The sequence below is a fragment of the Capricornis sumatraensis genome, chromosome 16 (assembly GCF_032405125.1).
Source record: "Capricornis sumatraensis isolate serow.1 chromosome 16, serow.2, whole genome shotgun sequence".
NCBI lineage: Eukaryota > Metazoa > Chordata > Mammalia > Artiodactyla > Bovidae > Capricornis > Capricornis sumatraensis.
Window position 1 is genome coordinate 7,737,303 of NC_091084.1, and position 72,089 is coordinate 7,809,391.

The window sequence follows — 72,089 nt, forward strand, 5'->3', positions numbered from 1 at the left end:
AAGAACTGACTTCTTGGAAAAGACCCTGATGCTGGGAAAGATTGAAGGCAGGAGGAGAAGGGGATGACAGAGGATGAGATGGTTGGATGGCATCACCGACTCGATGGACATGAGTTTGAGTAAACTCCAGGAGTTGGTGATGGACAGGGAGGCCTGGCGTGCTGCAGTCCATGGGGTCTCAAAGAGTTGGACATGACTGAGGACTGAACTGAGATGATCCTGTTGTAAAATATTTATTTAAGCTATATTTGAAGGATAAATTTTAAGGGAAAAAGTGGAGTTAATGGGAACCAATCCACAGGTTATAACAAAAGATTAAATATTGGACAGCTAGCCATCAGTGTGAGCCTTACTAATCGGTATTTTTTTTTCCCCAATTACACTGATAGCTTTGAAATAAACATACGATGTAGATTTTCCCATATTTTAAGTTTTTCCCTTCAGAGAGGATTCCTGCATTAGAATGACTGAATAAGAAATGCAAAGTTTTTTTTCTTAAATATGGTCTGTACCAGAACTGCTCCCAACAGCCAAAAGATGGACACAACAGAACTATCCATCATCGGATGAACGTGTAAACAAATCGTGTTGTAAACCATATATACAGTGGGGTAGTATTTAGCCATACAAAGGAATGAAATACTGATACATGCAACAAGGTGATGAACCTTCAAAACATCATGCTAATTAAAGAAGCAAGACAGAGAAAGATAACATATTTGATGATTTTATTTACATGAAATGTCCAGAATAGGTAAATCCTCAGGCTGGTAAATCCAAAGGATGGTGGAGGGGAGGCATATGGAGTGTTGGCTTAAAGAGTCTAGGGTTTTCTTTTTGGAAGATGAAAGTGTTTTGGAACTCAGTATATGTGATAGTTGCCCAACATCGTGAATGCACAAAATACCACACAATTATACACTTAAAGATGCTAAATTTTGTTTTATGAGACCTTCATCTCAATAAAACTTTAAAAAATTCATTGGAACATTTCATAACTTTGAGATACGTGATTTGCAGTGTTTTCAATAGTGCTTTCTGAAAGGGTGGTAGAGAGTTTCTCTTGGTGCCAGCAAGATGCAAGAGCCCCAGTTTCAGCCTGTGTGCCTGTCTGCATGTGTGCAAAAGGCATTTCAGTTAAAAATTCCCATTTCCTTGATTGTTTCTGAGTTACATTTTCTCATTAAAAATTGTCTCTTTTTGTCCTGTACTTATTTACTGAGGTCCTATGTTTCTGTTGTTTTGTATGTATCTTGTGAAATAAACATATTATTCCCTTTTCTGTTTTGTTTTTTATGGTAATTTTTCATAGTTTGCTTTTTTTAAGTATATTTTTTTAAAAAACCTTTTATACCATTAAGCTTATTTTTTTCCATTGTGATTTCTTCTTTTACCTGTAGACTGAAAGACTCACCTCTTTCAAAAGGTCTGACTAAATATTCATTGTATTTTTATCTAGATTTTTCTATGGTTTGATCTGTCAGAAGTTCATTTTTAATAGTTAAATGTTTTTATGATATTTTCTATGGGAAAATGAAAAGTTGTAAATTCTTACCAGAATGATGTAACTTTCAGCATGGCTTCTTAAAATTGAGCATTCTGCAGACCACTTCTAAAGGAAGAAAATGATCTTGACTCAACAAATGACTTTTATTATGTTATTTCTTATAATGGATTGAATTGTGTTCCTTCCAAATTTATATGTTGAAGTCCTAACCTTAGTACTTCTGAAAAATGTGACCTTATTTGAAATTGGGTTGTGGTAGATGTAATTTGTTAAGATGAGGTCACACTAGAGTAAGGTAGGTCCCTAATCCAGCCTGGTATCCTTATAGATGGAGAAGGGCATAGCAACCCACTCCAGTGTTCCTTCCTGGAGAACCCCATGGACAGAGAAGCCCGGTGAGCTACAGTCCGTGAGGTTGCACAGAGTTGGACACGACTGAAGCGACATCACATAGAGCACAGCACATCCTTATAGAAATGGGAAATTTGGATGCAAACATGTATGTGGGCTAGCAGTTCCATGGCGGTTCAGAGGTAAAGAATCTGCCTGCAGTACAGGAGATGCAGGAGCCTTGGGTTCAGTCCTTGGGTTGGGAAGACACCCTGGAGGAGGGCATGGCAACCCACTTTCCTGCCTGGAGAATCACATGGACAGAAGAGCCTGGCGGGCTACAGTCCACAGATCACAAAGAGCTGGACACGACTGAAGTGACTGAGCATGCGCATATCTGCAGGAGCCAAGGAATTACTAGAGGTTAAGAGAAGGACCTGCAACAGGTTTCTCCCTGTTGCCTTTGGGGAGAACATGGCCCTGCCAGCACCTTGTTTTTGGACTCCTAATCTCCACAATTGTGAGATATTAGATATCTGCTATTGAAGCCACCCAGTATGTGATGTTTTATTACAGCTACTCTAGCAAACTAATATACTTACGTATGTATCAATACCCTCCATAAACTTACAGTTCTTTTGCAGCTATCAAAGCAAAGCAAATTTTTAAAATATACATATTTATATTTATAAACCCCCCAAATTTTTCATGAGTGACTCTAAGTTAACAATTAGTGTGACGATTAGTGTGACGATTAGTATAATTTTGCTACAACTGCATCATGGCTCCCACTATGAATATATTCTTGACTACATGTTCCTGGATGCAATTCTCCCAGTTTTTCTCTACTCCAGAACTTTCCTTTATACAATGCTCGTGACATCATTTAGTTTTCACTGAGCATGTTCAGCTCTCCCCTGTTCTCAATAATTTATAAACACAACTGCAAATATGGGCCTGGAAACCACAGTACAGTTTCTGGTTCCAAGGTGGTCATCCAAACAACCCAGGATATGGTTATGCTGATCACGTTTTAGAAGACCATTAAAATCAAAATGAAAAATAAATAATTCTCACGGGAACCTTGTGGAGGCCTAAGAACACAAGGCACAAACTACCAAGCATGCAGAGATTTCAGTTTGAGAAAAGTTTAATCCTAAGGGATCCTCCCATCTGGCGAGGTTTACACTGGAAATGATTTGTCCTGCTCTTTGTTTATTCACTTAATGAATTAGATCATTGGGACAGAGACGCTTTCCTGGTGACCTCATTCTGGTTTGATTTTCTATGCTTTGTTGACTTCTTCAGGTCCTATTCCCTTTTCAGAGAATCCTGAAGATGCTGTGCTTGCTTGTTTCAAAGTCAGCTTCCTTGCTGCCACTGGTCATTATAAAATGTGAGTTGTGAATATGGTTTGATACAATGTTATCATGATCTAGTGCAAAAGTTTCTTTCTTATTTTTTTTAACAACTTTGGTTCAGCAGAAAATGTGAGATGAAAACAAATCAGTCAAAGACCAACAGGAAAGGATGAATTTGCATAAGCATTTACTGAAAAAAAAAAAAAAAATCCCAGCAATGTAAATCTAGACTGCTGTGGTCTAACTTCCCAAAATGCCCAGGGTAGGAACCGGAAAGCCAGCAAACCATTTCTCACGCTCTATAATTTGGAAGAGGAGAGAACTAGATTTCACAGTGTTTGGACACCTTTGCTCAACTATATTCTAAGCACATTTCTCTTCAAATTTCTGGGAAAACTAGTGTTCCTCTAAAATGCAAGATTTTGCCCATATCTGGGCCAACAAAATGGCTTGAAGAATTTATTCAAGGTTTTTTTGTAGAAATAAGCATGACACTCATTGAAACATTCTAAATTAATTTTACCAGTGTTTGCTAATGGGATAAACCGACACAGAGTACGCTGATCACCTCCCTAGTGCAGTGCCACAGCCTCAGACCGGATGAGAGAAAGGATGTCTGCAAGCTGGGAGCCCTCAGCTGTGTCTCTTCCCAAGGTAGCAGTGAAACCAAGGTGATTCAGCCAACCAAACAGTCTTCATAATGGGGAGCCTGGAGAGAGTATGTACCACAGGGAAAGAAAGCTAAATCTGAATGCTTGAAGACCTTAGATAAATTGCTATGCTTTCTTACCTTTTGTTTTCACATGTGTACCTTGAAGAAACAGACATCTCACAGAATATTGTAATAATTACTGAAGCAAATTATGTAAAGTGCTTATACCTCAAACACAGACACACACATACAGACACAAACATTACATAATACATACACATACACACAAATATTAGGTTGAACTGTTTGACATTGCCAGTATTGGCCATTTTTTATGTTCACAAATGGCAATTTTATATGGCTTGACCTAATATGTATATTACAGGGTAAGTGACTCAGATGGTAAAGAATCTGCCTGCAGTGCATGAAACCCAGGTTTGATCTCTGGGTGGGGAAGATCTCCTGGAGAAGGAAATGGCAACCCACTCCAGTATTCTTGCCTGGAGAATTCCATGGACAGAGGAGCCTGGTGCGCTGCAGTCCATGGGGTCGCCAAGAGCCTGACACAACTGAGCGACTAACTCACACACACAGTATCTATATAAAGAGTTGTAAACAGTGGCGAAAAAGCAAGAAACACTGTCTCTGTAGGCTAAAAAAACATACATCTATACTTAAAGACATGATGGAAGATTCCTGACCCAACACAACATCCAATACACAGTACGATGGGAGAAGAGAAATACAAAAGATAGTGTGGTAGATGTATGAAAATGAAAGAAAGAAGTCGCTCAGTCATGTCCCACTCTTTGCGACCCCGTGAACTGTAGCCTACCAGGCTCCTCCGTTCATGGGATTCTCCAGTCAAGAATACTGGAGTGGGTTGCCATTTCCTTCTCCAAGGGAACTTCCCCAGCCAGGGATCGAACCCAGGTCTCCCGCATTGCGGGCAGATGCTTTAACCTCTGAGCCACCCCAAAATATGTTTAAGAAAGAGCACCAAAAGAGAACCAAACTGGTAGTAAGGCATATAGAGGCTACGCTAACATTAACTCTTCAAAGGATGCAGTTTGTGAGCTTATTAAAGAATATGCCCAGCTTTCCAAAGCAAACTAAAAATTAACCTTGATATTGCCCTGATATTTATTTTTCATTTCCTTCATTAACCCCGAGGTGTTGTCTAAGGCCAGGATGTGAGTCATAATGTTTTGCTCATTCACCTCTCTCTACTAGCACCGTGGACTGGGCTGGCCCTGAGATAGCCTGCAACAGTTACAATGGTTTGTCAGCTTTTCAGACTTGCCATGAGCAATGTCCTATCAATTTGCCACCCCCACATTCAGTCTCCTGGGATGACTTGCCACCCCCAGGTTTTGTCTCCTGATTAATGGTTCGGATCCTAACTTTCCAGCTATACAAACTTCCCACCCAGTGGCTGGATGGATTCCTGTGGCTTTGTCCATTGAGGGGACAGAGTGACCGCTAATAGGAACTGGGTTGGAAAGGTGAAGATCCAGGTGAGGAGTGCTTTATTAATTGCAGCCAGCAGGACTAAAATTAGGTCAGGAGGTCAATTCAGTGTCTGTATTGAATTCTTACCCTTTAGACTTCAAAAGTGAAAAGCCCAAGCTATAGGTGTTGTGATGAGGGGAGAGCACTGTCAGCAAGGAGAACTTCAGAGAAATGTCTACCCCAATTTCCATTAATTTCCTGAGTTTTCTGGAATTAGGAGTTCAGGGAAACCCTCCAGTAGTTTAGCAAATACAGAAATTTCATCACATTTCTTACCAGACAAACACAGACCCAATGCATTGCTCAATGTTTCTATGGCAAAAATTATATGCTGTGGTGTATGTAAAAGAGGAAAAACCATAAGTGGAGGGCACCTCACCCCACAGTAAAACAGTGCCAGTTTCGGTGGGTAGCACCACAGTGGCTTCCAGTAACCTAAAGAAAAATATGTTAAACTGTTTCCCTAATGTGATACTTTCTTCAAAACTGAAACAGTAAAACATTTGACTCAATAACAATATTCTAGATCTTAAAACAGAATCTTGATCAGCGTTTACTTTTTGCTTGTTTTTAATCTTTTTTTACCTGGTTAGTTTATTGTTGGTGATTTTTATAGAGATAGAATCTGAGCAACGAACCCTCTTTAGTTTGACTTACAATTTTTTTTCTGCCCCAAATCATTAAAACTCTGTCCCAGTAATTATATAGGACAGATTAATCCAAAGGCTAATTAAGAGTGTTATGTGGAAATTTCATATGTCAAATATAAGTCAATATTCATTTGGGGATGTTATTTTTGATCTGAAGAAAATTGGGTTTATATAGGACAAAGTTTATAGTAGTAAAGATGTGATCAAATTGAGAATTAGGCAGTACAATTAAGTGTACAGTTTGTTTTCAAGATGTTTATTCAGTGATTACTGTAAAATGCTTTAGTATGCATCAACAGGTGAAAAATATTAGAGTAACACCTTAAGAAATCACCAGTCTAGGATAACTCTCATGTTTCTCCCATCTTGGTGCTTAGGAACTCTCACAGCAAACAGGTCATTGAGTCAGCAGTATATGCTGTTAACACCAGCAGAAAGTGACTTGTCTGGTCTCTGTGCCCTAACAAATTGATGGTGGTGATCAAGGGCTGTAGAGAGATCTTTTGTATGTTTCAGTCTTGAGTGGTTAGCTCTTGATATTCCCAATCTCCATTTTGACTCTAGCCTCAGGTTTCTTCTGTGAGATATGCTTCTTTTTTTTCTCCTCAAATTCTTTTTCTTAGTTGACTAACAATTCAGGATAGTGATTAAGAGCATGGGCTTTAGTGCCAGAAAGAACTAGGTTTAAATTCTTCACCTACCGTATATTGGCTTTAAGAAGTGTGACTTTTCTGAATTTGTTTACTTGTCTGTAAGAAAGGAATAATATAATTCTAACATGAGGCATGTATTATTACATAAATGAAATAAGGTTATTTAGCCTAGTTACTAAACAAACATTAGGCGTTATTATCATTTTTCTCATTTAACTTCCATATCATTGTGCACAATGCCTCAGAGTCGTCAGGGAACAAACTAGTCAACATAAATTTCTTTAACATGACAGTTATTAATTTAAGGATATTCTTTGGGGAATTGTTACCCCCCACCCAAGGCCAGGGGGGCGGCCAGGAGGAGCAACCCCATGTCCAAGGAGCGGTGGCTATGTGGGTGCAGGAGGGCCTAGAGGAGCTATTCCACATTCCAGGTCAGGAGGGGCAGCAGTGAGGAGATACCTCTCATCCAAGGTAGGGAGCAGTGGCTGCGCTTTGCTGGAGCAGCCGTGAAGACATACCTCACGTTCAAGTAAGAGAAACCCAGGTAAGATGGTAGGTGTTGCAAAGGGCATCACAGGGCAGACACACTGAAACCATACTCAGAGAAAACTACTCAACCTAATCACACTAGGACCACAGCCTTCTCTAACTCAATGAAACTAATCCATGCCCGTGGGGCCACCTAAGAAGGGTGGGTTATGGTGGAGAGGTCTGACAGAATGTGGTTCACTGGAGGAGAGAATGGCAAACCACTTCAGTATTCTTGCCTTGAGAACCCCATGAACAGTATGAAAAGGCAAAATGATAGGATACTGAAAGGGGAAATCCCCAGGTCGCTAGGTGTCCAATATGCTACTGGAGATCAGTGGAGAAATAACTCCAGAAAGAATGAAGGGATGGAGCCAAAGCAGAAACAATACCCAGTTGTGGATGTGACTGGTGATAGAAGCAAGGTCGATGCTGTAAAGAGCAATATTGCATAGGAACCTATGTCAGGTCCATGAATCAAGGCAGATTGGAAGTGGTCAAACAGGAGATGGCAAGAGTGAACGTCTACTTTCTAGGAATTGGTGAACTACAGTGGACTGGAATGGGTGAATTTAACTCAGATGACCATTATATCTACTACTGCAGGCAGGAATCCCTTAGAAGAAATGGAGTAGCCATCACGGTCAACAAAAGAGTCTGAAATGTAGTCCTTGGATGCAATCTCAAAAATGAAAGAATGATCTCTGTTCGTTTCCAAGGAAAACCATTCAATATCACAGAAATCCAAGTCTATGCCCCAACCAGTAACACTGAAGAAGCTGAAGCTGAACGGTTCTATTAAGACCAACAAGACCTTTAAAACTAACACTGCAAAGAGATGTCCTTTTCATTATAGAGGACTAGAACGCAAAAGTAGGAAGTCAAAAACACCTCGAGTAGCAGGCAAATTTGGCCTTGGAATACAGAATGAAGCAGGGCAAAGACTAATATAGTTTTGCCAAGAAAATGCACTGGTCATAGCAAAAACCCTCTTCCAACAACACAAGAGAAGACTCTACACATGGACATCACCAGATGGTCAACACCAAAATCAGTTTGATAATATTCTTTGCAGCCAAAGATGGAGAAGCTCTATACAGTCATCAAAAACAAGACCAGGAACTGACTGTGGCTCAGATCATGAACTCCTTATTGCTAAATTCAGACTTAAATTGAAGAAAGTAGGGAAAACCACTAGACCATTCAGGTATGACCTAAATCAAATCCCTTATGATTATACAGTGGAAGTGAGAAATAGATTTAAGGGTCTAGATCTGATAGAGTGCCTGATGAACTATGGTCAGAGGTTCATGATATTGTACAGGAGACAGGGATCAAGACCACCCCATGGAAAAGAAATGCAGAAAAGCAAAATGGCTGTCTGGGGAGGCCTTACAAATAGCTGTGAAAAGAAGAGAGGTGAAAAGCAAAGGAGAAAAGGAAAGATATATGCATCTGAATGCAGAGTTCCAAAGAAGAGCAAGGAGAGATAAGAAAGCCTTTTTCAGTGATCAATGCAAAGAAATAGAGGAAAACAACAGAATGGGAAAGACTAGAGATCTCTTCAAGAAAATTAGAGATACCAAGGGAACGTTTCATGCAAAGATGGGCTCGATAAAGGACAGAAATGGTATGGACCTAAGAGAAGCAGAAGATATTAAGAAGAGGTGGCAGAAATACACAGAAGAACTGTACAAAAAAGATCTTCACGACCAAGATAATCACAATGGTGTGATTACTCACCTAGAGCCAGACATGCTGGAATGTGAAGTCAACTGGCCTTATTGTTGTTGTTGTTGTTGTTGTTTTTTACTTTATTTTACTCTACAATACTGTATTGGCTTTGCCATACATCAACATGAATCTTAGAAAGCATCACTACGAACAAGGCTAGTGGAGGTGATGGAATTCCAGTTGAGCTAGTTCATATCCTGAAAGATGATGCTGTGAAAGTGCTGCAGTCAATATGCCAGTAAATTTGGAAAACTCAGTAGTGGCCGCAGGACTGGAAAAGACCAGTTTTCATTCTAACCCCAAAGAAAGACAATGCCAAAGAATGCTCAAACTACTGCACAATTTCACTCATCTCACACACTAGTAAAGTAATGCTCAAAATTCTCCAAGCCAAGCTTCAGCAGTACGTGAACTGTGAACTTCCAGATGTTCAAGCTAGTTTTAGAAAAGGCAGAGGAACCAGAGATCAAATGGCCAACATCTGCTGGATCATGGAAAAAGGAAGAGAGTTCCAGAAAAACATCTATTTCTTCTTTATTGACTATGCCAAAGCCTTTGACTGTGTGGATCACAAGAAACTGTGGAAAATTCTGAAAGAGATGGGAATACCAGATCATCTGACCTGCCTCTTGAGAAACCTATATGCAGGTCAGGAAGCAACAGTTAGAACTGGACATGGAACAACAGACTGGTTCCAAGTAGGAAAAGAAGTACGTCAAGGCTGTATATTGTCACCCTGCTTATTTAACTTCTATGTAGAGTACATCATGAGAAATGCTGGGCTGGAAGAAGCACAAGCTGGATTCAATATTGCTGGGAGAAATATCAATAACCTCAGATATGCAGATGACACCAGCCTTATGGCAGAAAGTGAAGAGGAACTAAAGAGCCTATTGATGAAAGTGAAAGTGGAGAGTGAAAAAGTTGGCTTAAACCTCAACATTCAGAAAACGAAGGTCATGGCATCTGGTCCCATCACTTCATGGAATATAGATGGGGAAACAGTGGAAACAGTGTCAGACTTTATTTTTCTGGGCTCCAAAATCACTGCAGATGGTGATTGCAACCATGAAATTAAAAGAAGCTTCCTCCTTGGAATAAAAATTGTGACCAACCTAGATAGCATATTGAAAAGCAGAGACATTACTTTGCCAACAAAGGTCCGTCTAGTCAAGGCTATGATTTTCCAGTGGTCATGTATGGATGTGAGAGTTGGACTGTGAAGAAGGCTGAGCACTGAAGAATTGATGCTTTTGAACTGTGGTGTTGGAGAAGACTCTTGAGAGTCCCTTGGGCTGCAAGGAGATCCAACCAGTCCATTCTGAAGGAGATCAGCCCTGGGATTTCTTTGGAAGGACTGATGCTAAAGCTGAAACTCCAGTACTTTGGCCACCTCATGCAAAGAGTTGACTCATTGGAAAAGACTCTGATGCTGGGAGGGGTTAGGGGCAGGAGGAGAAGCGGATGACAGAGGATGAGATGGTTGAATGGCATCACTGACTCGATGGACGTGAGTTGAGTGAACTCCGGGAGTTGGTGTTGGATAGGGAGGCTTGGCATGCTGTGATTCATGGGGTCGCATAGAGTCGGACACGACTGAGCGATTGTACTGACTGACTATCCGACTACTTGGACTGCTAACTCATCCTTTTTGCTCATTCTGCACTATCTTTTCCATTCTAATAGGATTAGCCAACCCTAGGGAAGCCTGGAAAGCAGCCTCAGAATTTCATGGGAGTTAATGCTTTTCTCAGTACACACCCATGCTCACATCTCCCTGTCCAGGAGTGACTCCTCACACATCTGTCACCATAGTTTATGTGGACCACAACACCATCATGCCCACCTTATTTAACCAGGACCCTTGCAACCAAAGGTAGCCTTTCATATGCTTGCCAGAAAACTCTGTGCATGACGAACAATTCTATATTGGAGAGGATCTAAGAAATCAGTCTGATTTCCTTTTAAGGGAGTGTCAAGGAGGGGGGGGGGCGGGGAGAGACTGCAAAGCCTGCAACCAGGAAGGTAAGAAGCAGACTCTGTCAGAACACAGTCTCAGAAGCTCTGAAAACAGGAGGACAGAGAGAGGCAGGGTTAATGCTGTCAGCAGAAAGGAAAGCAGGAGCAGAGTCAGAGAGGAGAGGAGAGATTCGAGGCCAGCAGGCCCTGAGTGAGGGCCAACGTTGGCGGGGGCATCAGCAGAGCTGCTGCTGGACAGCTGGAACTGCTGCTGAACTGGGAGAGCAGTCGGGTTCTCCTCAAGGCCTGCTAGATGATCAGAAATATGTTAGAGGTAACAGCCATCCATGAGTCCTTCAACTATTCTGAGAAAGTGACCACTAGGTGATCAAGTTCTGATTTCTTTCCATTTCTTCCTTTCTATTTTGCTAGCAGACACCCTGTCAACACTGAACGCTTCTGTATTCAGGCATCCCAGGAGCAGGTGTTTCACACCTTCGGTCACCTTGCAGGTTGGCCTTGATTTCGAAATGCCATGCACCATGTACTTGAAAGTAAAGGCTGGTGATGAGAAAGCCCAGGGAGAAGACTTCTGTGAATGCATCAAAACAATAAAGAGCATGATTTATCTACAGAAACCAGATTATTTATCTCTATATGTCTGCCTCCTTTGTCCTCTCCCAAAACACCCGTTGCCCTTTTCTCCACCCACAAGTGCAAGCCCCTCACCAGAGCCCTGCAAGATCTAATGAGAATTCACAGCCTCCAAGAAGTGTTTTCCAGTCGACAGACTTCTACCAGATCTGCCCTAGCTCTTGATCATTTCTGTTTTCCCTTGTTAGAATGTGATAAGAGCAATAAAGTCTTCTCCAATGGCTCAGCTGTAAAGAATCCACTTGCAATTCAGGAGCTACAGGAGACATGGATTCAATCCTTGGGTCAGAAAGATCCCCTGGAGAAGGGAATGGCAACCCACTCCAGTATTCTTGCCTGAAGAATCCTAGGGACACAGGAGACTCGTGGGCTACAATCCACGGTGTCGCAAAGAGTTGGACATGGCTGAGTATGTACGTGTGCATATTAGTATTGTTTATTACCTGAAATATGAGTTTTTAAGTTGTTTATTTTGAAAATAATTTGCTCTTCTGAAAGACTTTTCTTCCTTAAATGATTTATGAGAAAATGAAAATCATTTATCTGTTGTCTATAATTCTCTCTCTGTCTCTTCCTCCCTCTCAGTTATGGAAAATCCAGTGGTGATTCATACATAACAAAATCAACTGCAGTTTTTGCTAAAGGTATGCAGCACCCTCTTTCCTGCCCCAAGGGCACGGCTCACAAACTCTTCATATCATTTATACTTTGATCTGATGTAAGCCACAACTGTTGTCTGGAGTTGAAGCCAGACATATGACTCACAGTATTTAGTGACTCTTGGTACCTTACAGTCTTACTAACTTACAAGAGGTTGTAAATAGCTTATTTAAACTGTATGTATGAATGTCAATAGTATAATAATAATAATATTTAGGTCACTAATATTCCAAGTGACTAAGTCTACTTACAATTTTTTAATATGCTGTCTAGGTTGGTCATAACTTTCCTTCCAAAGACTAAGTGTCTTTTAATTTCATGGTTGCAATCACAATCTGCAGTGATTTTGGAGGCCAAAAGAATAAAGTCTACCACTGTTTCCACTGTTTCCCCATCTATTTGCCATGAAGTGATGGGACTGGATGCCATGATCTTAGTTTTCTGAATGTTGAGCTTTAAGTCAACTTTTATAAAGCTGAGTGATGAAAAATTGATACTTTTGAACTGTGGTGTTGGAGAAGACTCTTGAGAGTTCCCTGGACTGCAAGGAGATCCAACCAGTCCATCCTAAAGGAAATAAGTCCTGAATATTCATTGGAAGGACTGATGTTGAAGCTGAAATTCCAATACTTTGGCCACCTGATGCGAAGAGCTGACTCATTTGAAAAGACCCTGATGCTGGGAAAGACTAAAGGCAGGAGGAGAAGGGGATGACAGAGGTTGGGGTGGTTGGATGGCATCACTGACTCAATGGACATGAGTTTGAGCGAGCTTCAGGAGTTGATGATGGACAGGGAGGCCTGACGTGCTGCAGTCTATGGGGTCACAAAGAGTCAGACATGACTGAACAACTGAACTGAATTGAACTGACTTACAGTTTAAACTGAATTTGGGCATAGATGACTTTTCTGTTAATTTATCCATCAACCAAGAGATTTTTGAGCACTAAATTCATAAATAACAATAATTAATAAATATTTATAGATAGCATGCAGACCACAGAAAAACTGTCAAGAATTACGAGGAAGATAGGTTTACAGAGAGTTATCTTCAGACAACTTCAAAAATCTCTAAAGCACCTCCTGATTAATTATATCCTGATCAAGGTGTTGCTTCTATCAGGTTTTGCTGTATTTGTTTTTCTGAAACTCAAACATGTGTTTATCAAAAAGGCAGCTGCATTTCTATTGCAGAGCAAAAAGCAGATAAATACACTTTATAACAGGTAATCTGGGTTAGGCTGGTCTGGGATGGAAAAGTAGTTACAAAGCTCAGCTAGGTTAGCATCATCCATCTTCCTGTATCTCTACTGCTCTAACACCCTTTGCCTAAAAATCATCTCTAGATCATGCCAGTTTAATACAGACTAGAGCTCTTCACAAGAAACCAGTGCGTCCATGTTAATTTGGACTGAGGAATAGTTGTTAGATAAAAATATGATGACTAAAGAATTGTATCCAGTAATCTATGCATTCTTTCCCACTGACAGATACCTATATGAGGATATAATCAAGAGCAGGGTTTTCCTGGTTTGTTTGGAGACAGAGCAAAAGGCCCTGGGTGATCTTAAAGGGTTGTTCCTTCAGATTTTGCTGGTTCCTCTTTTCTCCTGCACAGATAGTTACTGCTGCAGACAAAAGGCCTATATGTCAATCCTCACTCTGTTACAATTATATGAAAGAAATAAAAGTTACAAAGCTCTGCTGCTGCAGCTGCTAAGTCGCTTCAGTCGTGTCCGACTCTGTGCGACCCCATAGACGGCAGCCCACAAGGCTCCCCCGTCCCTGGGATTCTCCAGGTAAGAACACTGGAGTGGGTTGCCATTTCCTTCTCCAATGCATGAAAGTGAAAAGTGAAAGTGAAGTCGCTCAGTCGTGTCCGACTCTTTGCGACCCCATGGACTCCAGCCTACCAGGCTTCTCTGTCCATGGGATCTTCCAGGCAAGAGTACTGGAGTGGGATGCCATTGCCTTCTCCTACAAAGCTCTAAAAGAACCCAAAGAATGGGAGAGTTCATTAGCAGTTGAGATATTTCAACAAATTAACAAAATTAACAAATGAAATTACCAGTGTTTCATCACTTGTTTTACAAAATTCTGTGGTGTTTTTTTTTTTTTTCTTAATTCTATTTGGAAGCACCTTTTAAAATTAATTAATCTGGCCCATGACACGGTATGCAGGATCTTAGTTCCTCAATCATTGCTTGTGTCCTGGCAATGAAGTGTGGTGTCTTAGCCACTTGAATGCCAGGGAAGTCCCTAAAATTCTAGGGTTGATACTCATATTTTATTTTTGAAAACACATTAGTAATTTTAAAAATTTGAAAAATCACTGAAATTAAGTAGTTAATACACTTTAAAAATTTATAAGCATATTCTCAGACATAACATTTATTGTTGTTGTTTAGTCTCTCAGTCGTGTCCGACTCTTTGCCACCCCATGGACTGCAGCATGCCAGGCCTCCCTGTCCATCACCATCACTCATGTCCATTGGGGTGGTGATGCCATCCAACCATCTTGTCCTCTGTCGTTCCCTTCTCCTCCTGCCTTCAATCTTTCCTAGCATCAAGGTCTTTTCTAATGAGTTGGCTCTTCTCATCAGGTGGCCAAAATATTGGAGCTTCAGCTTCAGCATCAGTTCTTCCAATGAGTATTCAAGATTGATTTCCTTTAGGATTTCCTTTAGGATAAAATTTATTAGCACTTGACATTCTAAAATAAGTTATAAAAATAAATTGCTGAAATAAAAAACATTATTTTCACAGTCTTTAGTTTCAGCATTTGTAAATGAAATCTTCCTCTATATGAATTAATTTCAATATTTTCAACTTCATATCTGAAATTTTGGGGAAAACCTCCACTTTGCTTTCATAACTCAATAATTTGTCTCCATTGATAGTGCGATGTCAGACATGAGCAACAATAAAGTGCCAGGTTTTTCAAACAGTTTATACTTTTACATTTGTTATTTCATTTTCTGGGCTCTCTGTTTTGATACTGTCACACTTACCATTTTCTAGTGTGTTTCCTTGAGTTGGGGAGAAAAAGGTAGAAACTCACTGGTGCCCTGTGCAGTTCAAGAAAGTGTGTGCTGCATAGGAATGGCAGCTATTGCTGAGGACCACAGAACATGGCAAAGAATGGATGCATTTACCTGGATCTCACCTGCAAGCCATTTTCCACCTCCACTGGTTTCTGGGAACCATCTCTGATTTAGGGCCTAAATTTAGGGGGTAAGTCATCTTATTTGTTGAGATTGTGACCTATCTCCATTCCCATTAACTGACTAAGTTCTTTAAGATAATGAAAAATGGCAGAACAAATTGGTTCATTTAATCTGGATATGGCAGAATACCCTGGGAGCAAATGAAATATTAGGATGAATGCCTTTTATGCAATGTGCTTTCCTCTTCAAGCTGAAAGCACTCTGAAGTAACCCAAAAACTGGTGGGTGTAGGACTTTCCAAGATGTGTAAATTGTTTATCACTGGAGGAAGAGCAGAGCAAATTCTGTTTTTAACCTCTTGCTTGATGAGTTTCATCAGCTTGAATAGTTGTACAAGAAGAATCAAGATCCACTTAATCATTTGTGTTTGTCAGTGTTTTGGAAATTTTGAAAAAAATTTTTGGTATTGGAAAAAACTGACACATATCCTCAATGATGCTTTACAAGAAAATGGCTCATTTCCTAACATCTGGATTCTATCAATCCTAACGTTGGACTTGGTTAAAATGGTCCTGGCAGCAGGTGGTTAGATGAGTTCCCCAAATGAGGCAAATTAGCCTTGAGGGTCCTTGGGTTATAATCTGTAGGGAAAATTCTTCCCATCCCTATAGTCCTGTCTAGTGTTAGTATCTTTGGATCTAGATGTCTGGAACAGACTCACTCAGATTCCTGGCCATTCTCTAGTGAATAAGAGTCAAAGAAAAAGGACAGTGCTTGGCTCTGACTTGTTTCAGAATAAGTGTCATTTTCTTTCTAACCCACTTCCCATCCTCCCCCACCTTTTCTCCGTCCTTCTGTTTCTACTTTCTTGCATCTTCCCCCCTTCTGCCCTCCCTCCCTCCCTCCCTTCCTTTCAACCTTCCCTTTATCACTCCTTCCTTCTCTTCCTTCCTTCTTCTCTCCCTCCCTCCTTACCTTCCTTCCTATGTCAGAGAGCAAATTACAAGATCCTTCTTGCTCAGCCAGTTTTAGAGATAAAATCCTCAAAAAAAAAAAAAAAAAAAAAAAAGGAAAATGTACATTCTACGTTTAAGATCATTAAGCAAAGAATGAAGCCTTTACTTCTATCCATAAACTTTTACTTTGGACCAAAGAATGTGCTATACTTGCTCTGTCACTGAACAGACAGCAGTGCAAAAAACAGTGATAAATGAATTGTACGCCAAGATTTTTATCCTATAAAAGATCAATGGTAGTGCGGAAGAACAAATCATTATTATTATTTTTTTTGGGGGGGGGGGAGGCTAATTACTTTACAATATTGTGGTGGTTTTTGCCATACATTGACATGAATCAGCCACGGGTGTACATGTGTTCTCCATCCTGAACCCCCCCTCCCACCTCTCTCCCCATCCCATCCCTCTGGGTCATCCCAGTGCATCAGCCCTGAGCATCCTGCCTCATGCATCAAATCATTTATCTGAAAATTTAGAGAGATCAAAAGTAACAAATTTTGAAACTATATTATTGGGCAGAACTGATTTTTTCTCAAGTGAGATTGCAAATTACAACTCAAGTAAAGAAAAGGATTAAGACATAATTCTGGCATGATATCTGTAGACACTCACCTTGAACTTGTCTTTATTTGCATCCCTTCATTTTTTTTATCTATACAACACATTTTAATTGAGTAACAAGTGTGGGTTGAATATCTAGTGTTATAAAAATGAGTTAGAAGCACTTTTTCACTCAATCTCTAGGACGTCAGAAAGATATTTCTCCACTACTGAATGCCTTTTAAAGTAAAATTTCTTTGATTTAAAGGCTGCTGATATAGTTAAATATTTTATTTAGTATATATAAATCTCATTTAGCAATATGTTGGAGGGAAAAAAAAACACATTAACATTTTCTGGGCTAATGTTTAGTTTTACTTGGAACGCTAATTAAGTTAGAATGCAGCAGCTATTTTTTCCCCAAGAATCTATGAATTTAATGGTTCTTTAATACTTTAAAAAATGTTTTTAATTTTAATTAGGTCCCATTTGTTTATTTTTGCTTTTATTTCCAATATTCTGGGTGGTGGGTCATAGAAGATCTTGCTGTGATTTATGTCACAGAGTGTTTTGCCTATGTTATCCTCTAGGAATTTTATAGTTTCTGGTCTTATGTTTAGATTTTTAATCCATTTTGAGTTTATTTTTGTGTATGGTGTTAGAAAGTGTTCTAATTTCATTCTGTTACAAATGGTTGACCAGTTTTTCCAGCACCACTTGTTAAAGAGATTGTCTTTTCTCTGTTGTATATTCTTGCCTCCTTTGTCAAAGATAAGGTGTCCATAGGTGAGTGGATTCATCTCTGGGCTTTCTATTTTGTTCCATTGATCTATATTTCTGTCTTTGTGCCGTACCATACTGTCTTGATGACTGTGGCTTTGTAGTAGAGCCCAAAATCAGGCAGGTTGATTCCTCCAGTTCCATTCTTCTTTCTCAAGATTGCTTTGGCTCTTTCAGGTCTTTTGTATTTCCATACAAATTGTGAAATTATTTGTTCTAGCTCTGTGAAAAATACCGTTGGTAGCTTGATAGGGATTGCATTGAATCTATAGATTGCTTTAGGTAGTATACTCATTTTCATGATATTGATTCTTCCAATCCACGAACATGGTATATTTCTCCATCTACTAGTGTGCTCTTTGATTTCTTTCACCAGTGTTTTATAGTTTTCTATATATAGGTCTTCTGTTTCTTTAGGTAGATATATTCCTAAGTATTTTATTCTTTTCATTGCAATGATGAATGGAATTGTTTCCTTAATTTCTCTTTCTATTTTCTCATTATTAGTGTATAGGAATGCAGGGGATTTCTGTGTGCTGATTTTATATCCTGAAACTTTACTATATTCATTGATTAGCCCTAGTAATTTTCTGGTGGAGTCTTTAGTGTTTTCTATGTAGAGGATCATGTCATCTGCAAACAGTGAGAGTTTTACTTCTTTTCCAATTTGGATTCTTTTATTTCTTTTTCTGCTCTGATTGCTGTGGCCAAAACTTCCAAAACTATGCTGAATAGTAGTGGTGAAAGTGTGCACCCTTGTCTTGTTCCTGACTTTAGGAGAAATGCTTTCAATTTTTCACCATTGAGGATAATGTGTGCTGTGGGTTTGTCATATATAGCTTTTATTGTGTTGAGGTATGTTCCTTCTATTCCTGCTTCCTGGAGAGTTTTTATCATAAGGGGATATTGAATTTTGTCAAAGGCTTTCTCTGCATCTATTGAAATAATAATATGGTGTATTCAATTTGTTAATATGGTGTATTACATTGATTGATTTGCAGATATAAGCAAGGTAAAGAGACAGCCTTCTGAATGGGAGAAAATAATAGCAAATGAAGCAACTGACAAAGAATTTATCTCAGAAATACACAAGCAACTCCTGCAGCTGAATTCCAGAAAAATTAACGACCCAATCAAAAAATGGGCCAAAGAACTAAACAGACATTTCTCCAAAGAAAACATACAGATGGCTAACAAACACATGAAAAGAGGCTCAACATTACTCATTATCAAAGAAATGCAAATCAAACCCAAAATGAGGTACCATTTCACGCCAGTCAGAATGGCTGCAATCCAAAAGTCTACAAGCAATAAATGCTGGAGAGGGTGTGGAGAAAAGGGAACCCTCTTACACTGTTGGTGGAAATGCAAACTAGTACAGCCACTATGGAGAACAGTGTGGAGATTCCTTCAAAAACTAGAAATAGAACTGCCATATGACCCAGCAATCCCACTGCTAGGCACACACACCAAAGAAACCAGAACTGAAAGAGACATGTGTACCTCAATGTTCATCACAGCACTGTTTATAATAGCCAGGACATGGAGGCAACCTAGATGTCCATCAGCAGATGAATGGATAAGAAAGCTGTGGTACATATACACAATGGAGTATTACTCAGCCATTGAAAAGAATACATTTGAATCAGTTCTAATGAGGTGGATGAAACTGGAGCTGATTATACAGAGTGAAGTAAGCCAGAAAGAAAAACACCAATACAGTATACTAATGCATATATATGGAATTTAGAAAGATGGTAATTATAACACTGTATGCGAGAGAGCAAAAGAGACACAGATGTATAGAACAGTGTTTTGGACTCTGTGGGAGAGGGAGAGGGTGGGATGATTTGGGAGAATGGCATTGAAACATGTATAATATCATATGTGAAATGAATCGCCAGTCCAGGTTCTGTGCATGATATAGGATGCTCGGATCTGGTGCACTGGGATGACAAGAGGGATGGTATGCGGAGGGAGATGGGAGGGATGTTCAGGATGGGGAACACATGTGCACCTGTGGCGGATTCATGTTGATCTAGGGCAAAACCAATACAATATTGTAAGGTAATTAGCCTCCACTTAAAATACATAAATTTACATTAAAAAAAATAAAGTGCTTTTCTCATAGACGAAAAAAAAAAAGTTTTGTCTCCAAACTTTGGGACCACCAATTCACTCATTTAGTATATACTTTACTGATACATAGCATGCTGCTGCTGCTGCTGCTGCTGCTAAGTCGCTACAGTTGTGTCCGACTCTGTGCGACCCCATAGATGGGAGCCCACCAGGCTCTTCCGCCTATGGGATTTTTCCAGGCAAGAGTACTGGAGTGGGTTGCCATTGCCTTCTCTAGATACGTATCATAGGCTGAATGTTAATTTATTAGTTGCACTGAATTACCCCTTGCTTTGTACTTCAATTAAATTTTTAAAAATCAGATATTTTATATTATGTAGAATTTTGCACCCTTATCCAAAATGACTAATACCTTATAGGAATTTTAAAACAATAGATGATTATAGTGCAGTTGAGTTATTTTTAAAACTAAGGATACTTGTAAACACGTCCAAGTTGAAGCTATTTCTAAACAAGTATTAATATACCATGAGTTTAGTGCAGCCACGCAGTTGTTTCCGACTCTTTGCGACCCCATGAATTGCAGCACGCCAGGACTCCCTGTCCATCACCAACTCCCGGAGTTCACTCAAACCCAAGTCCATCGAGTCAGTGATGCCATCCAACCATCTCACCTCTGTCGTCCCCTTCTCCTCCTGCACCCAATCCCTCCCAGCATCAGAGTCTTTTCCAATGAGACAACCCTTCGCATGAGGTGGCCAGAGTACTGGAGTTTCAGCTTTAGCATCATTCCTTCCAAAGTAATCCCAGGGCTGATCTCCGTCAGAATAAATTGGTTGGATCTTCTTGGAGCCCAAGGGACTCTCAAGAGTCTTCTCCAACACCACAGTTCAAAAGCATCAGTTCTTCAGCGCTCAGCTTTCTTCACAGTCCAACTCTCACATCCATACATGACCACTGGAAAATCATAGCCTTGACTAGACGGACCTTTGTTGGCAAAGTAATGTCTCTGCTTTTCAATATGCTATCTAGGTTGGTCATAACTTTTCTTCCAAGGAGGAAGTGTCTTTTAATTTCATGGTTGCAATCACCATCTGCAGTGATTTTGGAGCCCAGAAAAATAAAGTCTGACACTGTTTCCACTGTTTCCCCATCTATTTCCCATGAAGTGATGGGACCAGATGCCATGACCTTCGTTTTCTGAATGTTGAGCTTTAAGCCAACTTTTTCATTCTCCACTTTCACTTTCATCAATAGGGTTTTTAGTTCCTTTTCACATTCTACCATAAGGCTGGTGTCATCTGCATTATCTGAGGTTATTGATATTTCTCCCAGCAATCTTGAATCCAGCTTGTGCTTCTTCCAGCCCAGCGTTTCTCATGATGTACTCTGCATAGAAGTTAAATAAGCAGGGTGACAATATACAGCCTTGACGTACTTCTTTTCCTATTTGGAACCAGTCTGTTGTTCCATGTCCAGTTCTCACTGTTGCTTCCTGACTTGCATAAAGGTTTCTCAAGAGGCAGGTCAGGTGGTCTGGTATTCCCATCTCTTTCAGAATTTTCCACAGTTTCTTGTGATCCACACAGTCAAAGGCTTTGGCATAGTCAATAAAGAAGAAATAGATGTTTTTCTGGAACTCTCTTCCTTTTTCCATGATCCAGCAGATGTTGGCCATTTGATCTCTGGTTCCTCTGCCTTTTCTAAAACCAGCTTGAACATCTGGAAGTTCACAGTTGATGTACTGCTGAAGCCTGGCTTGGAGAATTTTGAGCATTACTTTACTGGTGTGTGAGATGAGTGAAATTGTGCAGTAGTTTGAGCATTCTTTGGCATTGTCTTTCTTTGGGGTTAGAATGAAAACTGGTCTTTTCCAGTCCTGTGGCCACTGCTGAGTTTTCCAAATTTGCTGGCATATTGAATGCAGCACTTTCACAGCATCATCTTCCAGGATTTGAAAAAGCTCAACTGGAATTCCATCACCTCCACTTGCTTTGTTTGTAGTGATGCTTTCTAAGGCCCACTTGATTTCACATTCCAGGATGTCTGGCTCTAGGTTAGTGATCACACCATCGTGATTATCTTGGTTGTGAAGATCTTTTTTTGTACAGTTCTTCTGTGTATTCCTGCCACCTCTTCTTAATCTTCTGCTTCTCTTAGGTCCATACCATTTCTGTCCTTTATCGAGCCCATCTTTTCATGATATGTCCCTTTGCTATCTCTAATTTTCTTGAAGAGATCTCTAGTCTTTCCCATTCTGTTCTTTTCCTCTATTTCTTTGCATTGATCACTGAAAAAGGATTTCTTATCTCTTCTTGCTATTCTTTGGAACTCTGCATTCAGATGCTTATATCTTTCCTTTTCTCCTTTGCTTTTCACCTCTCTTCTTTTCACAGCTATTTGTAAGGCCTCCCCAGACAGCCATTTTGCTTTTCTGCATTTCTTTTCCATGGGGATGGTCTTGATCCCTGTCTCCTGTACAATGTCATGAACCTCTGACCATAGTTCATCAGGCACTCTATCAGGTCTAGTCCCTTAAATCTATTTCTCACTTCCACTGTATAATCATAAGGGATTTGATTTAGGTCATACCTGAATGGTCTAGTGGTTTTCCCTACTTTATTCAATTTAAGTCTGAATTTGGCAATAAGTAGTTCATGATCTGAGCCACAGTCAGCTCCTGGTCTTGTTTTTGGTGACTGTATAGAGCTTCTCCATCTTTGGCTGCAAAGAATATAATCAATCTGATTTTGGTGTTGACCATCTGGTGATGTCCATGTGTAGAGTTTTCTCTTGTGTTGTTGGAAGACGGTGTTTGCTATGACCACTGTGTTCTCTTAGCAAAATTCTATTAGTCTTTGCCCTGCTTCATTCTCTATTCCAAGGCCAAATTTGCCTGTTACTCCAGGTGTTTCTTGACTTCCTACTTTTGCATTCTAGTCCCCTATAATGAAAAGGACATCTTTTTTGGGTGTTAGTTCTAAAAGGTCTTGTATGTCTTAATAGAACCGTTCAACTTCAGCTTCTTCAGCATTACTGGTTGGGGCATAGACTTGGATTTCTGTGATATTGAATGGTTTTCCGTGGAAACGTACAGAGATCATTCTGTCATTTTTGAGATTGCATCCAAGTACTGCATTTCAGACTCTTTTGTTGACCATGATGGCTACTCCATTTCTTCTAAGGGATTCCTGCCTGTAGTAGTAGATATAATGGTCATCTGAGTTAAATTCACCCATTTCAGTCCATCTTAGTTTGCCGATTCCTAGAATGTAGACGTTCACTCTTGCCATCTCCTGTTTGACCACTTCCAATTTGCCTTGATTCATGGACGTGACATTCCAGGTTCCTATGCAACATTGCTCTTTACAGCATCAGACCTTGCTTCTATCACCAGTCACATCCACAGCTGGGTATTGTTTTTGCTTTGGCTCCATCCCTTCTTTCTTTCTGGAGTTATTTCTCCACGGATCTCCAGTAGCATATTGGGCACCTACCAACCTGGGGAGTTCCTCTTTCAGTGTCCTATCATTTTGCCTTTTCATACTGTTCATGGGGTTCTCAAGGTAAGAATACTGAAGTGGTTTGCCATTCTCTCCTCCAGTGAACCACATTCTGTCAGACCTCTCCACAATGACCTGTCCATCTTGGTTGGCCCCACACGGCATGGCTAATAGTTTCATTGAGTTAGACAAGGCCATGTTGCATGTGATCAGATTGGCTAGTTTTCTGTTATTGTGGTTTTAGTCTCTACCCTCTCTCAGCACCTACTGTCTTACTTGAGTTTCTCTTACCTTGGACGTGGGGCATCTCTTTACGGCTGTTCCTGCAAAGTGCAGCCGCTGCTCCTTACCTTGGACGTGGGTTGCTAACCCACAAATTAGCAACACTGAAAACCTCTACCCCCCCACCCCCCGGAATTAGAGGGACACAGGAAACAGATGAAATAAGCAGTCAGGAAGCCTGAGTGATGGGGAATTAGAATCCATGGTGAGCTGCCTGGGGGGAGTTAGACCACAGTGGGAGGGACTGTCTGCAGATAACTGGAGACAGCCACCACACCTCCTGAGGAAGAGAGAAGAGGGTAAGAAATCCTGTCTTCTCTCCTGCTCTCCAGTGCCTCCCTTTGGCTAAACCAACCTGGAAGTCATTTGGCAAGAAGGCCCAGGAAAAGTTATTGAAAGCTATCAACAGCAGAAGAAGTGTTGAGGACAGGAAGTTAAGAACATTAATTTCACCTTAAAGCTAACAAGTGACCCGCTTACACAGGGAAACATAGGTCAGTATTTGAGAGTAAGAATTAGGAATAAGCCACAATATACAATCTGAATATGTCTTCCTATATCGTTTTAATCCAGACTCAAAACTAGAATGTTAATGGCTATTTTGCTTTTGAAAAGAATCTGGAGACAGTGTGAAGCAAATCAACAGTTCATGTTGGGTCATTATTTTCTAGCTTTTAGGTCCAAGAAATAGATCATTCAATGGGCAAACCCCAGGGAAATGTGATCTAGACTTCACATTTGATGCCATGACACAGTTCAAGGAAAAAAAGTTACCTCTAAGGACAAAATTTGGGAGAAAATTTATGACCAACCTAGATAGCATATTCAAAGGCAGAGACATTACTCTGCCGACTAAGGTCCGTCTAGTCAAGGCTATGGTTTTTCCTGTGGTCATATATGGATGTGAGAGTTGGACTGTGAAGAAAGCTGAGTGCTGAAGAATTGATGCTTTTGAACTGTGGTGTTGGAGAAGACTCTTGAGAGTCCCTTGGACTGCAAGGAGATCCAACCAGTCCATTCTGAAGCAGATCAGCCCTGGGATTTCTTTGGAAGGACTGATGCTAAAGCTGAAACTCCAGTACTTTGGCCACCTCATGCAAAGAGTTGACTCACTGGAAAAGACTCTGATGCTGGGAGGGATTGGGGGCAGGAGGAGAAGGGGACGACAGAGGATGAGATGGCTGGATGGCATCACTGACTCGATGGACGTGAGTCTGGGTGAACTCCGGGAGTTGGTGATGAACAGGGAGGCCTGGCGTGCTGCGATTCATGGGGTCGCAAATAGTCGGACATGACTGAGCAACTGAACTGAACTGAAGGACAAAATATTCAAATTTGTGCCTGGTACCCATGGAATTGCCTGGGAAACCCTCCAAACGGACAGTCTGCAAATCCCCTAGTTCAGATTTTCCCACCACTCCACTCTCTTGTGGTATTCCGGCACAGAACTCTTCCTGTTCCCTGGACAGAAGCCTGCTTGCACCCCTAGTGCCTATGTGCTGTGGTTCTTTCCGACTAGACTAACCCTCTGCTCCTAGATGTTTACATGGCTAAACCTCTCTTGTCATCTGGTCTCAGGGTTTTTTTTTAATTATTATTATTAACTTACTTTTATTGAAGGATAATTGCTTTACAGAATTCTGTTGTTTTCTGTCAAACCTCAACACGAATCAGCCATAGCTATACATATATCCCCTCCCTTTTGAAACTCTCTCCCATCTCCCTTCCATCCCACCCCTCTATGTTGATACAGAGCCCCTGTTTGAGTTTCCTGAGCCATACAGCAAATTCCCGTTGGCTATCTATTCTACATGTGAGAATGTAAGTTTCCATGTTACTCTTTCCACGCATCTCACCCTCTCCTCCCCTCTCCCCATGTCTATAAGTCTATTCTCTATGTCTGTTTCTCCATTGTTGCCCTGTAAATAAATTCTTCAGTATCATTTTTATAGATTCTGTATGTATGTGTTAGAATACGGTATTTATCTTTCTCTTTCTGACTCACTTCACTCACATGTATCCCACTGGTCTCAGTTTTAAATGTATCTCTTTTGATTGAACTTCCTTGACATTCAAGAGAAAGTATCTACCCCCTGAGCCCTGTCTCTGGTCATTCTATATCATCACTTCATTTTATATTCATAATAATGTTTCTAACTAGCCTGAATTGCCTCTTTTTTTCTTGCAATGCCTACTTACTCCTCCTTCTAATATCTGAGGGTTCTTGTCCGTATTGTTTATGCACTATCCCGTGTGCCTACAAGAGTGCCTGGCACAATAGTTTTGTTGAGTGCTGCGTAGGTTAGTTGTGCTGTGCTCAGTTGCACAGTGGCATCTGACTTTTTGCGACCCCATGGACTGTAGCCCACCTGGCTCCCCTGTCCATGGAATTTTCCAGGCAAGAATACTGGTGTGGATTGTCATTTCCTATTCCAGGGGATCTTCCTGAACTGTAGATTGGTTACTGTGAATCAATGATATGTGTCAGGCACATATAGTCCCCATATAACCGATAACACAGGTTACTGTGATGATCCCATTCGCATAGTTAAAATTAAGTAACTTTTCTCCTCACTCTGCTCCCTGCAGAACGCTGGCCTCCTTGCAGCTTTCCTCAAATCCACCAGCACACTGGTACCTCTGGCTGCCTCCTTTGCTGTTCTCTCAGCCAACAGTGTCCTTCCTCCAGACAGTTTCAGAGCTCACGCCTTCCCCTCCCTCCAGTCCTCACTCAAATGTCACTTTCTCACGAAGCCCTTCCCTGCTGTGTGTATAAATTACAGCAGTCCTCCCCCAGTCCTCTACTCCCTATCTTGCTCTATTTTTCTCCTTTTCTCTCAAGGACCAGGATTTTGATGTGTTTTGTTCACTGTTGTATCACTAAGATTAGGGAGCTAATAAATGACAGAATTGGGATTTCGGCCAGTGTAGCTGATTCCAAGAGGCTTCCCAAGTGTCTCAGTGGTAAAAGAACCCACCTGAAGTACAAGAGATGTAGGTTTGATCCCTGGGTTGGGAAGATTCCCCAGAGAAGGAAATGGCAAACCACTCCAGTATTCTTGCCTGGGAAATCCCATGTGCAGAGGACTCTGGTGGACCACAGTCCATGGGGTTGCAAATGAGCTGGATGGGACTAAACAACAGCAGTGAGGGGACTCCAGACTCTGTGCTATCTATTTTTGCATGAGCCCCGCAGACTTAGTACAGGACCGGATCACTGGAGAGGTAAAAGAAACACATATCTTGTAGTCCATAACTTTGGAGGATTTCTTTGTAGTTTAGCTTGTATTTAGCCAGTTTATTATGTTCTTTGCCTTAGATGTGTCCCTAGCTTGGTCATAACTTTCCAACCAAAAATAAGGTCTTTCTTTGACTCATGATTAACAGGAAAAAGCCTTAGCACCTTCACGTCATGCTACATGAATATTCCAAGGAAATTAGTGACCTTGGATTCCCAGGAAAAACCCAAGAGGCTGATGCCGCTACCCATGAGCCTAACACTGAGATGACCACCTCTTTCACTGCAGATGGGTACTGAAGGGATGAAATCATCTAGCAGGCAGGCTGAGGTGGAAGCCTTTGTTGGTCATTCATGGTTGCAGTGAATTCCTGTCTTTAATCTTCTGAAATTAACTAACTAGAACATACAGAAAAATTTAAATGTTAACCTCTTTCATGTATAGTGTTATTAAGATATATTTTGTGCAATTTTGAGTTCATTCTCAATTTTATGATACGTTCAAAGAAGAAAAGCAAACTATGGAAGATGGCTACTCCAAATTTATTAAAGGTAACTTTCCTAGAATTGAAAATAAAATAGATGCAATATATGACTAACCTGGCAGGGTTTCTATTATAGAAAGTACTGTTTTTAAAAACCTACAAGATTGACTGTCATCTAAATAAATCAATTTAAAGGATATTCTTAAAATTTATATGTATATGGGGCTATCTAAAAAATCTTGCAGTAATACCTCAAGTAATTACCCAGTAATTTTTTTCTTTTTGTTTTCTCCCTATTTTCCAGTCGTTATGCAATGTGTTTTATATATATATATATATATATATATATATATATTAATTTTTGAATCAAAAAATTTGTCTTTTACAATATGTAACAACTTCCTGGGACTTCCCTGGCTGTCCTGGGGTTAAGAGTTCATGTTCCAATGCAGGGGGCACAGTTTTGATCCTTGGTCAGGGAACTGAGATCTCCACATGTCCTGTGGTGCAGCCAGAAGGAAAAAAAAAAAAAAAAAAGGCAAAGTTATGCAACAACTTCTCCATTAGGAAATCGAGGTAACAAGGTGTTTTAAAAATAGAGTTTCTGCCTCATTGTTTAAATATTAGGGATTTTAAAATACACTAAAAGTGCTTGTTGTTAAACCCACTCAGGCCCCATTTCTCTAGCTTGTTTCCATCTCTATTATTTATTGTCAAACAAACTTTTCAGAGACATTTCAGCAAGAGGAGGCTAGAATGTGTGTTCTGTTCCTGGTTGTTTTCTCCTACAGTATTTGGTTAAAGCTGTCAGAGGTGGACATTCAGGAACCATTCTTTTTAACAAAAACAATAAAAATTAAAATTTATTAGGAACAAGCCCAGGAAATTGTGTTTTGAATTTCAGATGTCATACTCAAGTAAGAATTGAAAAGAATTTCACTTTTTCTTACAGATACTAATTATTTCTTTCATGGGCCAATCCAGTATGAATGCAAGATCTCTGAAGATCATGCAGTTCAGATGTTAAAAGAAAATGGCCTCCTGAATTGCTGACCTTCTGTTTTGCAGCTTCAGTATCTACAATAGTGGATTATGTCATGATTGTGGATAAGCAAGTGGGATGGGACACTCTTACACCTTAATCTAGAGTATAAACATGATTAAGCATTTAAATTCTAGCTTCAGTTCAGTTCAGTTCAGTCTCTCAGTCGTGTCCAACTCTTTGCAACCCCATGGACTGCAGCACGCCAAGCCTTCCTGACAATCACCAACTCCCAGAGTTTATTCAAACTCATGTCCACTGAGTTAGTGATGCCATCCAGCCATCTCATCCTCTGCCATCCCCTTCTCCTCCCACCTTCAAGCTTCCCCAGCATCAGGGTCTTTTCAAATGAGTCAACTCTTCACATCAGTTGGCCAACATATTGGAGTTTCAGCTTCAACATCTGTCCTTCCAATGAATATTCAGGACTGATCTCCTTTAGGATGGACTGGTTGGATCTCCTTGCAGTCCAAGGGACTCTCAAGAGTCTTCTCCAACACCACAGTTCAAAAGCATCAATTCTTTGGTGCTCAGCTTTCTTCACAGTCCAACTCTCACATCCTTATGTGACCATTGGAAAAACCATAGCCTTGACTAGATGGACCTTTGTTGGCAAAGTAATGTCTCTGCTTTTTTAATATGCTGTCTAGGTTGGTCATAACTTTCCTTTCAAGGAGTAAGTGTCTTTTAATTTCATGGCTGCAGTCACCATCTGCAGTGATTTCGGAGCCCCCAAAAATAAAGTCTGCCACTGTTTCCACTGTTTCCCCATCTATTTGCTGTAAAGTGATGGGACCAGACGCCATGATCTCCCTTTTCTGAATGTTGAGCTTTAAGCCAACTTTTTCACTCTCCTTTTTCACTTTTATCAGGAAGCTCTTTAATTCTTCTTCACTTTCTGCCATAAGTGTGGTGTCATCTGCACATCTGAGGTTATTGATATTTCTCCTGGCAATCTTGATTCCAGCTTGTGCTTCATCCAGCCCAGCATGTAAATTCTAGTTTAGTTCTCTCCTTTTTTTTTATAGAGCACTTGTGAGCACATTTCATGGGGTTGGGGGCCAACCAACCAAACAAACAAAAAGACAGAAGGAAAGAAATTCAGAGACTAGAGCAAAGCAACCATCAGTTAGTGTTTATAAAAATCATTATTTTTGTGTTGGTGTCATTGTTCAGTCACTCAGGTGTGTCCAGCTTCTTGTGACCCCCATAGACTGCAGCATGCCAGGCTTCCCTGTCCTTCACCATCTCCTGGAGCCTGCTCCACTGAGTTGGTGAAGCCATCCAACCATCTCATCCTGTGTCGTCTCCTTCTCCTGCCTTCAATCTTTACCAGCATCGGTTTCTTTTCTAATGAGTCAGCTCATTACTTCATGTAGTTAGAATCAAATCATTTACCTTTTAGAAAAATAACGATACTACTAAGTGTCATGTCAACACTAATAATTTACATCATGCTAAACTGAAGCAAAATATTTTAACTTGAAGGTTATTTGCTTAATGAATTTTTATAATTTTAACCCAACTCAAATGGCTCATTGTTTCTATTATTTCTAAGCTGGAACACCCCTCTGCTTTACTAAAGGGTTATTCATAGATGTTTTTGGCTCTTTCCTGGGTGATGTTTTGAACTTAGAAACTGATGATGACATATGTTTTAAAAAGTCCCATATTGCTTATGTCTGAATCAGCAGTAGACACATATACCTACACATATCTAATTTCCTCTGCAGTTTTGTTTGCTCATTCTACAGGTCTTCAGATTTCCCAGTGATTCGTCAGCTTGTTAGAACCATTTGTACATACTAGTTCAGCCTCATTGTGTTAAAGTTGTCATTTGAAACCACAAAACACTTCACCAGAAGGCCAGTTAAAATGAATTTTAACAATTAATCTGAGATAAGGACTTGTGTTGACAAGAAGCTTGCCAACACATTTCCATGTGGTGACACATTCTGATTACTGTGTGAAATCATTCCTTTCTGAATGATAGCCTATAGGCAAGAAATTTGATGATTTTCCTAAGGAACTGATTTCTACTTTAATCTGAGGAATTTTTATTTATTCCCCTGAGAAAATTATGAAATGTGCAGCAGCATGTTCTCATGTTCTTTCTGTGTCTTATCTTTTGCACTGAAAAATGCAAATAAATGAAATAAGAAATTAATAAACTATTAAAGCTGTTTGATAGTAAGCATTAGTTTTAAAGTTGAAAAATGGTGACATTTATTTTTACTGTCCATTAAAAATGTTTCTTTGTGGAGGAGAGACTGTTGTAATCACCCCAAGAAAAAGGCCCTTATCTTATCCTTCCCTTCATCTTCATAGTGATTAGTGATGTATCCTGCATTGTTGATGCCCAGTCAGTGTTCACTGATTTAATAACTAAAAAATTCTAGTTTAAGATGATGCCATTTTTAGATAAATATGAAGATCTATAAGTACAGTTAGCCTACTTTATTCTTTTCATCCACTTTCAAACAGTAAATAAAATATCACTTGTTTTTAAACTTCTTGTTCAAGGACTTCTTTTTTATTATTTAATGTGACTTTATAAAAATGTATTGGTAAAATCAAATGCTTACTACTGAACTGATTTCCTGTAAGCTTAATAGCTGAATCAAAATTTTGGATGATTTTCACTTACTGTCAAAATAAAATGTTGTACATGGAAGAGGCTTAGAACAAATTATTATTTTGCATTGCTGATTGAGCCTAAATCAAATCTTGAACTCAGGAAATAATCTATTGTGAGGATCTATTTGGCTCTGTTTTGGATAAAAGCATAATAAACTTCCCTAGAGTGATTGGCTACATTTGATAGGTTTTCTCTGAGGTACTGGCTAATATAGATTACAGCATTTTATTTTAAGGATATCCCTTCCCTTCTCACCCTAATCTGTATTCACTCTCCTTCTGTTTCTCTTAGTGTGTTTCTGACTTAAGCCTCTCTCTGACTCTTAGTCACTTAAATTAACTTGCGTTTTCAACAATTTGATCAATCTGAAAATCATGGGCCATATTGCTCTATCCATTTACATCTACAAAGAATCAAAGACAGCATTCTGATTTCATAGTATTAAATGTGTGAAGTTCTCAAGGGAATAAGAGACTAGAGGCCCCTACAGGACTGCTTTCTGGATCATTGGACCAAAGGTACTTCTAGTATTTAAACTTGAAAATGAAAATCAAGACACTTTAGAGTCTTAGTTTTCCTCAGCCCTCCTAGAGCTTTGGGAACCAAGCAGCTTTGAGAAAATATCTGAGAATGGAGAGAGTAGAAGTCATTTTCCATGGCAGTTAAAAACATGACGTCTTCAACCTACTGGCTGCAATTCAAATGCCAAGTAGTAGCATTTTATTAACCATATCACCTTAAATGAGTATTTGACTTCTCAGTGTCTCAGATTATTCTTTTGTAAAGTGAAAAACAAGTCTTCCAGCAGTACCTACTTACCTACTTCATAAGGCTGCCATAAAGATTAAATGAAGTAACACCTTTTAAGTCTAGCCTGCAGTAATCCCTCAATATGTTAGCCATTATATTGTATTCCAATATATTGTATTCTAACACATCCTTCTATTTTTGCCTGGACCTGTAGGGAATTTGTGCAAGGCTCCATGTTAGTTGAGAGGTCACACCAGCGGCTTTAAATTCCAACCACAGCACTCAATCCCGTGATGAGTCTCTAAGCTTGGTTCTGGTCCAATTCTGTGGCCTTTGGGTGTACATAATATTTACCTCTTAGGTGCACTGGAAAAAATGAAGTTTAAAACTCACCAGGTTATAAACATTCTGGAAACAAGGCTAGGTTTCTCTTTATGGAAGTAAGTGTACTGTCTTGACAGTCTTATCAGAAAAAGAAAAAGTAGTTAATCTCCTGCAAAGGGGAAAGTTTTTTTGCCAAGTGAAGTGAAAATTTTACTCTCTGCTTCTTCCCACAATAGCCATAAATATGCTGAGGCTGTTATTTTGTAAGATGGTTTTTGAGACCCTGCTGAAAGGAGCGAAGCCCTCATATTATATTTCCCTCAAATTCTACCACAAACCACACTTCTTGGGAGGAAAAAAAAAAGGTGCCATGTAAGCATGTTTACCTTTAACTGACTAGGAAGTTGAAACTTGTCCATAATTGATGACTCACCACCATAGGCCTATAAAAGTAAAGGTAGTTGTCTGGGAAAAGGCAGCTGCCTCCAGGCGTGATCATCCAAGATGCACCCAAGGGCCCTGGCTGGCTTCCTCTTCTTCAGCTGGACGGCTTGTTGGTCCCTGCCCCTTCCCAGCGATGGAGATTCTGAAGACTTGTCTGAGGAAGACTTCCAGTTTGCAGAGGTAGAGTATTTTAACAATTCCAGTGATGTGATATGTCCCATAAATGCCCTTCTCTTTAAAAGAGGGTCATTTTGCTTTCCTTTTTTTAGAGCTACCTGAAATCATACTACTATCCTCAGAATCCTGCTGGAATCCTGAAGAGAACTGCAGCAAGCTCTGTGATTGACAGGCTTAAAGAAATGCAGTCATTTTTTGGCTTAGAGGTGACTGGCAGACTTGATGATAACACCTTAGACATCATGAAAAAACCAAGATGTGGGGTCCCTGATGTGGGTGAATACAACGTTTTTCCTCGAACTCTCAAGTGGTCCAAAATGAACTTAACCTACAGGTAAATCATAGACTATTCTTTCTTTAATATTTGTTGCTTTTTGTAGTATCAACTGTCTAATTTTTGGCACAAGCTACAGATTACAGAACACGTGTGGTCCCATTGTTTTAAGTAGGCCTTAGATTTTAAACTGGAAATTAAGTAGGTCTAGGAGTGACTTTGCGGAGAAGGCAATGGCACCCACTCCAGTACTCTTGCCTGAAAAGTCCCATGGATGGAGGAGCCTCATGGGCAGCAGTCCATGGGGTCACGAAGAGTCAGACACGACTGAGTGACTTCACTTTTACTTTTCACTTTCATGCATTGGAAAAGGAAATGGCAACCCACTCCAGTGTTCTTGCCTGGAGAATCCCAGAGACGGGGGAGCCTGGTGGTCTGTCATCTATGGATGGGATCATGCAGAGTCGGACACGACTGAAGTGACTTAGCAGCAGGAGTGACTTTGAGCTTCCTTGGTGGCTCAGATGATAAAGGATCCACCTGCAATGCAGAAGACCTGGATTAGATCCCTGGGTTGGGAAGATCGTCTGGAGGAGGGCATGGCAACCCACTCTAGTATTCCTGCTTGGAGAATCCCCATGGACAGAAGTGCCTGGCAGGCTACGGTCTTGGGGTTGCAAAGAGTCAGACCCAACTTAGCGATTAAGCACAGAGCACACACAGAGAGATAGGAGTAACTTTAATACTGTTGATGAGAATATCTTATAATATCTATTATATATTATTGTTGCATTAAGCCAGCATTATTTTTATGGCAAAACTAAATATGTTTCTTTCAGATATAAAATCAAAATAAAAGAGTAGTTTCAAGAAAATTTGAAAATGTAACAGTCATATTTATTATAAGAGTGCTAAAAATGGAGAGTTTCTCTCTCTCATGAAATTTACAGAACTATTTCATTTGTTTAGACCATAGTGATACAAAACTTTTAGCATGGCAGCCATATAAGTTTTAGTAAACATCTAAATACTTTAAACTTAGGATGTCAAATATTTGGAGATACTCAAGTGTCTAATCAAATTCTTCATGGCATTATATGTCTTTGTATGACATCATAATTAAGAAGTTATTTGAAACAGTGGACCTCTAGTAGAACTTTTAGAGAAGCAATTGCATTTTGAGTTGAAAAGCAGTACTCCAAGAAAAGATATTCTAAAAGAGTTTTCACTTTCCAAAAATTTGATTCAAGCTTTTTCTGCTAAATAGAATTGTGAATTATACACCTGATCTGACTCATTCTGAAGTGGAAAAGGCCTTCAGAAAAGCCTTCAAGGTGTGGTCTGATGTGACACCTCTGAATTTTACCAGAATTCACAATGGCACTGCTGATATCATGATCTCTTTTGGAACTAAAGGTAATGACGCAAAATAATTTTTGAACATTTTTATATTCTACTATTGGCTCCATTCTTTTATTCCTTCTTTCAGGTACTCATTAGTTTTTACAGAATTCAACAAAAATTCACCAAGCACCTGGGCTAGGCACTACTGGGTATAATTAAAGTCTTAACTCTGTTTTTTGTGTGTAGAGCATGGCGACTTCTACCCATTTGATGGACCCTCTGGTCTGTTGGCTCACGCTTTCCCTCCTGGACCAAATTATGGAGGAGATGCTCATTTTGATGATGATGAAACCTGGACAAGTAGTTCCAAAGGTAATATTTCTTATAATGATATAATTCATGATTATCAGACCCCATTAAAAAGAGGTTAAGAAGCATACTGTAAATTATATTTGGTATTTGATTATATTTTTCAAAAAAGTTTAATAAGTATAATAATCTTAGTTTCTACAAATGGCATTTCTACAAGCCAATATGCAAGATTAAAAATGAGCAAAATCTACTTAGTCTAGTGGCTTGAGGGATTCTAGCTAACTCTGAAATAGGATCAAAATGCTTTCTGTTCTAAAAACTATTAGTGCTAAATATGTGGATTATAAATAAGTTGGATGCGAGCTGAAATAGTTTTTTTCTTTGTAGAAATATTAACGGCACAAATCCAGTCATATTTCTATTCTCAGTTATATGAGTACTTCTTTAGACTTGTCTGTTCCAGATTTTTACAAATACCACTCTAGCAAATCAATATAGTTTCTTACTTCAGAAAATCTGAGACAAACCAGATTAAAATGTATTTATTTACCAAAGCAAAATGAAGCTGTTGAGAGAATTCAGTCAGTAGTTGAATCTTAAAGACTCAAAAGAATTGAGAATGCTAATTTAGGCAGAAAAGCCAAATTATTCCAACTAGGATTTAATTTTGGAGCTATATGGACTCTTAATTGTGATAGTTAGAGGGTAGTCTTCAAAAACATCTAGTCTTTACTATTCATTTAAAAAAAGGAATTATTTTTTCCAAAAAGTAAAACTGGGCCTTGAATAATCAATGTCTCAATGCCTATGCTGCCATCTGTCCTAGGAGGGAAAGGTGGGAGTTTGCATATTTAAAGTCTGAATATTCCACAGATAAAAATGGTTTTAGGAAGAAAGAGCAACACCTAGTATTGTTAAGGCATAGTCACAGTAAGCCTCAGTTTTTGGTTCCTGCATAAACTCTGGGTTTAATGAATGATCATGCTGCAGTCTGCACAGTTCACCAAGTTGATTACATATTTTCTTCATGTATAGGCTATGATAGCAAAGGGTATTTAAGGTCAAACTGAAACCACCGGCTCCAGCTTTCATGTATTTTTTTCTTTCAATATTTTATTTTTTTCCAATTTAAAATACCAGAAGCATCAGAAATTTGTGGGAAGAATGACTAAAGGAAATAATGTAAACACAGAGACACAGTGGTCGTCAACAGTAGAGGAAGGTTGGCCAATCGTGTCTATAGTTTCTGCTTCTTTAAATTCTAGAGTATAGAGATATACTGGAAAGGAGCATTTGGTAGGAATTTGTTCTCAAGTAGATTCCTGGAGACCATATATAATGTATTCTCTATGCTTGGTCATCATACCTTTGATTGGTGGCTCCTATTTAGATGATTTCCTAGGCAGCACCCTAGATATGTATCACCCTAGGTTTTCCCCCCGTGAGTTTCCATTTAACGTCATCATTCTCTACTTTCCTCACTGACATGAGAAAGCAAAGAGCAAATCAGGATTACTAGTGTCTTCACAATAAAACCTTATTGATTGCTAATCAATCTGTTGAGAATCTGTGTAGGCAGCTATAATCAAAGGATTACCAAATTACTTACAATGATTAAATCAACGTTTTAAATCTTCATTTAAGCAACTGAATATTAACTTTAAAAACTGCGTCAAACAGACAAGGAGAAATGACAACATAAGAAATAGACAAAGAAAAGAGTATTTATTCTGGGAATTGGTCACTGGAGGACTTTGTTTTCTCAGTTCCTTTCTTTTCTTACAGGCTACAACTTGTTTCTTGTTGCTGCCCATGAGTTTGGCCATTCCTTAGGTCTGGACCACTCCAAGGACCCAGGAGCACTCATGTTTCCCATCTACACCTACACTGGCAAAAGCCACTTTATGCTTCCTGATGATGATGTCCAAGGGATTCAGTCTCTCTACGGTAACTACTGATATATCAGCTTGACCGCAGAAGACATATACACATTTATTTTCTAAATTATTAATGAATTTACCATTACCAATATTACTGTCCTGGTTTTGCTAGTAACATCTGGAGAAGCATGCTTATTTTTTCTTTAAATATCAATCTACCTACTCAGGTAGAAAAAATTCCATTCCCCAAAGTTTTTGCAGAATGTAACTCCTTGTATTTGTATTTTATACATTGCAAGGTACATTTGATATCCCAACGATACCTCTGACATAAGAAATGGCAATATTTTATTCTTCATTTGATGAATGAAGAAACTAAGGCTGTAGAGTTTAAATAGTATATTTATAGTAACACAGCTGGGGGAAACACAGCTAGATAGGAACACAGCTTTTGGGGTAGCTTTCACAGGGAGAAAGTGAGATCTCAACCAGCTGTTATAAATTGTGGGTATTCTTTCAACTTCTCCTGTTTACCACAGTGGAAACCATTCAAGTAGCCCGTGGTAGTTTTTAACCAATATCTACAGTGAACATTTGTAAGAATTTCTTCATTTTCCTTCCAAATTTTCAATAATATTTACAAAATAATTAAACCTCAACCCAAACAAGCAATAATACCTACCATAAATAGAAGTACAGCCATAGTACACAGTCATCAGTGTAAACACTTCTAGAACACAGAGCTCAGACAATGGTCAGGCCAGCCCCAAGCTATTTTCTCTTCTGGATTTAAATCTATTGCAATAGCTCGTGAAGGCAGAGGCAAGAATTTTGCAGTTTTTACTATTTCTACTGTATCTTGGCTGAGGGACTTCATGACAGAACTAATAGGACATAGGTAGTGAAGAAGAAGTGTAGAGTTATTTTACGTTCTGCAACCCTTTTGCACTCATGTGAGCTGGTTGGAAAGTTACCAACACGTTACAAGTCATACTAGAGTGGCTGAAGGCCTGGCTTTTCACTGAGATGCAGATGCACAGTGATAAACTCTAAAGCAAGGTGAGCTGATGCTGGCAGCTGGTCAAGTAGGCTTGAGAAAGAGCCCAAAGGAGGGCTCCCACGGAGATGACATGCCTCCAGAAGTGGCTGTGAGAGCAATGTGTTTCTCGGGAGAAGTCTGTGAATAGGTTGTGCAAAGCATGGGGAAAGTTTCCCCAAAGTCTCTTGCTCCCCCAGCCCGTTTCTATCACCAGCCTCAAGAAAGCTGGATTTGGAGCTGAGATGATTCTCAAGGGTTTTTAAAGCTGGAAACAGAAGGGGAAGTCCCATAGGCAAGAGCGTGGTAGCCCTGGAGGAAAGAGGTGGGATTACAAGTTCTTTGGTGCATTATGTAGGAGGTGACAGGGCCCACTGCCCTCCCTGGATGAAGCCCTTCCTGCTCTCCATTGGTAGGAGCAGGTCATCCTCAGTCACTTCCTCAACTCATTTCATGACTGCAGGTCCAGGAGATGAAGACCCCAACTCTAAACATCCGAAAACGCCGGACAAATGTGACCCTTCCTTATCCCTTGATGCCATTACCAGTCTCCGTGGAGAAACACTGATCTTTAAAGACAGGTACTCTTGGTATTACTTTATGAAACTTGATGCCATTACCAGTCTCCGTGGAGAAACACTGATCTTTAAAGACAGGTACTCTTGGTATTACTTTATGAAACTTGCATGTGACGAACATTTCTGAAGTCACGTCTGAGATTACCAAAACTTCTCATCAGGATTCCAAAGGAGGTGAAGTTAGTAAAAATAACAGACCTTTGGACAGTTTATTTATGTATATCAGATGAAATAAAATAACTGATGGATAAACATTTTACTTTTCAATGGATAATCTTGGCATTGTACAACTTTCTTTACATCTTCTTCTTATAAAAATAACCAAATACATATAGGAATATAATTTATTTATTTAACAAAACACAATAATTGAAATCAATTACTGTATTAGTGAGTTGTTACTCATAATTTCACACAAATTCCTTTTGATATGGGAAAGCTTTGGTTCTGGTAACATATGAGCATGTTACAGCCTAAATCTATAGGTGATGAAAAACAAAATACCAATTTTTAATTCTGATACTGTTTTAATATCCTTATTTGTTCACCTACTCATTAATCCATTGTTTTATTACCTGTTAATTATCTGTATTATTCTCTCATCTGTGATCCAGTAGCATTCCTTCGTCTTCTACTATAGCTCCAATTTCATTTTGCTCCAGTATTTTCCCTTGTCTCAGATTCCCAGGCCATGAGATGTTGGGAGCACAGTCTGTGTCAGTCATGTTTTCTTTCCAGAGCCCGACACAGTGCCTGGCATATTTGCTTGCCACTTTCAAGATGTACAAAACTGACAAAGAATGATCCCAGCACACAAAGGACCTGGAGCCTTCACAAAGGCTCTGTGAGACTTTTAGACTTCAGTATTTAGGCAGAGTTAAGACCGACAGAGCTTGTTTAACTGGCAGTTTAAGGGAAGTGGAAATCTTGCCCCTTCACAGGTGGTAGGGAATGGTTGTGTCTGGCTTATCTGTACTGATGTGGAGACAAGTGGCTAGCAGGACAGAAACACTGCACTCAAAGAAATGATGCAAACTCTATGTTTCACTTTTGTGTCAGATTCTTCTGGCGGCTGCATCCTCAGCAGGTTGAAGCAGAGCTGTTTTTAACAAAATCGTTTTGGCCAGAACTTCCCAACCGTATTGATGCTGCCTATGAGCACCCTTCCCATGACCTTATCTTCATCTTTAGAGGTAAGATTTCCACCAGCGAAACTTCGCATATGCCTGGAGCAGGCAGCGATGAACCTTAGCTACCAGAGATTTAATAAAATGATCATTGTCAAAAATATGTGTAAATTAAGAATCAAGTGTAACAAAATGGAAGCCAGAAAGCACCCGAAACCTTTCTGAAACCAAGTGTCCAACTGAAACCAAGTGTCCTCAATTTGACAAGTAAAAAGTCAGTATTGGATATTACTCATATCCATTCTTTGTTTCTCTTATTTCCTCTTAAAAATTATTTGCTGAGAAAATGTTATAACAATGTACATTTTTAACAATTCAAAAGAAATTATCCATAATTCCTCCTTCTGAAAGGTCAATTTATTTTCTCACTTTATTATCTAGTCCCTAATCATATGTAAAACATATATTAAACATTTCCATTCATAGTATGTATGCATTTTAATATTTTACTTGTTCCCTTGACACAGGTTCCCAAATTGCTATTCCAGCTGCATGATCATAATTTGTATTAGCTACATAGATCCTACTAATGCTGTTTCTATTGTGTGACTATTATAATTAGTGCTATAATGAAGTTACTTTTTAGAGAAGCAGACAACTTTTGTACCAGTATAAAACCTGAGTTTTCAATCTAATTTCCTCTTCCTACTGTGCTGCTTATTTCTGTAGAAATCTTAATGTATTTTTAACCCAGCTCCAATCTTAATATTCAGAGTTAATAGTCAAATTAATTATAATATTCCACTGGCTATGCTTACATTTAGGAAATTTGGATCTTAATTTTTTTTATTTTTTTTAAATTAATTTTTTTATTTAATTTTAAAACCTTTAATTCTTACATGTGTTCCCAAACATGAACCCCCCTCCCACCTCCCTCCCCATCACATCTCTGTGGGTCATCCCCATGCACCAGCCCCAAGCATGCTGTATCCTGCATCAGACATAGACTGGCAATTCAATTCTTACATGATAGTATACATGATAGAATGCCATTCTCCCAAATCATCCCACCCTCTCCCTCTCCCTCTGAGTCCAAAAGTCCGTTATACACCGCTGTGTCTTTTTTCCTGTCTTGCATACAGGGTCGTCATTGCCATCTTTCTAAATTCCATATATATGTGTTAGTATACTGTATTGGTGTTTTTCTTTCTGGCTTACTTCACTCTGTATAATCGGCTCCAGTTTCATCCATCTCATCAGAACTGATTCAAATGAATTCTTTTTAACGGCTGAGTAATACTCCATTGTGTACATGTACCAAAGCTTTCTTATCCATTTGAAGAACGCTCATACTTTTGTGTTCCTTAAACATGGTGACCACAAACATCGACTAATTTATTCATAAATGTGTAAAATGATTTTCTCTTTGCTAAAGTAAAGGTCTACATATGTGAGTCTTAATAGATTCCCTTGAATAATAAAACGATTCTTTCACTTATTCTAGGCAGAAAATTTTGGGCACTTAGTGGTTATGATATTCTGGAAGATTATCCCAAAAAAATATCTGAATTGGGATTTCCAAAAGATGTTAAAAAGATCAGCGCAGCCCTTCACTTTGAGGATTCAGGGAAGACACTCTTCTTCTCAGAAAACCAAGTCTGGAGGTATGTCAGCCATGTTTACTCCCCCATCGTCTGTCAGAGGGCGAAGTGAGCCTCGAGCGTCTCCTCTTGCTTAAAATTATTATCTCATGTATTACTTTAAATGTTAAACCAGTCATTCATTTATGTTCCGGGATAGCTCCTGCAAGTAGCCCCTAAGACAAGCATTTGAAAGTCTCAAGCCTTCTTGAAAAATGCACGTATAATTCTCACACCCTCTGGGCCACACTTTTCTTTCTTAGTCATTTGTTGTATGTAAGCCATGGCAAAGCTATCTCTCTTATTTTGACACGCTCGTTTCATCTTTCTCCTGGATTCTCTTTCTTGTCATCCTTTCCTAATTTCCATGCAAGTCCATCTTCTGGGGCCAGAGGGAACATGAGAATATGTACAGGGATAGACTGAGTGAGAGAGGGCCACAATTTCTAGCCTGTTGGTCCAGTGCAGAAGTCGGCCAGGAAGCTGCCAGGTTTATACTTTGTAAAGCCAGACCCTTGTGAAAACCAAGTAGGACTGGACTATCTGAAACATGTGTAGAGCTTCAGGCGGCATTGACATTGGCAATGTTTGTGAACCCAAGTCAATTCAGGGATGATTAGCTCATAGGTGTCCAAAACTTGGAATTTTTAAAATGGTAGGTTTACTTCCTCTGTACACACACACACGTACACTCATGCATGCATGTGTCCACACACACACTCCTGTGTATTTCATCTTTACCTTTTGACTTCTTATTTCTGATAATGACACTCACAACTTTAAGTACAATTAAATTAAATACAATACTATCAAATGTTACTGTCTAGGTTCTACCTGGTCCAGTGTTTCTGCCCCTTTATCCTATATGAGGTCTGTGGTTTGGTCAAGATGGACTGCTTACCATATCTCAAAAGCTTTGTGCTTTTATCTCCATTTAACCTTCCCTTATACAATTTTCTCTGCCAGAGGTCTTTCCCTACATTTATCTTCTTGACATTCTATCCTTTGTTTAAAGTTACTTTGAAATACCATTTTATGCACAATCTTTCTAGATAACCCCATTCAAAGGCTATCTCCCTTCTCATGTAATTCCCATGACATCTCATGTATATTCTCTCATGATGTGTAGCCCCTATTGCCTAGTGTTACAATGTCATCTGTGTATGTCTTAGCCTTCTTGATGGTCCAGCTTTTACTTATTGGAATGTACCTCAAGAATATAAAAAACTCTCATCAGTAATGGTAGGAAGAGTGCATCATGGGAGGTTGTTCTCCTAGGCTGATTTCAGAATGTGTTTGGTTGGCTAGAGTGTGAGGAGGTGCTGGGGAAGAGGAGTGTGGAATATATAGTTACAGGAGGAGAAATCTATGCTCCCCACCCTCTCTTTATTACTACCATTTGCCTCTGTAACTTTCTTGTGCAGAAACTGAGCCTTAAATTGTTTAGTATCCACGACTGCCCTTAGCAAGTAGTCTTACACATAGTGAGAGATCAAGAGACAATTGTTCAATCCAGAAACATATTTATTTGACTCTGAAAATGCTTTCCTAATAACATACTTTTATAACAGATATACAAATTTTGAAATGGAAATGAGTTTATAACCATTTTTATAAACAAGGCCTTTAGGCAAGTCAAAATAGTCACCAGGTATCTACTATATACTCAGTATTATCATTCTTAATTTAAAAAAAACTACCAGATGTTTTGAATGGACTTAAAAATTGGAAACTGTCAATTTTGAAAGTTGCCATTATATCCACTGTATTATTTCTAAAGTAATTTACCTACGACCCACTTAAGAGCTTCTTTTTCTTATTATATAGCTATGATGACACTAACCATGTGATGGATAAAGGCTATCCCAGACTCATTGAAGAGGTCTTCCCAGGAATTGGTGATAAAGTAGATGCTGTCTACCAGAAAAATGGTAACTATTTCACTGATCTTAATGGAGAGCTTCTGTAGCCCCTCAGTTAGAACTTAGATTCACTAACGAAAACCTTGCATAATTAAAGGATTACTTATTGTGACTACTTACACAGTCAGCAAGCAAAAATTAATATGCTTACAATAAATAAGAGCTTAACATAATGACTGCTAGTTCTATGACTAAAAGATGCCAAATCTTAAACATGACTTTAAATTTAAAGATATTGAGGGCTTCCCTGGTGGCTCAGATGGTAAAGGATCTGCCTGCAATGCAGGAGAACTGGGTTCAATCCCTGGCTTGGGAAGACCCCCTGGAGGAGGGCATGGCAACCCACTCCAATATTCTGGCCTGGAGAATCCCCGTGGACCAAAGTGACTGGCTGGCTACAGTCAATGGGGTTGCAAAGAGTTGGACACGACTGAGCGACTAAGAACAGCACACAAGATGCAAAAAGTATTGCCATAATTAAAATCAAGGATGAATGGGGAGTATTTTATATGTGAAGACAAGTAACATCATAAATATAAAATGATTTTTCTTTAATTATGAAAAAGGATATTATCTCTAACTTGCAACAAATAACCAATATCAGTAACTCAAGCATTTGGGGTCATTCCCTGGAGGTCCAGACTGTGCTTTCACAGTTTGGCATGGCCAAAAAAAAAAAAAAAACAATTCAAACCTCAAAACTGGAACTCATGCCATACAGCAATTAATTTGAGGTGACATTTTAGGAGAGCTAGAAACCTTTATACATTTCCCCCTCTTTAAATTATAAGCAATAAATTAAAGTGTTAGTTGTGTTTATAATGTAAGCATTGAAATGTTTTAAAAAGTGAGTCTAACAGATTGAGATTTTAATGTCAGCTAGAGTAAAGCGTTATTTTCAGACTCTGAAATCTTTTTGGTCTTTTTCTTATAGGTTATATCTATTTTTTCAATGGACCCATACAGTTTGAATACAGCATCTGGAGTAACCGTATTGTTCGAGTCATGCCAACAAATTCCTTATTGTGGTGTTAAAAGTGTTTTTAAAATATTGTTATTTAAATCCTGGAAAGCATTTGAGATAACACTTCCAGACATTTGGGGGGTGAGTTATGGGAGAAGGAGAGGTATCGGGGAAAGCTTAGTTCTGTGAACAAGCTTCAGTAAGTTATCTTTGACTATTTAGTATCTATACAACTGTGCGTGGCTGGAACCACATTGTATTTTAAAGTCATGAAATTCATTATCTCGATGAATCACCTAATTCTTGTGTGCTATGTAGAGGCAGTAGTTGACAACATTCCCATCAAAAATGAGGTATATGGTGTGTCAAAGAGAGTTACTTAACATATTACTCATAAGAAAACTTTGCAACGACCTAAAAGTAAATACATTTATCCAATTAATGATTTATCTTTACTAAATGTTATAAAATAGTATGAAAATGAAATTTGGGGGTAGCATATGACATCCATACACAAAAATAAACCAAAGGGAAATGTCCACAGTAAATACATTTTAGGCAACTTTCCAAAGAAATATTTGGATTTTGCACTAAAAATATTTGGAGCTACATGACCCTCTTCATACAGACACTAAGGAAACATCACAGTCACTAATGATAGGAGACAGAGGCTAGCAGTGAGGACAGAAGATGCGGCCTTTGGATTCTGCTTAATTTTCACTTTTGACAGTGACTCAAAGACTGCTCTCAAAAAGATAGTTATTCCTTTTCATATTTATAGAAGACAAAGTGTTAAAATATTTCAGGTATTAAAATATTTCAGTCTTTCAAAAACATAAAACTAAAATTGTTAACTAAATGATCTAAAGCCATAGCATCACTTTTTAATAAATCATTTGATTATTTAAAACTAAAAGTAGTGTTTTACTTTTATTCTATCTAAAATTGTTTTAATTGTCCAGTTTACCTTGGATATATAAGCTGTTTTTGAAAGAAATAGTCTAAAATACATCTTACAAATCGGAAATGTGTATGTTAAAAAAACAAAGATATCTAAAATAAAGAAAACATGGTCCTCTTGAAGAATAAAATTATTCCTTTTTTCTCCTTTTTTTCCTCTTTAATCCTGTATAACTTTTGACAGTGCCTTTCACTTGGTACTTGTTGAATATATAAATGGCCTTGAAGGGAAGAACCATTGTGTTGAGAAATCATATTCATAAAAATTCAGGCAAAGAAAAGAAAGTATACTGTATATGCAAAGTGTATTAGGAAGTGTTCATGTTGTTTATAATAAAAAGATATTTTCAACAGACATTGGTATATGGCATATTTTTGTCTTTTGTAATAATTTTATATATAATTATATAAATATGTTTATATATATATAATTTGGTATAATTTTTCTTCAAGAATATCTATTTAAATTATTCCTTTTTCTGACCATATGTTTCTTGGTGAATGTAGCTCATTACTGCTTTTGGTTTTTGTTTCTTTGGTTTGTACAAAGACCCTAAATTCAAATTTAGTGTTAACTGTACCAGATTTTGTTAGCTCAGTTTCTGCTCAAGCTTGGCTGGCCTGGCACTGATGAGCCCCCTCTTCTGAGCCAGCCGCCCTAGACTGAGGCCACGGGTTCCTCAGTCTCTTTGCCGAGAGTGCTCCTTGGTCACGAGGAGAGAGCCGTAGGTCTAAGTTCAGAAGACCAGGTCCTAATGCTGACTCTGTGCATCACTTCAGGCAGCTCCTTTGAGCTGTTTGGGCTTTACTCTCCTGATGTGTGAAATGAGAGGCTTAGCCGCTTTGGGGAAACATGGGAAAGCAGGGAACTCTAATAAGGAAGATGGACACCATCTAGGAAACTCCACTGTTTCCTAGTTTCCATCTAGGAAAGTCCACTGAGCTTAAACACTGGTCTTCTCTGTTTTCTTGAGCACTGTTCATTCCCAAACATTTAATAAGTACCTGTTCAATGTCAGGCACCGAAGATGCTAGAAAAACTTGATCTCAATCTCTGAAGAGTTTCTATCCTACTATGGAAACAATGCAGTTAGAATTGAGTAGATTAAGTGTCTTTTCAAGGGAGCAGTGGCCACCTGCTGTGAGTGCAGAGAAGACTATCACTTCCTTCCTCCCAGTGAGCCCCAGTGTCAATTTATGCACTTTTCATTTTCCTGGACAATTTAATAGGATTCCTTATTTCTAAGTTTTGCTACCAGAGTAGAACATCATCCATCTACTCATCCATCCAATAAATAAATAAAATGTAGTAAATATTAATTCCTGTCCTGTGTCAGGAACTTAGGTCGATGGTGGGAGTACAGTGAACAGGAAAACCCCATTGCTTTCTTGGAGCTCACAGTGTAGTTGGGGAGACACACATCAATCAAATGAGTATAACTTAAAACAATGATAAATGCTACAAGGAAAGGAAACCTGGTGCTCCGAGGTCCTCTACTATGGGGAATTTTACCTACTGTGTATATGAGGGGAAGGGCAGAAGAGGGTCACTGGGGAAGGGCATCATAAGGGAAGAGAGAGATCCCCAAGCTGTCATGAAAACTGAGGACTACCCAGGCAGCGCAGGGAGTCAGGTGGAGGGCCCCAGGCCACACCTTTGGACTGGAATGGAACTGTTGGAACCCAGAGGAGAATTACAGAGGGGGTGCTTTTGGCTGCCCTGCACAACCTGCAGGATCTCAATCCTAACCAGGGACTGAAACCTGACCCACAGCACTGAAGGCCCAGAATCCAGAATCCTGGATGCCAGCCACTAGGCCCACAGGGAATTCCCCTACAGAGAGTTTTATGACGACGTCGGTCAGGTATGGATGGATGAACTGTACCAGGGAATCCCCCAGTCCAACCATGTTCCTCCCACCCTTCATGGTGCCAAACACAGACCAGAGAATCTCCCTATGATAAACCAGGAAAAACTTTTTCATTTTCAAAGTCTATGAGTTAAAATTTTAAGAAATGGCTAGGTCATTCTAGGGTTGACATGTGAGTATGTAGCTCTTGGTCATCAAGTCAGCTGATGGAAACAGGAACTCTGAGCATAATGGGGGTCCACATGATTCTGGAGCAAGGTGGAGATGTGTCTCCCGCAGAGTAGGGGGAAGCCCCTCCGCAGTAAGGCCCCCCATGGCCGGGGCCCAGTGGGTCGTGCCTCATGCTCCTGTGGTCAGCTCACCGTCCCCATCTCGTCTCAGGTGGACGGCTTGGCTCCCAGGGAAGCTCCAGTGGAGGGCTTCTGGTTCTTCTCTGCAAAGGACAGTTGCTTTAGAACAACAGCAGCATCAGTGGCACCTGGGAGCGCGCTAGAAAGGCCCAGTCTGTGGCACCCCGAGCCAGGAAATGAGGGAGCTGTGTGTTAACAAATCTGATCCTTCACGGCACACAGTCCCTCAGAAAAGGCCACACAAGGGCTCCCAAGAGAACGACATGGGGGTTCTTGGGGTTCACAACTCCCTGCTACGATCTTGGGGAACCCTTTCCAGAAGATTCATAGAATATGCTAGTATATCAAAGGCTACAAACAGTTCCATGTCAAAGAAGCTGTTTAGCCTGTTGAACAAGGTTTTACAAATATATCAGAACATGAAACTCATCTTCATTCTTTTACTGTTTTTTTTTTTTTTTAATAGTGAAAACTTTTATATTTAGAATTAGCCAGCTGGACTCAGTTTAGATGATCCCAGTTTTGTTGGCAGCATCCAAAGCATCATAGTCGGGAGCCAGTTGAATGTTTGCCTTCTTCTCTCCATCAGGCCTGATCAGGGAGCTGAGCTTAGCCACGTCAAGGTCGTAGAGCCTCTTCACAGCCCATTTAATCCGGTGCTTTGTTGGCCTTGAGGCCCACAGTTAACACCAGCATGCCGTTGTCTCCTATTTTCTTCTGGTGACTCTGCGGGGAGGGGAATTTGGTGACAGTATAGTGGTTGTTCATTTGTTTCTCCTAGGCCCGCTCTTCTGAAGATATTTGGGCTGCCTCCCAAGCCACAGTGCTTTGGGCCACAGGAAGGTGGGTGACATCTGGATCTCCGTTCTTGTGGCTGTGGGCACCTTTCAACCCTGCTTTCCTGGCCCTTGAAGCCTTTGCTTTGGCTTCAGCTTTGGGAGGGGCAGGGGTTTCCTTCTTCTTGAAAAGGCTACTCTATTTTTTAAAAAGATGTTTAACTTGATTTTAGAAAATTTTTCATTTGCTTTCTTATTTGCTTGTGTGGCCTTACTCATGGATGGCTAGATTGATCAATAAATAGAGACATATGGTCAGGATTATTTTCTAACTCCCATCTCTGCTCCAGTCTCGATTTCAAGTTCCCACTCTGACTGGTGTTACCTGGATCAGTGTCTTTCCCCTGTGGCCAGAACACCAAATTCAAATTACACCAAAGTTTCCCCTTGGGAATGAGGGTAGTATTAAAAAAAATCTCAATACAAGTGGAGCAGTTCATCTTAATAGGCTGTGCTATGAAATATGTTAAAGTTAAAATATAAAAAGCCTGTTTACACAGATCTTCATGTGTGATGCGAGGAGACCAGATGAATGTTTTATGAAAGGTAACACTGCATCCACAAATAATAGAGTACCTTTGCCCAGAGCTAATGCCATGCAGGCTACAGTCCATGGGATTGCAAAAGAGTTGGACATGACTCAGCAACTAACAACCATAACAGCAATGCTCTGCACTCAAGCTGAATTGCAGCTAGTAATAGCCTCTTCATCACACACAATGAAGGTGAAAAGTTTGAAAAGTGAAGTGAACCAAAAGTTCATATGGTTTTTTAAAAACCGGCAGCTGACAAGATTCTGTGCTGGTGTAACAAATTTTGCCCTTGAAGTGATCCTGGGAGAACTTTCATGTTATTAATAAATTAAAAATAGTGTCTTCGATCTCTGTATCCTCATATCAGAATAAACATGCCAGAACATATAAAGCAGATCTCACAGAAAGATAGTCTCCACACCTCTCCACCAAATTTAGTCCCAGTTGTAGAAAACACCTTGATATTTACGGGTTGATCGTGAGGCTGTGAGATTCACAATAGCTCCAGTAGGTGGCATCAGCCACACTCTTGAAAAGGTTGAATCAGATGATTTAATTAAGGAGCAAAACCAATGCTTCCTTCTCTAATGCAGGGACGAGGATTCTGGCCAGATCGCTGACGGCTTAATTGCTGACTTTATGCCACTGACTTTCAAATAGGGTTTAACAAGCTTTCTTATTTCATTCCCGTAAGGAATTCAAGAACAGCTTGCTCTAGCTTTCTTAGTCACAGAAGTCTCCCTGCCATTCATGTCCTCAACTGTGAAAACTTTTTTCACGGAGAAGAGAGGCTGGATGGGGTGTCAGGCCAAGTCACCACGGTCGAGTGTTAAGTGTCACCACAGGCTTCTGGGCGACAGACTCCAGTGGAAGCCGCCAAATGCATCTACTCACACAGAGAACGGAAGACAAGAAACCGGACCAGCTGGCAGCGAGGGGGAAGAAAGCCCCGAGTCACCAGACCTCTCACTGGGGACGACGTCAAGATCAGAGAAGGAGAATGCATAAGGTTTCCAAGGTGTCTCACGTGGGTCAGCTTTTCTAACTTTTTTGGATTTCATACCTAGCTGATGGTCTAGAGTTCATGAAATGCTCACTTAGGGTTTCTTGGCTGTGTTCTCCCTCGCTGCTCACCAGGCACTTAAATGGGACCACAGCTATTCCGTTAATGACCTCTGGAGAACCAGAGATTTGCTACACTCACACCAACAGCATGACCTTTCTTGGAAGAATTCATCATGGTATCTTGTTTGCCTTAAATGGTCACAATTATGCCCTAAATTTAGATGACGTGAGAAAGAAAATTTCTCTCCCATACATTTAAAGTTTGTTCTTACCCACTCCGGAAATAATCATTCAATAATTTCCCTACACACCAACTGAGCAAGAAATGAGCATAAGTACTTGATATCCAGCGCGTCTGTGAGCCTCTCAAATCTTGGTTAAAAAGGAATTGACTCACGTTAATGAAAATCCACCCGTTATACTTTACAGTTGCTTACAAGTGAAGGTATTGCTTCTTCATCTTCACGGCTTCATGTTGGATTAAAGGGTGTCACCCAAGCATCCTTAGCTGTGGCCCCACTTGCTGTAACAAAAAGACTTAAAAGAAATATCTAAAAGTGTGTTTTGGGTTATTTCTTTGTTAAGGTTTACACAGACCAGTAGCCTTCCCTTTCTTGACAACCTTCTTTTCCTTTAGCAGACTAGGTATGGAAGCAGCAGAGAGCGAGCTCACAGAGCCTCCCAGTCCACCTGAGGAGGACGCTGCTGTCTGTGGTGAAGGAGCGGCCTTTCTGGGCTGTGTCCTCTAGCCAGACTTGGCCTAGTGAGTGCCAGTGGCTTGTGACTTTGCTTCCAAAGCAACACAAGGGAAAAGGAACTCTGTGAGTTCCAAGTAACTGGGAGCATGTGGGCACAGTGTGTATGCTTATGCTGGCTCTGTCTCTGGCAGATTCTGGTCTGGATCCTTCTGAGTTAAGCAGAAGGCTAAGAAACAGCAGCTGTGCCTCCAGCCAGGCCCACTTTTCTGAATCCACTTATTAGAATTTATCCCATGATAAATAATATACTTCTTAATGTTACGGAACCTGGGTCCAGCTGCTCACTGCTCAAAAGCCAGTAAAAAGGCCAGACTGGTAGAAATGAAAGTTTGCTTTCTTTTGGATGCCAGCAACCGGAAGGGAGGGGGTCAGGAGATAGGGTACACTTCTGTCCAAAGGCCAACTCCTCCTCCCTGCAATCAGGGGACAAGAGCTATTAAAGCTCTATTAAAGACAGAAGGGGGGTGGGGCAGATGCAGAAACAGCACAGTCAGCTCTGACTGTCATCTTGAAATTGGTCATTGGTGGCCTAACCAGCATGGTTGTTTGAGGCACAGTTAATCCTCAGTCCCAGGGTTGGTTTGTTTCCATTTACTTGAGGCCAATTCTTGGAATTGTGGCAGCTTATGTCACAGCTACAGTCTGTCCATCGGGTAGTAAACTTCTCCCACTTGGTGGGATTTTCAGTATCTGTAAGACAGCTCATAGGATACGGCTCACAATATTCTCTTTAATCCTTGAGAAGCAACTAAAGGTCCCTGAATTTGCTTAAAGACTAAACTATTATTATTTGGTTTCCTTATACTGTTTTCCCTTGTTTCTGCATGTTTTCACTTCTCTGATTAAACTTATTCTTTGGCTAAAGTTTTTTTCACAGACCTATGGCAGGGTGAGAACAGGACCAGGGGTCCTGCTCCATTTCGCTAAGTAGTTATATTCCCAATTTCATTGTTGCTGTTGTTGTTTAGTTATAAGTCTTGCCTGGCTCTTTGCAATCCCATAGATTGTAGCCACCAGGTTCCTCTGTCCACGGAATTTTCTAAGCAAGAATACTGGAGTAGGTTGCCATTTCCTTCTCCAGGGCATCTTCCCAACCCAGGACTGGAACCCATGAATCTTGCATTGGCAGGTGGATTCTTTACCACTGAGTTACCAGGGAAGACCCTCCCAATTTCACAGGGAATGCATAAACTGATTTATGGTTTGAATAACATAGATAAAATAAAGACCAAGGGAGCAGGGTAATGAGAGAGTGAAACAATGGCAGTATTTTATGGTAGTGGTGATGGAAGCAGAGTACTTGGGCAACAGATCTACTCAGGGATTACATGGAATCAACTGAATTATGAGTGAAGAACTAATATGCTTCTTCTTAATACTTACATTTAAGTTCAAAACATTCCCTAAAATATTTCAGTGTGGTAAATCTGTGGGCTGGGGAGATGTGGCAACATTGTATATCCTGTGTTTATTTAAGATGAAAATAACTTGAGGAATTAGATCGTCTGATTTATTTTTTTTATTTTTGCAAATGAGAACCAAGGCCAAGAGAAAGGAAATGACCCCTCTAAGACCGTACAGTAATGTTGGAGCCTGGGCCATAAAAATCATCCCACTTTCCTCCTTATAGCTCCTTGATTTCTCTCCACCTTCCACAGTCCACTGTGTGTTTAGATATTCAGTATTTATCAGGGGTCATGAAATACATTTCACCCTACTGTAAGGGTAGCACCGATCTGATGATGCAAGGGGAGCTGAGTCCACGCGCCTGTGTCATCTCGGATAACAGGCAGGCTCCACCAGGTTCTCAGCCTTTGGTGGTCATCCTCTCCCCACAGCTCAGGTCTCTTGATCCTGACTGACCTTAGGGCTCTGGCTCAATTGTCTGAGACTCTAAAAATTTCCTTTGCCAGGACAACTTTGGTTTTGCATCCAGTTCTGACAACTCAGTTTCTGTGATTGTCTCAAGACTGAGTCCCTACCATTGTTACAAACTGTCCCCTCCTTGGGTCCCTGTGCCAGAATCCCTGCTTCTTAATGCCCCGTGTCCAGTGGATACTGCCTTCCTTTTTCCAGACCTTGCTGGTTCAAGTTCCGGTCCTTTCCTCAGCCCAGGGGCTGGACCCCACTACTTACTGGCTGCCCTCTTCCTTCAGTGAAGACATACATATTGGGAAAAACGCATAGAACTATCTCAACTTTGTTTGATTCATCCTGAATGCTTTATATTTTTCTTCCCCCTCTCACTCTCAGCCATCCAGTGGGCTTCTTCAGGAAAAAAACATAGATTCAGCTACAAAGACGTGCACATTCACAGCACCTGAGTGCCCACTCCATCGGCCCTCTGGACATCTCAGCACAAAAGCCAACCACAGCTGTCTGTCGGACAGAAAGACATTTTCCTCTACCCTTCTAGGTTCTTCTGGCTGGTGTAAGAATTAAGTTGATGTGAGACAGATTAAAAGAAAGCAAAACAAAAGCTTAATAACATATACACATGAGAGAGACAAGGGAGAACTGAGCAACTCATCTGCAATGAAGGAGACCCTGGCTCAGTCCCTGGGCTGGGAAGGTCCCCTGGAGAAGAGACAAGCTACCCACTCCAGTATTCTTGGGCTTCCCTGGTGGCTCATAGGGGAAAGAATCTGATCACAATGCAGGAAACCTGGGTTCAGTCCCTGAGCTGGGAAGATCCCTTGCAGAAGGGAATGGCTGCCCACTCCAGTACTCTTGCCTGGAGAATTCCATGGACAGAGGAGCCTGGCAGGATACAGTCCATGGGGTTGCAAAGAGTTGGACACAACTGAGTGACTTTCACTCACTTCACATAGCTGCTTTACAATGCTGTGTTAGTTTCCGCTGTACAGAAAAGTGAAACAGCTATCTGTTTATATATATCCCTTGGGCTTCCCTGGTGGCTCAGAGGTTAAAGCGTCTGCCTGCAATGCGGGAGACGTGGGTTCGATTCCTGGGTTGGGAAGATCCCCTGGAGAAGGAAATGGCAACCCAGTCCAGTATTCTTGCTTGGAGAACCCCATGGACGGAGGAGCCTGGTGGGCTACAGTCCACGGGGTCGCAAAGAGTCGGACACGACTGAGCGACTTCACTTTCACTTTCCTCTTTTCTGGATTTCCTTCCCATTTAGGTCACCACAGACACTGACAATGGTTGCCTGTGCGACAATAGTTCTCATTATTTATCTATTTTACACATAGTATCAATAGTGTTTATATATCCATCCCAATTTCCCAGTTCACCCCCCATCCCCTCACTTCTACCTTGGTATCTATGTGTCTGCTCTCTACATCTGTCTCTCTATTTCTGCTTCATAAATAAGATCACTGATACCATTTTTCTAAATGTCACATATATGTGTTAATACATAATCTTTTTCTTTTTGTGATATTGCATTCTGTATGAAGCATCTAGGTCCATCCATATCTATGCAAATAGCACAGTTTCATTCCTTCTTATGACTGATTCATTCCTCTGCTGATGGACATTTAGGTTGCTTCCATGTCCTGGCTGTAAATAGTGCTGCAATGAACATGGAAGGGCATGTATCTTATAGAATTATGGTTTTCTCTGGGTATATGCCTAGTAGTTGGATTGCTGGGTCACAGGGTAGTTCTATTTTAGCTTTTTAGGAACCTCTTTACTTTTCTCCATAGTAATTTTATCAATTTACATGTCAATGGAATACATTTTAACAAGATTTATGGGAGGAAATACATTTTCTTTACTAGATATATTAAAATGTATCCATATTTCCTCAGTATGCACAAAGCCTGGAGGGAAGACTCAGAGGCTTCTAAGTTGCACAAAAGAGTAGCCAGTCATCAAGGACTTCTCCCATGGAAAGGGAGGTCTGGGGGGGATGGCAGAGGCACTGCACTCTGGGGTGCCTCCCATCTGAGCCTGAAATCCTGCTGGACCCTCAGGGAGGGCTTGAGCAGAAACTGTTGACACCCAGCCCTTTCCTAAACCTATTTCTTCCTGTACTTATACAACTTAACCATCACAGGCCCGGTCAGCCGAAGCACAAGGCAGCTAATTTTTCCAACCATGTGCCTGACTTGATTTCTGCATCATATTTGAGTCAAGTCTGAGCATTCACACTGTAGCTAAACAAGCCAAATCCTCTGGCTTTCACCCATTGTTTTAAAGCCACATGGAGTAGATGTAGTCATCTCATAGACAGCACATGGACGTGGCCACACCCTTAGGTTACAGAATTGCAGGTGAGTCTCATACTCCCTGGAGGATATGTTGACCTATTTCTGCCCCCTCCAACCCCAGCTCTCAGGTGAGGATAGGAACTCCCAATCCCTCCTCCTTGGAAAAAGAAAGAAGATGGATTGAGGTATTCCTTTTGGTGATATAATCATTGATGATTCTTTACTTAGTGAAGATGAATTAAGACTTTTGACCTGGGGAGCAAAACACGGCCTGTAAAAATATGGTTTCATACCAGCTGAATGCTGTTACTGAACATGAAATCATGATAATCAGAGTTGAGTCAAGCTTGACAAAGCCTCTTGGATTATGCCCTCCAGTAGAATTCTCACAGTTGAAGCTCTCAAAGATTGGCAAGCTCACCACTGATAAGACTGTCTTCTCAATTTCTTAGACTAAGATTTAACTCTTAGGGTGCATGCATGCGTGCTCAGTCATGTCTGACTCTTTGCAACCCAAGGGACTGTAGCCCGTCAGGTTCCTCTGTCCATGGGGTTTTCCAGGCAAGAATACTGGAGTGGGTTGCCATTTCCTTCTCCATTTATTTCATTACTTCCTCCTAAACTAAACAAAGTAATTTCACATATTTTGCAGCCTAATTTTGCTTACTGAGGTTGTGGGTATATTTCTCAGGAAGGAAATTAAGTTAGATTTAGGAGTAAAACTGTGCCAAGTTACTTAGGCAAGAAGTTTCACTAATCAGCGCCAGGACATGAAACTGAGCCCACGTAAAACCAAGTTTTCCTGCAAGTTTATGATTAATCTCTTTATTAAAAACTTAAGTATTCCCTTTCTTGTCTGACCCCTGTTACTCTCAGGATTGAGGAGTATCAAAGGAAAATGCAAATTGAAATCAAGAGGCACCCTGAAGGGCCTTCTTGGGTACAAAAACCCCTCCATGTTCTGCATTTCTTGTTTGTATTAAAAGATTTTGGTCTCCTAGGCCTTCCCTGAGTTACAGAGAACAGACTCAAGCAGTTAATAATTAGAAAGGAAGAGTCACAGGACTCCTGGATCCCAGGGAAGGGATACAGGTAACAATCTGATGCATGTCTTCGAATTGTTCTGCAGAAACTAGCTCCCACCCAGTGGAATGTGGTGACTACATGCTGGACACAAGACCTCAGATGGAACTAGAAGACTGATGATTGAGATTCCCAAAATATCACCCTGCTACTTCACCACTAACCAATCAGAAGAAGCGCCACAGGCTGATCAGGCATCCTACGACCCTCTCCTCTAACACTCTTTGAAAACCCTTGCTAAAAGCCATCTAAGGAGTATGGGGTTTTGAGCATGAGCTTCCCATTCTCCTTGCCTGGCACCCTGCAAATGAACCCTTGCTTTGCTGCAAATAGCTGCTGTCAGAATTCGACTCTCTACACTGTGGGCACAGGCCCCTTGCTTGGCAACAGACACATTTAGTCAATCATGTGAATTGACTCATAGGTTACAATTCTAAAACATCAGGTGATTTGATCTATACAATTTTATGATTAGGAAATTAAACAACTTCCACAGCAGAAGGGTGGTGCTAGTGATAACTCGCCTGCCAATGCAGTAGACACAGGAGACAGAAGTTTGATCCTGGGTCAGCAAGTTCCTCTGGAGGACAGCCTGGCAACCCCCTCCAGGATTCTTGCCTGGGGACTCTCATAGACAGAGGAGCCTGGTGGGCCCCAGTCCACAGGGTCACAAGGAGTTGGACATGACTGAAGCAAATTAGCATGCATGCATGGCAGAACAGGCCTCTGATCACTGGGAACACAACTGGTGGGGAGAGGGAGAGTAGTTTGGGAAAGAGCATGTCTTTGAAATCGATAGGGTTTCCCTTCTCACTCTCAAAGAAAGGACAAAAAGTTCCAGTGATTTCCCCTACACAGCTCCTCTCTGGGGTGGTATAGTGCCACTGTAATCCCCATGCACTGAATTAAGGAAAGTAAGACAAGTGCTCATCCTCTGTCTACAGCACTGAGTGATTTCTGTCCTCACCTGCAACAAAGGACAGGGGCTCCAGTGTTTCCTCCCATGGCTGATGGTCCCCACAAGGGGTGGTTCTCACGGCCCTGTCCATGTGAGGAGGGAGCTGGATGGCATCACTTTGGGGCCAGGGCCAACTGTTCAGTCTTGAACGAATTTGGCCTTCTGCTTTAGAGACAGTCATGTTGACTACAAAGCTCCCCAGGCTATGGTTATTCTGACTCAGAAACACCCTTGTACATGATATGCTACTCACTGGCCTAGAGGAGGGTTTGCCAAGTAGGAGCAGGGAGTTACAAGGGGCAAGGAGGAATGGAAGGGGAAATGAAAGGAGAGGGGGGGCTTTTGGAAATAGAAACTGTATGTCCTTTACAGCTAGTTACCCTGCCATAATTGCTGCACAGAAAGGACACTTGGGAAATGCATCTGCCCAAAACAGGGCACAAATTAAACAGTATAGATGTGTAATATTTGTCTGGGGTGTGTGTTCCCGGCAGGGGCAGTGTTGCAAACATCCAGTCTATTCACCTCCAGTGTGGGCCACAGGAAGACTGTAAATATCCTTCCAATCTTTTCCTATCTCTAGGGCTAAGCTCTGTGCAGAGGGGGGTTCGGCTTCCATCACTGGGGATTATTGGTCAGATTATCTCACTCTGAATGACCCAAGGAATCATCAAGTAACAAAGCAGAAGGAAGAATGCGGGTTCCTGGTAGCTCAGCTGGTAAAGAATCCACCAGCAATGCAGGAGACCCCGGTTTAATTCCTGGGTTGAGAAGATCTCCTGGAGAAGGGATAGGCTACCCACTCCAGTATTCGTGCCTGGAGAATCCCACGGACAGAGGAGCCTGGTGAGCTACAGTCCATGGGGTCACAAAGAGTCAGACACGACTGAGCGACTAACCACACAGCACACAGGAAGAGTGGAGGCACAGTACGTTCACATATTGCCATTTAGGGCTGATTTATTGCATAGAAAAGCATTTTCCATATCTTTCATACTGAGATATACTTTGTCCTCTGCTTTAGTTTTCAGTAGTCCTTTAAAATCTATTTCTTTACCGCCTGTTGACTTTACTGTACTGATACCTTTAGAAGAGTTCTGTTATTACATGGTGACTAAGCCAGTAGCCATATTGAAAAGCAGAGACATTATTTTGCCATCAAAGGTCCATCTAGTCAAGGCTATGGTTTTTCCTGTGGTCATGTATGAATGTGAGAGTTGGACTGTGAAGAAGGCTGAGCACCGAAGAATTGATGCTTTTAAACTGTGGTGTTGGAGAAGACTCTTGAGTCCCTTGGACTGCAAGGAGGTCCAACCAGTCCATTCTGAAGGAGATCAACCCTGGGATTTCTTTGGAAGGAATGATGCTAAAGCTGAAACTCTAGTACTTTGGTCACCTTATGCAAAGAGTTGACTCATTGGAAAAGACTCTGACGCTGGGAGGGATTGGGGGCAGGAGGAGAAGGGGACGACAGAGGATGAGATGGCTGGATGGCATCACCGACTTGGTGGACTTGAGTCTGAGTGAACTCCAGGAGTTGGTGATGGACAGGGAGGCCTGGCATGGTGCGATTCATGGAGTTGCAAAGAGTTGGACATGACTGAGCGACTGAACTGAACTGAACTGAAGCCAGTACACACTTCATAGAGGAAACATAACGCTTTGACAAATGGATCTTGTATTTCATTTGTAGTTTTTCATATGACCTATTTGGGGAAGAACAGAAACTAATGTACTATTAGTTCAGTTCAGTTCAGTCGCTCAGTTGTGTCCGACTCTTTGCAACCCCATGAATCACAGCACGCCAGGCCTCCCTGTCCATCACCAACTCCAGGAGTTCACTCAGACTCACGTCCATCAAGTCAGTGATGCCATCCAGCCATCTCATCCTCTGTCGTCCCCTTCTCCTCCTGCCCCCAATCCCTCCCAGCGTCAGAGTCTTTTCCAATGAGTCCAGTCTTCGCATGAGGTAGCCAAAGTACTGGAGTTTCAGCTTCAGCATCATTCCTTCCAAAGAAATCCCAGGGTAAATATTACTATAGAGAAGAGCTTTAAAACAAACACATGGTTAATTAGTACCCCAGACCTTGCTCTGCTTGCAGCATTTCTTGCGGTAGCATGTTTCATTTATTCACCACCCTGGAAGAAGTTTTGTCATCAAGCTTTAGTTCCAGTAACTATAACATTATCCTAAGGATTCAGAGGAAGATAATGCCGAGGCATATAACCCACTGTCTAGTGTCACTCTGATACTGCTCCTGTTCTCAGTGGGCGTTCATTAAGTGTCCCTTACTTCATCTTTAAGCCTAGGTGAATAAGTGAGACAGATGGAACCCTGCAACTCATTAGTAATTAGAAAATTATGATCTATTAGCTTTTAATGACTGAACAGGAGGGCTTGGCGAAGTCCTATCCAACCCTCTAAAAGCAGCTGGAATGTCACTGCTTGATGAATTTAGCTGGAGTTCAGCTACAATTGAATCCTCCCTCTTCTGAACTTGCAAAGCACATTACTTTCCTTATAGTATTTCTATCTCTTACTGCCCGCACAAGTGGGCATTGGGATTGAGTGTTGTGCTAAAGCGATGCGTTTTATACAGAAGGTTCTGATTAAATGTTGGTCAAATTGAACTGAAGTCTGACCCTGACACAGTACTAGGGCCTTCACATCACACACAGGTTCTGTAACACAAGGATTGTGCTAATGTTTTGGAACGAGTGAGTGCTGTAACAGAAATCCTGTCCTGAGCAGTGTCGTCACTGACACGCTTAACATCAAACTTCTGTGGGGGCCTTGATTCCCATAGATTGTCACACTGTCCTGGGCTACTTACCTCTTCCACTAGGAAATTCTTGAGGGTAGAGAGTGTGTTTCCTTACCCCTTTTCATCGCTGACCCTTTATCTCTATCTCCAGTGCCAAGGCTGCTACAGCACACGTGAATGCACAGCACAGGACTCGTGACTGCACCGAACTGTACTTCTGGTTGAAGTAATTCACGCCTCAAATGCTTGCCATGTGATTTCAACAGAAATCATGAGCATCCTGTAGAGACCACAATTTCAGGTCCCCTGGACAGCTGTGTTTTCCTAGTTGCTCAGCTCAGAGACTTTATCCCTCAGGTCTTTGAACTTTGGGGGGATGGCAGCACTTGACACTGTTGACACCCTCCCCAGTTTTGAAGGTCATGGGACCCGGGATTTCTGTGAAGGTGCAGGTAGCTGGCACTTCTCTTAGCTCTGTTAGTTCTGAGATTTTTTTTCCCTTCTTTCATAAATGTTCCCCAGGTTTCTTTTATCAGCTCTTTTCCATTTCTCCTAGTAGTCTTGCAAACTTTGGCTGCCTGATGCACTTCTTGAGCTTCAAATGACTCTTCCCTGAAAAGATAGTCTTGTAAACATATATCTCTACCCTAATCTCCATCCAACTTCTCAGTTCCTGCTGGCCCTCTCCATTCAAACATCCTGCTGGGGACTTTCCTGGTGGTACAGTGGATGCGAGTCCACCTGACCGTTCAGGGGACTCAGGTTCAATCCATGATCTGGGATGATCCCACAGGCTATAGAGCAACAAAGTGCATGCACCCTGACTCCTGAGCCTGTGCGCTGGAGCCCACAAGCTGCAACTGCTGAGCCCACGTGCTGCGACGGCTGAAGCCTGTGTGCTCAGAGCCCATGCTCTGCAACAAGAGCAGCCGCCGCAATGAGAAGCTTGCGCATCACAGCTAGAGAGCAGCCCCTGCTTTCTGCAATTAGACAAAGCCCGTGCTAGAAACCGAGACCCACTGCAACCAAAACTAAAAGTAATGAAATAAATAAAATACTGAAAGAAGTCTTACTGACACACCAAACGTCACCAAGCAAGAGCGTGCATGACTGGCCCCAGTTTGCTCCTTGGATGTCATTCACCTTTTACCATTTATCCTCTCATTTATTTACTGCCTTTCAGATATGCGGATGCCTTTCTGTTCTTTAAATACTTCCAGCTCATTTCTGCCGCTGGGTATTTCCAATTGCTCTTCCTTCTTGGAGCCCACTTCCCCTGGGTTGTCATACAGCTGGCTTCTTATTCCCTACCAGCCCAGCCTGCTTCCTTCTCCCACAGCAGGCTGTTCTGTTTTCTCCAGAGGATCACCATTCTGAATGAATGTATCACATGTTCATTTAGAACAGAGATTCTGTGAAGACAGACTGTCTTTGTCACACTGAAGCCTTAGCTCAGGGCCAGGCACACATTAGACATTTGTTGGTAAACTGTGCATTAGGAAACCTGGGGTTTCGTCCTAGACCTTTTATTGACCAGCTGTAAGCCCTTGGACAGTTCATTTTCCTCCATGGACAGCAGTTTTTTCCATCTACAAAAGATAGAGCACTTTCCCCAGCATCTCTCCATGCATTATTAAGATGCCCACTTAGATATGTTAGAAGTGGGGAAGTAATAAGAGCAGGGCGAGTAGGGAAGCTCTGGGAGCCTCCTACCCAAGCCCACCAAGAATAGCTTTGCTTTTATTTTGCTTAACATATTGATCTTACACTTAGAATTTCATCCGAACAAAGTTTTATGCATTAAAATTAAAAATAAAAAATTACTAACTTTGATCATTGTGAGGCAACTTCTGTCTTGAATTATGACTATGTCCAAAGTAGAATTCATCCTTCCTGTCCTCCTACAAGCCGGTTTGAGTTTCCTATTCCTCTATTTGGTATTGTCACACAAATTCAAAGCTTCAGAGTTATTTTTGATGGTTCCTCCTTCTTCCCCTCCCTTACCCAACCTGGTGCCTAACTGTTCTAAATGCCTTTCTCTTTTTAATTTCCATTCCCCAGGGAAGAAGGCCCCGCTTAAGCCCTAGGATCTGATAACTTCTTACTTGGACTCTTGCACATTTTACTTGGACTTCTGCACTGCTCTCCCTGTATTCTGCACTGAGAGTCCTATCCCCACAGACTACTAACTGATTTTTCTAACTAGAATTCTAGTAGTTAGTCTTTTGAAAACCTTCAGTGTCTTTTTATTGCCAATGAAATGAATCCAAAGAACGTGCCCTGGAGCCTTTCTTGCACATGGCGCTATTCATGTCTGCCTGTCCACAGCCCTCTTCTCCAACACAGGGGTCTCTGTTTTCTGAGACCTGGGATCCCTCTCCCGGCTGAAGCACCTGGCCAGACCTCTAAAAAGTCACCCTGGCAAAACAGCTTTGTCTAAGAGGTGTTTTAAACTGGATGACAGTTGACTGACCAATCTGATACTTTCTCTTTGGAAATTTAAATGCAAGATTTGACAGAATTTCCAACATTAGGATGGAAAAGAGTGAAGAGAAACATAGAGAAGAGGCATTGGACAGAAGCCACGAGGCAGGAAAAGGCATGAGACTGTCAGGCAGAGAGCAAAGGGCCTTGACGGCAAGGGTAGAAGAGGACATGGAGATAGAACGTGACCGATCCATCTGATGGACCCCTGGTGGATATACCACCTCCACCTCTGCAGCAGCCTGGCGGAGCAGGGACCAGAACCTGCTCCAGGGCCGGGGCTGCGGCGCACTGCGCCCTCCTGACGGCACTGGGAAGCAAGCCGAATGGACGTTCTTGGTGCGGGACCAGCTCGCTTCGCTGCCTGCCCCGGCCTCCATCTTCATGGAAACAAAACAAGATGTTCCTGATCAACAGCAGAGCCCTAACTTGACTCCCTCTTTGTGGTGTGCTGATCAAACTCCCCAGGATATTGTTTCCTAAAGATCTGCTGTGACTTCTGCCAATAAAAGTGCTGGCTGAAAGCCCCTTGTCCTCCTCCCACGGAGAGCAGGAGGCCCCTGACTCCCCGATGCCAGGTTATGTGTGTCTCTCTTTTCATTACGCGCTCGCCCAGTTTCAGGTCTTTCTCACCCGCTGTGCTGGGCGCAGCACACCTGGTCACATCAGGCAAAAGTCATCTCCTTCTAAACCCAGCACTTAGCCCATCTAGCTTGGCCTTTACTGCACTTTGCGTCTCTCTCGGGGCTCTTTGAGTGTGAGAAATACAGAACTCAACTCTGCCTAAGGGGTCTGAGTAGTTCACAGAACTGAAAGAAATGCTAAACTCCTAGATATCAGAAAGGTCAACTTCTAGCCCAGCCCTGATATCTCAAGAGAAGGAATCCAGGCTTTCCCTAGGCAGTGTCACTGAAATGATTCTCCTTAACTGCTTCCACTGTATGTCAGTCCACTAGAGAGCCGATCTCCAGCAGAAGAGACTCGCCTTCTCCCAGTTTAGGGCCCCTGGCTCCCCTTGGTAGGGGCGAGTGGCGGTGGGCTTAGACTGGACAGACAGTTCCACAGCACAATCAGCCCATGTGGGAAAGAAAAGAGAATCTAAGTAAAGGAGGACACTTTTTACTAAAAGAAAGAGGAGAGGATGTTGTGCAGGCAAACACACAAAACAAAAACAGATGTGCAGAGCACACACTCTTCTATTTCACAATTATTTGCAAAGTCGTCTTTGTCTCCTGAATGCAAGTAATACATTTTCCTCTCGAGGGCAGGGTTCATTTATTACTTTTGCTTGATCCTCTGATAAACACAATATTATTAATATCTAATATTTATTGAGCACACACAGTGACACTATGTTGAGTGTCTTATGTCCATTATGTGATTTCCTCAGCAGATGTTTAAAGTAGATGTCTTATTAAGCTCACTTTGTAGACAAGAAAGCCATAACATGAAGAGATTTCCTAAAATACAGCCAGTAAGAAATAGAACAGGGTTTGAAGCTTGGTCTGTGTGACCAGCTTGTCTGTGTGAACCCCTAAACTTGGGCTCCTAACCACTCTGACATATTGCCTCTACATTACATGACATGATTGATGCATATTCTTCATAAAAATAGAGTCCATGCTTCTACAGAATATCTTTTGACAGTTTATGCAGTGCTGACATAGCATCTCAAGCTAAGACTTAAAAGAGCTGGAAGAGACTTAGAGAAAACCTACCAAGAGGCAGAATGATAGCAGAGAAATGGCTGGTGAAGGGAAGCCTAAGAAAAATCGTGATCCTCACGTGAAAAACTCCAAAGTACCTGGTCAGGCCAAGCCCAGTGCTTGATAGACTAAGCAAAAGCCAAAGTAGGGAAAAATAAATGAGACTTTTTATGAGGACTTTTTGTAGACTGAAAAGTTCTGTGTATAGAGAAGATTTGGTTATTTTTTCTCTGTGTGCTAAGTTGTTGCAGTCGTGTCTGATTCTTTGCTATCCTGTGGACTGAGCCTGCCGGGCTCCTCTGTCCACGGGATTCTCCAGGTGAGAACACTGCAGTCTGTTGCCATGCCCTCCACTGGGGGATCTTCCCAACCCAGGGATTGAACACGTGTCTCTTATGTCTCCTGCATTGGTGGACAGATCCTTTAGCACTAGTACCACCTGGGAAGCTCCACTTTTATTCTAACCTATAGAAAATATTGGAATGTAAAAGTAAAACCAACAAGTTTTAAATAAGTTTACACGTTCACACAAAGGCCAAGGCATTCTGTGGCTACCCTCGTCTTGCAGGCTCAAGTTGGTGGGGTTGGTGGATGCCTGGATGCTGCTGACTGGGCTGGAGGGAACTTCAGCTTGCCTCCCTTTGGCAATCCTCATGTTTTCAGTGTGACTACTCCACAAACAAGAGAAACTGCAGGCACATCTTCTTTTATTGAACTTCACAGATATTGTGCTTTTCATAAACTGAAGATTTGTGGCAGCCCTGCATTAAATAAATCTTTCAGCACCATTTTTCAAACAGCATTTGCTCATTCTTGTTTCTTTTGGGTAATTCTTGCAATATTTCAATCTTTTTCATCATTTTCGTATTTGCTACTGTGATTTGTGATCAGTGATCTTTTGTTTCACTGCTATGAGTCACTGAAGGTCCAGATGACAGTTAGCATTTTTTAGCAGCAAACTATTTTTATTTAAGGTATGTACATTGTTTTTTGAGACAGTGCTATTGCATACTTAATAGACTACAGTATACTGTAAGTGTAACTTTTATATGCACTTCAGTTCAGTTCAGTTCAGTTGCTCGGTTGTGTCTGGCTCTTTGCAACCCCATGGACTGCAGCAAGCCACGCCACCCTGTCCATCACCAACTCCTGGAGCTTACTCAAACTCATGTCCACTGAGTCGGTGATGCCATCCAACCATCTCATCCTCTGTTGTCCCCTTCTCCTCCCACCTTCAATCGTTCCTAGCATCAGGGTCTTTTCAAATGGGTCACATCTTTGCATCAGGTGGCCAAAGTATTGGAGTTTCAGTTTCAGCATCAGTCCTTTCAATGAGTATTCAAGACTGATTTCCTTTAGGACAGACCAGTTGGATCTTCTTGCTGTCCAAGGGACTTTCAAGAGTCTTCTCCAAAACCACAATTCAAAAGCATCAGTTCTTTGGCACTCAGCTTTCTTTATAGTTCAACTCTCACATTCATACATGACTACTGGAAAAACCATAGCTTTGACTAGATGGAAATTTGCTGGCAAAGTAATGTCTCTGCACTGGGAAACTATAAAATTTGTGTGGCTCACTTTAGTGCAGTGGTCTGGAACCACACCCGCAATTATCTTTGAGGCTGTTTAAGTCACTGCTGGACACATCCACTGTAGGGACAAGTTTGCTGCAAGGAGATCTCAAATGAGTCATTCAGGTTCCTAGAATGCAGCGTGGGGACCGGAAGAAGACATCATGGGGAAAACTGGTCTGAAATGAATGGACTCCAAATACTTTTGTGAATCGAAGTGGCCAAATCCTTTGCACTGGCCACTAAAAGAAAGAGTCATGGTATGACTTCCTTCTGTGAACCATCAAGCGAGAGAAGTGAGAGCATCTCTGATGGCAAGGTTCCTCATGTCTAGAAAAGCAGTCCAAGAGAGGAGCACTGGTCCCATGGCAGTCAGTGGTTTTCTCCACATTCTGACTCAGCCTGTGCATATCCTCACTAAACTTCCATGGTGTCTTCAGGTTCTTCTTTGAGCAACAGGAAAATGAAATCATCCCTTTCATCTCATTCCCTGTAACACTTAATAGCAGCTTTCAAATTTTAGCATGTGCCTTAAATGGACTCTCATTTAAAATGCCTTTGGAGATTCTGATACAGTAGGTGTCAGTGGACCACATAGAAAGACACACAAATTCCCATTCTTGGTTGCTTTGAGCTGTTACTTCTCACCTGCTTATCGTTGTTGTTCAGTTGCTAAGTAGTGTCCAACTCTTTTGCAACCCTGCTTAAAAGTTGCTTTAATGAGTTGAACTTCCTGCTTGTATTTGGTGCATGCCTTACTTAGATCATAATCTTTGAGATTAAGAGCTGCATATTTTCTTTCTCCAATCCTCCTGAAGGCATATACCTCGCATGTTTACAATATGCACACACATTGCTGAGTGACCAAACGTTAACAGAAACTGTTCCTTTATGCCCACCTAACATGTGAATGTCAGGGCTGAGTTTGGGAAAGAATTTTCTTTGAGGTTGAAAGAACCAATAAAGAAAGAAATGCATAACATAGTATGAGTTTATACAGATGACTCAAACCACAATGGAAAAGACCCAGAATTTGAAATTTTAAAATCTGTTTTCTCAGAGGTGTCTTTAATCAGTTACTTTTACTTAGAATATTATCTGACAAGGTCAAAATACTGCTCCTTTCTATTTTATGGGGCACATGATCCCATATTATTGCTTTATTTATTTTTTTTTTTTTTTACTATTTTTCATTATTTTTATTAAGAATTAACGGAAAAACAAAATTTCACACAAGGTCTATATTAGTCTGGTGCAAACATATGCTGGAGGCCAAAGTCATGTAGTAGTCACTGGCATTTGTTCCTGGAAGAGAGAAGCATCTGGTCAGTTCCTCCTGACTTAGCAATGTGTCACTCCCTGCATAAACGCCATCAGTGGTGCCAGTTAGCCCTCTGGAGATAATCCCAGCTGTTCAATGTGGCTTACAGACGACACCCAACACGGCCCTATGCCCCTGACCCTCCAGCCTCCCATCTCCTCCTGGGACCTCCAGTCCCTCCTACCCCTCCCCCTTCCATTGCCCTCCCTGATCCAGCCATTGTTCTTTCCATCCCCTGAAGACACCATACTCTTTTTCCTCTTTGGCCTTAGCATATATGTTGATTTCCTCTTCAACTTTCAGAGCTAGTTTTGTGTCATTTCATCTGGGAAGCTTCCCCTGACCCCAGGTCTGGGTTAAGGGCATGAGCTTCCTTTTTACATCATAGCTTTAATTGCTTTTCTTTTTTTCTTCTTCCTGTATTTTCCACTAAGACTTTAAGCCCAAAGTATGGCAGGAAATGAAAGGCTTATTCACATATATATGTGTACATATATACATGTGTGTATATACATATAAATGTATACCACGTGTGTATACATATCCTTCCTGCTTGGTCCACCACCAATATTCGGAGTAGACTTGCTGTGACACAGTCTTGCTTCAGGAGTGATGAAGGCCCTTGTACTAATTGACTCCTTAGAAGTAGGCATCTTTACTTCTTTAGCTTTCTCTTCAAGGAGTGACTCAACTTTTAATGTGTGCTTGCATTGATTCTCCTTCCATCTCTACTGACTAACCAAGTTCTCCCTGAGAGAGGACCCAACTGGTTAGCCAATCACTGCTTTATATGGAGCCCTTCTATTGAGCAGACCTTTTAGCACCATGTCCCAGAGACCATCTGCCAGCCCCTGCGTGTTTTGGGTGAAGCATTTCTCTCTGAGGTAATCATCTGGGCCCACAGTGACACGTCATGTGGCCCACAGAAGCCTGATGATGGGGCTGAGGAAGCCCCTCTGGGCATTGGCTGTGAAGCAGCCATGAGCAGAGGAGACACTCAGAGCTCCTAGCCCAGGATATGCTCTTTCCCATCTCCCACGCTGCTTCCCTGGGCCACCGAATGCTACCTTTAAATTAATGTTTAAAAGCCACTTATGTATTTATTTTCATTCCACCTAAACTGTGCCAGCTATGAACATGTGTGAGAGTCTAAATTAAATCATTCTGGCTTCTGCAAAAGAGGAAGGAAAATTAAAAACTCTTCAGAAACTTCAAGGCGTGAGTTAGAGACTTCCAGATTATTTAGAAAGATGTGGTCAGATATTTCACTGTAAATTTCCTTTGGTTTCAGCCTAGGAATGGTTTCATTTCCTCTACAATGGTTAGTAATCATCACCACAAAATTAAATCTGTAGGAAAAAAAGAAGCTTCTTCTCTATTTAGACAACAAATCAATTCTTTTTCATTTCACCATAGTTTGGACAATTTCAGTGACTATTTTTGCATAATTTATATATGTTTAGTTACAGTCTTTATATAACCCACCCATTAAGCTGGCTCAAACATTAGGCTGGCCATTTTTTCAGTCTAGTATTCTGGTCACATAATTATGTGACTCATAATATGTGGCTTGTACCACTCTGGATGTTGTGCTCTGCTTAAAAGTAAACCAATAAGTTGACTTTGGTCTCTCCATGCCTGACATTGGCTCCTTACTGGCCCTCCCTCTCAGTGAATGGAGCTTCACATCTTCAATGAATGGAGCTTCACATCTTCAATGAATGGAGCTTCATGGCTTCAGTGAATGGAACTTCATGTCTTCAATGAATGGGGCTTCATGTCTTCAACAAATGGAGCTGGGGGGATAATGGGTGTCCACAGGACCCTTCCTGGTGCTTCCCTGGTGGCTCAGATGGTTAAGGATCTGCCTCTAGTGGGGACCCGAGCTTGATCCCTGGGTGGGAAAGATCCTCTGGAGAAGGAAATGGTTACCCACTCCAGCATTCTTGCCTGGAGAATTCCATGGACAGAGGAGCCTGGTGGGCTCCTCATGGAGTTGCAAAAAGCAACATGACTGAGCAACTAACGTGCACTCACATGTTTCTAACAGTAATTTTGGTGATTAAGCAGGATTGAAACCAGTGATTTGAATGAGAGGTTTGCAATTTATTTTTTATTTCCTCCTCCACCAGTAAGCAAGAGCTTCATTTCACCAAATGATAGACTGCACACATTGGTGTTATTCCAGATTTGGGAGGAGAAAAGTTGAGTTCCAATGGTAACCTCCTCAATTCACCATAGGCCTTAAAATAAAGAGAAAATCATCTACCCAAAATCATAAGCAAGAAAGTCTGACCTTGGATGTTTACTTCCCTTTGAACCTGCTTGTGATTCAATGTGGCTTCTGTCTCTCAGGTGTTAGATTTGATTTGGGCACTTCATTGTCAGTATCCTTCATATATTATTACATGAGGCATTGCAACCAAGTTCTTGAAAAAGTCAAAACAAGCTGGAATACTATTTAGCAACTAACAAAGCAATATATCTTTTGATACATGTAACAAAATAGATAAATCTTAAAAAGTGAGAGAAGGTAAAAGGTTACATACTTCATTCATTTCAATAATATTCTAGAGAAAACAGGAAAGCACAGAGATAGAAATCAGATCAATGGTTGTCAGGGACTGAGAGTGGAAGAGGGGGTTCATGCAAAAGAGAAAAGAAATATTTTGAGGTAACAGAAATGGTTTATGTGTTTTTTATGTTTACTAGAGGACAGTATGAACCGGACTTTTGAAGTGACGCTTGGTTGTCACATGTAGCTTCAAAACTGGGATTTGGATTGTATTTCACACCAGGGACACTCTATATGGAATGGATAGGTTCTATCTCACAGGGAAAGAAAAAATATTGCTGTGGCAATAAATATCTCTAAAGATAAAAATATTCTATGGTGGGAAGAAAGCACACGAGTAATAACCTAATTAAAAAATGGGAAAGGACTTGAGTAGACATTTCTCCAAAGAAGATGTACAAATGACCAACAGATATGTGAAAAGAGACATTAATAATCAAAGAGCAATCAGCATTACCAATAACTAGTGAAGCAAATCAAAGCTACAATGATACATCACATCACACACATTAGGATGACCATTAAGAACAAAACAAACAAACAAAAATGAGAAAATAGCAGTTGGTGAGGACGTAAAGCGAAAGTGTTAGTCACTCAGTTGTGTCCAACTCTGTGCAACCTCATGGACGCAGCCCACTAGGCTCTTTGGTTCATGAATTCACCAGGCAAGAATACTGCAGTGGGTAGCCATTCCCTTCTCCTGGGGATCTTTCCAACTGAGGAACTGATCCTGGTTCTCTTGCATTGCAAGCAGATTCTTCATTGTCTGAAACACCCAGGAAGCCCCAAAGAAGGTTGAGAGCTGAAGAATTGATGTTTTTGAATAGTGGTGCTAGAGAAGACTCTTGAGAGTCCCGTGGACTGCATGGAGATCAAACCAGTCCATCCTAAAGGAAATCAGTCCTGAATATTCATTGGAAGGGCTGATGCTGAAGCTGAAGCTCCAATATGTTGGCCACCTGATGTGAAGAGCTGACTTATTAGAAAAGATCCTGGTCCTGGGAAATAACTGCATAACTTCAAGTGACTTTATTTAAGTTCACTGATTCTTCTGCTTAGTTAAGTCTTCTGTTGAGCATCTCTAGTGGAATTTTCAATTCAGTTATTGTATTCTTCATCTCCAAAATTTGTTTGATTCCTATATTTCTATGTCTGTTGATATTCTTGTTTTGTTCATAAATTGTTTTTTTGTTAATGGAGTCTTTGTCAAATAATTCCTATATCTCTGTTTTTGGTCAGTTTCTGAAGGTGTATCATGTTCCTTTGATTGAGTCACATATCCTTGTTTCTTCATATGTCTTGTATCTTTGTATTAGAATCCACATATTAAAAAAACACTTAAAAAACAAAAACAGCCACCTCTCCTTGTACTTATGGACTGCCTTTATATAGGGAAATATCTTCACCAAACAGACCAGTTAGAGATTCTGTGAGCCTTTCAAACCTTCCCTGTTAATGTGCCTTTTTTGGACTTGCAAATGTAAATTCCCAGTTAGATGGATTTGCTGCCTTCTTTTTTTCAGGAACTATTAATATTTATCCCTTGCCTCCTCAGGCATGTCTGCATTGATACAGGTTCTCTGGAGCTATCTCAAACCACCAGGGTCTCTTGGTTTCCATGTACATAGGCTTCTAGAGCATGTCAGACTCCATAAGCAGCGAGTCAGGTGAGACAGAACCTAGTCCCTCGGGCAGGTGCCTGAAAAAATTAGAATGTTAGGCTGATGGTCCACTTCTCTTTCTTCCCCCAAAAGAGAGACTGTCAAGCTGTATCAGTCTCTGTCAGCTCTACTGTGGTCTTCGGGATAGTAGTATCCTGCTAAGCACTCATTTGTTCTCCGAGCTCCCTCTCTGTGTCGCTTGGTGCATCAGCACTCCAAAGCAAGAGAGGTGGAAATGAGTCCTTTAAGCAGACGCCTGAAAGCCCAGCGAACTGGACACATGCTCCAACACTTCCCCTTCCCAGAGAGAAGCCAGGAGCTGGAACGTTCCTCCCACTTAGCTCTGCACTGAGCCAGTGGAAGGGTGTGAGGTGAGTGAGTGCTCCAAACCATCGCCCTTGTTCTCAGCAGTCCCTGACCTAACGGCCTTTGCTGTCAGCACTTAGATTCAGCCAGGACCGAACCTAATTACTTGGGCTGTTCCCTGAAAATTCTGAACGTTGGATTTAGTGTCCAGCCTTCCTTTTTTCTCTCTATGGAGAACCATGGAGCTGGGAATATTCTTCCGATCCACTCAACCGAGCCAAGACCAGGCAGTATGGTAAGTGACTGCCACAAATTTTGCTACTAACTTTGGTAAGACTATTTGCAGTCACCTGGGGTATAGGAGCCTTCTGATTTCTGGATTTCTCAAAAACAGAGTTGGTTTACATATTATTGTTGAGGTGTTGCCATCATAGGGAGAGGGAGACACTATGGTTTCCTATTCAGCCATCTTGCTGACATCACCTTTCAGAATGGTTTGCATTTTGATTGTGGGGTGGGGGGTAGTTTGTATACATTTGCCAAAATTCACCAAAATATACATTTCATCACATGCTATGCAAATTATACCTTAATATAATTATGTATATAAATTACCCCTCAAAAAGATAACTTTAAAATTAAATTAATTTAAAAATGAATGTAATAAATTTAAAAAAGGTTTATGGCCTCAACTACTTCTGGATATTCTACTTCAATACCCAGAAATTTATACACCATTAAAGTCCATTTAGAACATAGGTTTATGTGGGTAAATTTCTCTGATATTTAGTCTGTTCTTACTTTTACTATTTGATCTTTTCTTTGTCTCTATTCTCAGGACTGATTCACCTTGATTCTTCTATATTTTTCAATGAGATGGATAAGTCATCAAATAGGGCTTATCACTTCTAAATAAAACATCTACTTCTGCTTTATTGACTATGCTAAAGCCTTCAACTGTGTGGATCACAACAAACTGTAGAAAATTCTTCAAGAGATGGGAATGCCAGATCACCTGACCTGCCTCCTGAGAAATCTGCGTGCAAGTCAAGAAGCAACAGTTAGAACCTACAAGCAATAAATGCTGGAGAGGGTGTGGAGAAAAGGGAGCCCTCTTACACTGTTGGTGGGAATGCAAACTAGTTCTCCACTATGGAGAACAGTGTGGAGATTCCTTAAAAAACTGGAAATAGAACTGCCATACGACCCAGCAATCCCACTGCTGGGCATACACACCGAGGAAACCAGAATTGAAAGAGACACGTGTAGCCCAGTGTTCATCACAGCACTGTTTATAATAGCCAGGACAAGGAAGCAACCTAGATGTCCACCAGCAGATGAATGGATAAGAAAGCTGTGGTACA

At 40.9% G+C, this 72,089-nt stretch overlaps 1 protein-coding gene across 1 annotated transcript; it reads left to right on the forward strand.

Moving 5' to 3' along the window:
- Positions 1–32,550: 32,550 nt before the first annotated feature.
- Positions 32,551–43,815, forward strand: MMP13 (matrix metallopeptidase 13). Its single transcript, XM_068988491.1, has 10 exons — positions 32,551–32,670; positions 32,760–33,001; positions 34,209–34,357; positions 34,532–34,657; positions 36,383–36,544; positions 37,977–38,094; positions 39,151–39,284; positions 40,723–40,882; positions 42,686–42,789; positions 43,715–43,815. The coding sequence occupies exons 1-10, from the start codon at positions 32,551–32,553 to the stop codon at positions 43,813–43,815; spliced, it is 1,416 nt and encodes a 471-aa protein (XP_068844592.1).
- The last annotated feature ends 28,274 nt before the right edge of the window (positions 43,816–72,089 follow it).

Excerpts from the sequence above, each read along its gene's own strand:
- MMP13 (XM_068988491.1), top strand. The coding sequence starts at position 32,551 with ATGCACCCAAGGGCCCTGGCTGGCTTCCTCTTCTTCAGCTGGACGGCT. Across the intron at positions 33,002-34,208 it reads AAAATGAACTTAACCTACAG|AATTGTGAATTATACACCTG; the intron begins GTAAATCATAGA and ends TCTGCTAAATAG. Across the intron at positions 34,358-34,531 it reads GATCTCTTTTGGAACTAAAG|AGCATGGCGACTTCTACCCA; the intron begins GTAATGACGCAA and ends TTTTGTGTGTAG.